Below are 72089 nucleotides of genomic sequence, written 5' to 3' on the forward strand. Positions count from 1 at the left end.
AAAAACATTCTGGGACATTTTTCTCACTAACATTTTTCTCTGGATGTTGTCTCATCTTGTGCAATATTTCCCGAGAGGGCTATACTGACACTGGGAGGTTGACACTAATATCCAGGGGTTGTGAATTGTGTGTCGTGTGGGGTGGTAGACCATGATCGAGTGATTTTGTTGAGCGATTCTACGGACTTTTGAATCTAAAATCAGTAAAACTTATCGTAATCATAAGTTAGCCTAACTTGAGTCATAAAGCACACGATCTATTTTTCGAACAACTCAGAATTGATGTAGCCAGTATCACTCACCATGCCCAAGATCTATCAGTTGTATTGGCTATTAGTTCTTCATTTACCCTTTTCCTGGCAAATACAAAAACTGGTGGAAGTTTCTCACCAGCTACTGATACACAGCACTCGACGGTGACGTTTCGAGACTTTTTTCGAACACCAACTTACTTCTGTCCTTTTATGTCTATTATTTTCCTTATCGTTTTTGGAATCGCCGATGCTGGAGTTATATCAACGTTCTAAATACGATGCTGAGGAAACTTGTGTTGTCCAGTCCTGTTTTATATAATTCAAAACATTCCTGAACTCTACCACGGTTGAATCTTCTTGCACAAGCAGCAGATACAGTTTCAGGTTTTCTTAGAGACAAAGTTGAATTACGTCTAAGGAAACCTTGCATTCATTTTGTACCCGCTGAACTTCTTGAAAAAGAATTCAGCAAGTTGTTTTCTTCAGCAGGTAACCAAGCAAGCGACTTCAATGCTGTTGGATGCACGTCATATAAAAAAGATTCGTTTTCCTGCAGATACTCCCCCAACTGCTCTTCTCGGTTTCGACTGAAAACCGTTTCTGCACTTCCTCAACCTATTTATTAAATACAAGATGACCAATGATCATTGATCTACAATATAAGATTCAAGTGAAAAGCATAATTATCATAAATAAATCTTCTATCTATCGGTACACTTATTAAATTTATTCTATTTCTTCATTGATTGAATAAATCATCAAATTTATAATCTAGATTAAGTATCAAGTCTAATAGAAGTTGGTGAATTTATTTTATTATTTTAGTTATTAAAAAATTATTGAAATGTTAAATTAATGTTTGAATAGATTTACTAACATGTTTGAAACTTGATTGAAATGATTTTTTTATCGATAAAATAATAAAATAAATTCACTAGTATATGTCAAACCTGGTACTGAATCTACATTGTCATTAAAATAATTTTTAAATGTACTGAATTATAAAATAGAATGAATACTTTTACTGATATACGAAGAACTGGTGATTCGATAATGAAAACTGTAAATAAATTTTAAAAAAATATAAACCTTTCATAGTAGCGATCTCTATATTCGAGGAAGGTTTGTACAGTTGTATGTAAGTTTAATACGACGTATCAATACGAGATATCAGTACGACGTATCAGTACGAGATATTCTAGAGGTGAGAGCATTTTATTTTTTAGATTGATTATTATTCACAACTTCATTCATTGCTTTTGCCATTACAATTAGATCTCACGTTTGTCTATCTGTTTTTCTTTAATATATACCCATCTTTTTTGTTTATAAATATAAAATATTGTATAATGATGAAAAAAATTATTGTTTTTATTCACTATTTTTTGTTTTATTATGAACAATTAATACCATTCTATCAAAATTAGATTAATTCCAATGTTTTTTATAATTAAAGTCAAGTTTAATTCACCAATCATTCACGATTAATGAAACTGATCAATAGAAACTCAGTTAATAAAAATAATATAAAGAAATAGATACCCTTGTTCTTATAGTGTTTAATGTTGTTGTTGTGGTGAATTTTATAATGATATCCACGGAGACTAGAGGTCTCTACTCTTCATAATGATCTTGTTTGTAGTTGTTTGTAGTGTATGTGTACATTTAGTTTGACAGATATATTCCTTACTGATTATTTATTTATTTATCAAGAGACTCGGTAGAGTCTCGCCTCAATTTTTAAAAAGCGAGACTCTTTACTGGGTATAAGTATTTTAAGTCAGTGGTCCATGACGTCGTCATTTTTTAATTATCAAATGTCGTTCTAATTATTTGTTAAGGTAAAGCAATACCTTTTTATATTAGACGCCCTAACCTATATTTACCGATGGAGGTCGCTTACACCCCCATCTATGGGCCCAAAAAACATTCAGGCCCATACTTCGGTTCGACCGGTAAATTGTAAAACTCAAAATCTAGAGTTCATGCATATAGCAACAATCTGATGTATAATAATTAATTATATTATTTAAACATAAAATTTCAGCCAATCAATGAAATTAGAATGTAAATGAGCTTGCAGTAGTTACATGCAAACTATTTTACTGCTTTAAATATTTTTAATTTCACATTGGAACGACAATTATGTCAATTTGTGTTAATTTGATACCTTCATGATTATTTACATTCTAATTGAAAATATCAATTTACATTTGCTACTGTCAATACATATTACTTATAAAGAGTTTACTTAATTCAATTCAACTGCAAAGTTGAGAAGTATGTTCATGCAATTTTTAACTGGAGATCGTATTTATGTTTTGGAAGTTCATCTTTAATCACATGGCCATACTCTGCATCAGGTCCTGCCCACGAAAAGCGTGTCGCATCATGCTCAGTCTTGTATTTCTGAACAGAAATTCTGTGAGCCCATCGTCTTGCTTCCATTTTAGCTATGATATCAGGTACAATTTTATTACTGTACTCAATAATTTTAGAAAGAACAGTCTGAGTATTGTATTGCACAACTGCACATAATGCTCGGAGTTTGTATGAATTGCTTTTGCTAAAACAAATTCGTTTACCACCAATAAATTTATTCAGCACAGAAAACATTCTTTCAGCAGGATTATTCGTTTGGTTTTCTAGAAGACTATCAGCATGTTTTGCTAAATAATCAAGAGCTTCAATGATGGGCTTAAGCATGTTATTATCTTGAAGTAATTTTAAATGATTGATAGTGTAAGCTTTGCAATCATCTGTTCGTGGATTGCACTCTTTATGGTCACCAAAAAAATTACTTGGTAAACTTTTGATGTCTTTTGTAAGATTAATTATTTTTTCTTCCTGAGATGAATCTTCACTGGAACGCTTGATCATAGCTTCTTCTATTAGCATTCGCATCCAATACCCAGTATTTTTGATATCATTCCGGAGTTGTCCAACAAAGCAAATAGATTTTTTAGGATGAACTCGCATCTTCATTTGAGAAATGTAATCCATTTTATAACCTAAATTTCGAAATAAATGGTTTTTGCACTCAATTTTTCTAACGGAAATAGCCCATTTTTTGTAAGGTTTAGCATTATTAATTTTTTCCATTATACTACTGTCCCCATCACAAATAAGTGTGTCATAGATTAATTTATATTTTTCAACGTTACATAGGAAACCTTGAAGGACACCCGCAGACTCCATGCCTGTTGAAGTACCATCCTAATTAGCTGCACATGGGTGAGGTCGTGAAGGTCTATTCTCTTTTTTAGCTCGATCACATACCGCGCAAACTTTATTATAAATAGCACAAAAAATAACCTTGCCTGTGCGCGCTCCAATTATAACTGCTGTTCCAGAAAGTGCATTGTAGCCTCCGCGTCGATAACTTCTTTTACACCATTGCATATCACTTATGACAGCAGGAAAACAGCTAATATTCTCCAATTCAGATTTATTGCTTTTAAAATTGATGTTTCTATTATTTTCCACTGCTGATATATCATCATCGTGAAAAAAAATCTCCTGATGTATATCAAGGTTTTCATTTTTGTTATTTTCACCTTTGTTCATGTCTGTATAAAATAAAAAAGTGATAGAACATAAATATTTTACTTGTTTTAAGCGTAATTTTTTTAGACAAAATCGCGGAAAATTTAATGTACGCAATCTAAAGAAAATTTACACGTATTTATTTTTTTTGTCACGTCTTAAAAGCATTAAAAAAAAAAATTTCTCTGGGTAAATAAATTTGCAACTTTTTTAATGATTGAAAAAAAAAAAAAAAAATACGTGTAAATTTTCTTTAGACTGCGTAGAATAATATCGTCTACGGGCCTTTTCGTGATTTGATCACCCCTTTTTTCCCCCTAGAAGCACCGCGTGCCTCAAAAAGATTACAAAAAAATTCTGGACTAATCCAGGAAAGATCCCTTTTAAATGAACATTTTAAAAAATTTGGTTCCATTTTTATAAAAAAATTATTATAACTAAATTCGACCCTTCTGATTTCAATAAAAATATTTAAAAAATTCTATCTCCCCGGGAAAGGGTTAAAAAAAATTAATTAAAAATAAAATAATTGATTCCGCGATCCCTGTTAGAATTAGATAAAAATGTTCCAAATAAAAGTTATAAAAGTTTCCAAATAAAAATAATAATAATAATAATAATAATAATAATAATAATAATAATAATAATAATAATAATAATAATAATAATAATTAATAATAATAATAATAATAATAATAATAATAATAATAATAATATAATAATAATAATAATAATAATAATAATAATAACACATAATAATAATAATAATAATAATAATAATAATAATAATAATAATAATAATAATAATAATAATAATAATAATAATAATAATAATAATAATAATAATAATAATAATAATAATAATAATAATAATAATAATAATAATAATAATAATAATAATAATAATAATAATAATAATAATAATAATAATAATAATAATAATAATAATAATAATAATAATAATAATAATAACACACACACATATATAATATACAATAATAATAATAATAATAATAATAATAATAATATAATAATAATATAATATAATAATAATAATAATAATAATATAATAAATAATAATAAATAATATAATAATAATAATAATAATAATAATGATAATAATAATAATAATAATAATAATAATAATAATAATAATAATAATAATAATAATATAATAATAATAATAATAATAATAATAATAATACATACACATAATATAATAAATAATAATAATAATAATAATAATAATAATAATAATAATATAACATAATAATAATAATAATAATAATAATAATAATAATAATATAATAATAATAATAATAATATAATAATAATAATAATAATAATAATATAATAATAATAATAATAATAATAATAATAATAATAATATAATATAATAATAATAATAATAATAATAATAATAATAATAATAATAATAATAATAATAATAATAATAATAATAATAATAATAATAATAATAATAATAATAATAATATTCTATAATCATAATTAATAATAATAATTAATAATAATAATAATAATAATAATAATAATAATAATAATAATAATAATAATAATAATAATAATAATAATAATAATAATAATAATAATAATAATAATAATAATAATAATAATAATAATAATAATAATAATAATAATAATAATAATAATAATAATAATAATAATAATAATAATAATAATAATAATAATAATAATAATAATAATAATAATAATAATAATAATAATAATAATAATAATAATAATAAGTTAGTAAATCTGTAATAAAAAATAATTATTGAATACAATAATATATTTAAAGAATAAATCAAATGAAAGAACGTCATCAACATTAACGAAAAAATTATTAATTTTCAATTTCGAGTTTACTAAAGTTACTAATAAAATCATACATAGTTGATTAGTTCTTTTGGCTTAGTATGAACACACACACCAAAGCAACACAACACAACAGTCAACTTAATAGTCTCCATTGTATTTCTTCTCCTTTTTTTATTTTATGACCCGTAGAAGAAGTGACAAACAAGACCCAGCGGACGTCAAATATCATACACTGGCCCATAGGCATGCATGTGTAAGCAGTTTGCCAAGTTTTGTATAATGATACGCACTCACATACATATGAAGAGTTGTGGCAACATCGCATGAAATATTTTTCATCTGTAACGACGATATTCTACTATGTTTGCTTTGGCAACGTCACTACAATCAACTGGTTTTCATACGTTTTCTTTTCTCAAGTTTTTCTGTGATAATTATTTTTCGGTTTTAGGAATAGAAACGAAAAATATTTTGTAAGAAACTTTTTTTTTATAGACACCTTGCCAGTCCTTTCAATTAATATATAATAATTAAAGTTTTTGAAAATGAATAATTTTGAATAATTCTTTTTTAATCTTAAAAAGATAGATCTGGGCTATTTTTTACCGGTAAAAACAATATATGTACTCCCAATAATAATAATAACAAAGTAATGTTTATTAAAATTTCAATCGATAATAATAAAATTTGTACCTTCATAATAATTATAAAAAAAACAAGTTACTTCAAAATTTTAATTTAAAATAATTTGTTATTATCATTGAGGGTACAAATTAGCGAACGTTTCGCTTTCCAAAATAAGAAAAAAATTATTTAAAAATATCGATATCTTAAATGTACGATGCAATTGTTAATAAAAATGTTTAGTCAACAATTGCATGATGTCTTCAAAAATCAATATTTTTGAATAATTTTTTTTTATTGTAAACAGTAAAAAGTGGGCTAATTTGTACCGATAAAATTAAAATCTGTACTCTCAATAATATTAACAAATTATTGTAAATTAAAATTTTACAGTAACTTGTTTTTTTAAAATTATTATGAAGGTACAAATTTTATTATTACCGGTTAAAATTTTTATAAACATTATTTTGTTATTATTATTATTATTATTAGGGGTATAACTAACAACAGCATGGTGCCTTCGGAAATTAATATTTTTACCCCGCTCCTTTCCAGAGACCCCCCTCCAGACCTTTTTTTACAGGTTCGCATAAGAAAATTCTACCTGCTACATATAGAAAATTTATGGACCTTAGAATGCTTCCAGCGCCTCTCAAATGATACTCAGATGAAAAGTAGTTGATGGTAAAATAGAAAAAAAATTTCAAGAAAATTGTTTATTTATAATTTTTTACATCAACAAATGTAATTTCTGAGACATTTAACTGATTTTTAGTCATTTGATGTAACGATGCTCAAAATTTCAAGAAAATCTAGCAATAACTAATATCGAAAAACTATGTTCGAAAAATGGCAAAATAACAATAATTTTTTTTGTTATTAACAATTTTTGAGAGTTTTAGCTGAAGTGGAATAGTATATTATGAATTCTCCTAAAATTTCATTCAAAAATATTCAATAGTTTAGGAGAAATCCATGTTTGAAAAAATCGCTTAATTCAAAGGTATTGCTTTACCTTAAGAAAAAAAAATAAAAACAGTTTCATTATGTATTTTTTCCAACAAATAATAAAAAAGATATGAAGAGTCAGTAAAAGCCAGGTATTAAATCTTACTAAAAAATAAATTTTCAAGCTGAAATATCTAATTCTTTCGGATACGTTGCGCATACCCCACGCCTATAGCTACTTCTGAATTTTTTTTTACATGCATATATGTGTGTGTATGCAGCCGCATGTATTAGTTATTTATCATTGATGGTATAGCAGAATTTGTTTCTTTTTCCTTTTGTTCAAAGCGTACATATATAGTATATATACACGTTTAAATTTTGATATTTCAGAAAATTATTATTCGATTATTATTTATTATGGTATTCACGGTCAATTTAAAGTAGATGAATTACAAATATAATTTATTATTAATTTAAACAAAATAAGTGAAATATGTTGGAGATACAAAGTCTGATGACACGTCCCTGACTAAATATATTTACAACTGCTACACTACCGGACACAAATCTTAACTTACAGGTTGACACTAAACAAACATACACAACCATACACTACACACACACTATATGCACCCCTCTATAATATACTCATTCCAGTTCCGGCCGCCGTGCACTTTACACTCTTGCCTCGCATTATATATTCTCTGACTGCTAAGTAAATAAACGTCACCAATAATATTAAATTGTACTTGTTATTATTTATGATCTACCCTCACATAACCAACAAAATAAAAACAAAACATAAATTTACAATTAATGTGACCAAAAAGCCTCAATTTTTAAATACCTGTCTATTCAACGTAAAATATCCAAGAGAATGGCAAAATTTTGAAGTATAATGTTGAATAATTTGCTGGATAAAGAAAAATTAAAAAAAAAATTAGGCGCTATTTCGATACATGGTCACTGAAATATAATAAAACTGGAAGCCGAACTCCTATGCTAAGCCAATGCACGGAGTGTCGCTAGAGATAGCAATATATTGGATGGCTTTCCCTCTCACTCACGCATGCGCACAACAACTCCTGAACAGTCAACGTACATACAAACTAGTACAGTACTATAGTAATTGCAGTTTTATTATTATTATTATTATATTTCAGTGATGGAATATGGTGAATGTTTGACAACAACCAACAACAACAATTATTAAAAATATTTTTATAAATTATATTGCTTGATAAAAAATATCACAAAGTACCAAACAAAACAAAAACTAATATTCGTGCTTTAACTTATTTTGGATCAAAAATGGTGTTTTATTGTTGCGTTAAAAATTGTAAAACTCACTGGACTCCAAATTCTAACCTCACATTTCACAGGTATTTGCCTTTGTTATTATAATAATGTTTAAATAATAGTATTGTTGATTGATAATAAATGTAAATCAATACAGTTTAGTAGTGGAATTAAATATAATTATTAAACACTTGTAATTATAATTTGAAGTTTTCCATGGTCAAATCCATCACTATTGAATGCTTGGGTTAATGTTATGCCACTTAAGAATAACAATATCAACAAAAGTTCACGCATTTGTAGTGTTCATTTTACTGAAAATGATTATGAAAATGATATAAGAATTTACAGACGTCTAAAAAAAAATGCTGTGCCACAAAATTTTTCATGTTATGAACTGTCAAACGTAAATTATTTAACTAATTATTGTTTTCGATTTTTTTATTTAAAATCAACTTCTTGATATACACCATTTATTTATAAATCTATTGACTAATTACAGGTACTATCTGATTCTTCTCATGACAATACCAGCAATGATTTAACTCAGAGCATCTTCACTAACTTGTCACCACGTTGTGAAGATTCACAACATTCTCTAACTCCTTTAACCAATAATATACTTCACGAGCATAATAACGATTTACCTTCAGCAAAAAATATACACTCACTCAACACTGATGAACAAGTACAAACATTATTATATCTATTCAATTCATAATGAGAGTAATTTTAAACCATATAAATATATTTTTATCATTTTCAGAGAACTGAGAACACAAACAACAAAATTTTGAAAGAGAAAGAAACTTCTTATCGAAGAAGAATTAAAACTCTTCAGAAAAGACTACAACGTAATCATCAAAAACTTGAAAAAATGTCTAATGTTATTAGATTGCTGAGAAGTGAAGGTAATTGTACAGAAGAATTAGAAAAAGAACTTCAAAAAAGATTTTCTAATGAAGTATTGGAGCTTTTTTTAAATTTAAAAAACAACCAAGATAAACAAAAAAAAGGCTATCGGTATACAGAAAAAATGAAAGAATTTCCTAACACGATTTATTTCTATTCACCTCAAGCTTATAAATCATTACAAAAAAAATTATGTCTTCCTGATAAAACAACATTACAAAAGTGTATAAATGCTACATCTTGTGAAGTTGGTTTTTTAAATGGAGTTTTTGATTATTTACAAGCAGAAAAGTTTCGTTCAGTATATAATTTTTCAAGTGTTGGTCTCATACTTGATTCAATGTCAATAAAAAGTAACAACCCTGTGGACCAAAAAGAAAATTGTATCAGAGGTTGTGTTGACTTTGGCAATGCCACAAACCTTTTAGATCCATCTGATAACAATTTATTTAAATCAGAAAATGCTAAAGAAATGTTAGCATTTCAAATCGTTTCATATTCTGTTAAGTTTAAAATACCAATAGCTCACTTTTTTATAAATGGTATTAACAGTAAAATTCAATCTACATTAATTAAAGAAGCAATAAAAAGACTTCACTCAGTAGGACTAATTGTACGTTCCATCACTTGTGATGGAACAACTACAAATGTTGATACCTTAGAAAAATTAGGCTGTGATTTTACATTGGTTGACAATTTAAAGCCTCTTACATATTTTAAGCATGAATTTAATGATTCTAATATTTATGTCATTTTAGACCCTTGTCATATGCTAAAACTATGTCGTAATACATTTGCTAAAAAGAATATTGTTTCTTCGGCTGGGCCAGTATCATTTCAATATATAAAAGAACTGCACGATCACCAAAACGAATTAGGTCTAAAATATGCTAATAAATTATCTTCAGTTCACGTAAACTTTGAAAATAAAAAAATGAAAGTATCACTGGCAGCTCAAACAATTAGTAGTAGTGTAGCTGATGCTATTGATTTTTTAAGAGCTTCAAATCATCCAAAATTTAAAGGAAGCCAATCAACTACTCAGTTTTTACGTATTTTTGATCAATTATTTGATATAATGAATTCAAGAAGTGCTTTTGGTACTGGTTTTAAATCACCTCTGTCATTAAAAAATCAAAGTTATTGGGAAAAAATTTTTAGGGAATCAGAAAAATATATTCGAGAGCTGAGAATTGACAATACACTTATCACAAAGACACGTAATAAAACTTTTGCACTAGGATTTATCATAGATATTCATAGCTTTAAAGGATTAGCAGTAGATTTATTAACCAACAAACCAGATTGTTTAAAGTATTTTCTCACGTACAAAGTGTCTCAAGATCATATTGAGTTGTACTTTTGTTGTATACGGTCTCGAGGAGGCTGGAACAACAATCCTAATGTTTTACAAGCATTATGGGCTATCCGGAGATTACTTTTTCGTAATTCTGTTACACCAAGTTTAGATTCAAATTGTACATCCGATTATTATGATTCTAATCCTATTTTTGAATTTCGAGCCAAAGAACATCGTGTAAATGAACGATTCATTAAGTCTGAATCAAATGAAAACAGTGAACCTGATTATAATGTTCAGCATATTTTAGACCTGATGGAAGTTTTGGATGATATTCATATGAATGAATACCATGAAAATATTATTACTTATACAGGGAGAATCATCCCAGGTAGCATGACTTTCCGTCGGTAATAGTGGTTGTTTTGTTACCTTTTTTAAACTTGGCAACACTGTTACTTTCAAAGTTACTAGATAATAATAATAATAATAATTCAATTTATGATAATAAAATTTAATTAAATACAAATCTTGCAAAATGTCCTGGAAAAATGTTCTGGTTAGGTCCCGCAAAAAGTCCCGGTGAAAATAACCCGCAAAATTTAAAGCTTTATTTAAACAATGAATTCAATATTTATTTAAACGAAAATTTTATTATTTATTTAAACAAAAATTTGAACGATAAATTCAATATTTATTTAAACGAAAATTTAAACAATAAATTCAATATTTATTTAAACAATAAATTCAATATTTATTTGAACGATAAATTCAATATTTATTTAAACGAAAATTTAAACAATAAATTCAATATTTATTTAAACAATAAATTCAATATTTATTTAAACGAAAATTTTATCATTTATTTAAACGATAAACTCAATATTTATTTCAACGAAAATTTTATCATTTATTTAAACAAAAATTTAAACGATAAATTCAATATTTATTTCAACGAAAATTTTAATATTTATTTAAACGAAAATTTAAACAATAAATTCAATATTTATTTAAACGGAAATTTTATCATTTATTTAAACAAAAATTTAAACGATAAATTCAATATTTATTTAAACGAAAATTTAAACAATAAATTCAATATTTATTTGAACAATAAATTCAATATTTATTCGAACGATAAATTCAATATTTATTTAAACGAAAATTTAAACAATAAATTCAATATTTATTTCAACGAAAATTTTAATATTTATTTAAACGAAAATTTAAACAATAAATTCAATATTTATTTAAACGAAAATTTTATCATTTATTTAAACAAAAATTTAAACGATAAATTCAATATTTATTTAAACGAAAATTTAAACAATAAATTCAATATTTATTTGAACGATAAATTCAATATTTATTTAAACGAAAATTTAAACAATAAATTCAATATTTATTTCAACGAAAATTTTAATATTTATTTAAACGAAAATTTAAACAATAAATTCAATATTTATTTCAACGAAAATTTTATTATTTATTTAAACAAAAATTTAAACGAATAAATCTTTGTATCCTCCAATTTTACCTTGACCAATGAAACATGCTCTAAGGGTTGGTAAACCAGCAACTGAATTAACCATTGAATTCGAAATTTATCAATATCCAAATGACAAACAAGACTCTAAATTTCTTCATCCAAATGTGTTTTATCCAAAAAAATGTGAAACTTTTTTAATAGTTTCGAAAAGATTCTATAAAATAAAATTAATCAATATTCGTATTTTTTTTTAATTTATTTTTTCAACTCACCATTTTAATATCTTCATAAAATAAAAATAAAACGTTCTTATTATTTCGCAAATTCCAGCCTTTTTTACATGTGGCCAATATGGTCCAAGACTAACTATTCAAAATAATATTTATACTTAGCTTTAAATTACAACAATGTAAATTTGATTTCGTAAATTTTTTTCGTCAAGTTTACGTTTCTGAATGGGCTGATAAGCATTATTTGAAAAACGCCACCACGAAATGAACTCATTACTCAGATCTTTTGGATCTCGTACGATATAATTTATCTGTTAAATTGTTAATTTTAAAGTTTGAAAATTATGCAAATATTAATAAGTGTTATATGATTTATTAATTTTTTACCTTAGCACCGGAAAATATTTTTATGTAAACTAAATGCCAAATGGGTTTTAATAATTCTTGGCCCACTTGTATTTACATGTGCATCATAATAATTTCTAATATTTTTACATTTAACAGATGAATCCAAGATGTTGGATCATTTTCATTTCGAATTGCAACTTTTGCTTCAGACCATCTGTTGTCATACAGGCCCAATCTAAAATTAATATCATTAAAATTATTATTAAATGTTATAAAAAATACAAAATTAGTTTTAATAATTTAATTACTTACTCTTGCTCAAAAACTCGTTCTTCAAGACGTATTTTTTTAGCATTTTCATAGTCTAAATTGTTTATCAATAGCCATGTCATTTCAGTTGTCACTGTTGTACCTGATCTTGGCTGTGTCATTACAAATACATTATCACTTTTTTATTTAAAATTATAAATCCAGTCTCCCTGATTTTTCCATGATTCACGCACTTAACAATAAATGCAACGTTCATTTAAATGAAAATTTGAACACTAAATTGAAAAACTCAACAAATACAAAAAAATCATATGTACCAGATGGCTCAACACTACCAATCTAAACACCATCATTTTTATCAATAATAAAATTTTGTTGTCCTTTAAATATTATTGTTTCATTGAATCTTATTCCTTCACCACCATAAAGTTCAGTCATACAAGCAGAACCATATCTTCATACTTTGACAGTATGCCATATGGATATTGTCCATCATTAACTTTAATTTCACTTAGCCATATTGTAAATTATATTTTTAATACAACCATCAAAACCAATACCTTTTGGTGATTTTTTCTATTTGTGTTGTTCAATTGAATTACTTAAAATATTGAAACCACCAATTTGTACTGGTCCATTTATACTTAAATAATAATCATTTGACAATGGAACTGGAGCAGTTTCGTAGCATAATGATTCGTCATTTTTACACATGTCAACAATTAATTCAATATTATAAAGATTCCATGTAACATCCAATCTGTGCCATTCACCATCATTTAATAAATTTTGATTATTATTTTTGATACACCATGTTCATGTTCACTGTTTGTTAATTTTTCATGTGTTATATCAAGTGGATTTTTAACTGAATGTATGTCAGTTTGTGATGGATTTTTTTGTTGTTGTTGTACACTGAATCCATCAATTTGCATCAACATTTAAGAATACTGATAGTTTTCCTATGAACAAATTTAAATTACAGTTTATTAAATTTGCAGTTTATTTATTAATTTAATTTACATGATTGTATTAAAATAATTTTTAATTTTTTACTTACTCATTAATAGTTTTTTTTTTATTAACATACTTTTTTGACGCCCAACCTAACCCCTTAATTAGAAAAAACATATTTACAATAAATATTTAAAAGAACAAAAAATTTTTATTTAACATAAATTTTTTTTTTTAATGAATTTAAAAAATAAATTTTTTATTTGTAAATTATTTATTTATTATTTTTATTATTTTTAATAATAATATTCTCAGCAAAATATTTATTTCCTTGCGTTCCCCTGCGTGTTGTTATTTTGCTTACACATACACACACACTCACAAGTTTTATGCCCATTGCCGCCATTGCCCGACAGAGAAACTAAACCAAAGTTCCGTTGCATTTTGTCGTTAGTTTACGGAGGCGCAGCAGAAAAAAAAAAAAAAAAGAAAGTGTGATTTGCCGGTGTGCATATTTTTTCTTATGTAATATAAAATTGACAAATTAATTTATTGATAATCAAAGTGAATCTTCATGAATTCAAAATAATTATAAATTTTTATTTTAATTTAAATATATCGTGTTGAATAATAATATTAGAAATTGATAATTGATATATTCACAGTGATAAGAAAATATAAAAAATCACATTCAGAAAAAGGTGAGTTATCATTCAGTGATATTGTTTAGAAAAATAATTTAACATAAAAAAATACTTGATTAATGTTTATAAAATGATGGTTAATTATTTAGGTAAAATAAAATTAAATGAAGATTTTCAATTAAATGTTGAAACATACAGCCAACAACATCTGATAAATTAAAAATTCAAAATATCATTAAAACATCGATAAATATACAAAATAATAAAAAAGTTTATTCAACAAGACATGGATCAGATAAACAAGCTGTTACAAATGATATTGATCAATGAAATGACCATATGCATCCATAACTAAGATAGCAAGTTATTGATACACCAGGTATACTTGATCATTCACTTGAAGATCGTGATGTCATTGAAATGCAAGCTGTTACAGCACTTGCACATTTACGTGCTGATGTATTATATGTTTGTGATGTATCTGAACAATGAAATAATTGAACTTGTTCTTCAATAGTACGGCCAGAATCAATTAAACCTTTATTTAATGATCAACCATTGATTGTTGTTAAAGTGATGATAAATGTAAAGCACTTGCAGTTTTAAGGGACAATGGTAAAGTACCAATTATGGAAATGAGTACAGTTAATGATATTGGTGTTATGGAAGTTAAACAAGAAGTATGTGAACGTTTATTGTCATATCGAGTTGATCAAAAAATTAAAACTAAAAAAGTTGGTGGTTTATTAAATCGTTTACATGTTGCATTACCAGCAGCATGTGTATCAGATAGTATACTTGCTGAAACTAAAACACCTGAACGTTCTAGATCAGCATCTAGACCAAGTAAAAAACGTCTTCGTTTTGGATTAGTGGGGCGTAGTTTACCACGTAGCTTATCTAGACCTCGTAATGAAATGGGCATCAAGGATATTGTAATTATAGTTTACTTAATTTATTTTTATCAATATGATTGAATCAATATTTTTATTATATCTTGCTTTTTTTTTAATTACAGATGAAGGACAAGCTTAAAAATATTGCAAAAGCTATCTCAAAGAAGGTTGGCAAGATAGGTTTTAAAAATCGTTATCACTGCCAAGAGTTTTACATCCAAGAAAGACTAGAATGTTATTGCCTCTAGGCAATAATTGTCATGTATTACATAAAACATTACGTGAAGGTCATCCATGTGTTATTATTAATTCACAAAAACACAAAAATAAACTTGAAAATATTGAAAAAATGTGGCAACATTTAAAAGAAAGATATAGAAGATTAATACATTTAATAATAACAAAGTTAATAACAAAGCTAGAATTTGATAATCGTAATCCAGGTTTACCAGGTAATCTTCAAGTAACAAATGATGAACTTAAAAGAATTGGTGAAAATGATATAAATATTTATTAAAAGTTTGATTATATGGATGATATATTAAATTTACAAAAAGCTGTATTTGGTTCATTAAATACATCAAAATCAAATTCAATGACACCATGTGGACAATTTAGATTAGCACCATTAATACCATATAATCACAACTTTATGATTATTGTGTTAGAATATTATTTAAATTACATAGTGCATTACCAGCTGATACATTAATTGGTCATCGTGATTGTTTTTTTAAACAATTTCAAGAGCTTAAAATTTTTTATACAACAATTAAACATATGCAATATTTTAAACAATTAATAACAGTACCAGGAATGCCAGAAAAACCACCAAATTTTTTAATACAATCAGAATTAAGAACATATGTTAACTGGTAATATACCAGTTGTTGTATTACCACAAAAAGAACCAATTGATGCTGATAGTACTGTTGATAGTCTTATTGATACATCAGATACAAATTCAATTGTAAGTGAACAATTTGATGGTCGTATTGATAGAGATAATATGTATCAACATGAAATTATAACCGCACAAGAAAATAAAAGACAAAGAGATGAACTTTTAATGTTAAATGAACTTGTACGAGAACATCAAAGTCTTGTTGATGTGTTGAAGCATCATATTAAACAATTTGATTCACAAATAACATTAAAAACCAAGAAATCGATAGACAAAACAATTAAATGATGGCCTAGGTCAACAAAATGCTGATTTAATATTAAAACTTCGTGATTATGAAGGTATAGATTATAATATTAATGTTTTATTAATATTAATTGATAAATTAATACAAAATTGTTCATTTTTAACAGATAAAAATCGACAAGTTGATGAAAAATTTAAAAAATTAAAAGAAGTTTATGCAAAATTACGTGAGGAACATATTACTTTAATTAGAAAGGTAGTTTTTTTTTTGTTTTGATTAATTAGACTATCATGATTATTTTTATAACTCATTTAAGAATACTTGTTCTTTATATTATTGATATTTTCTTTATGATATTTATTATTTGATTATTATTACAAATATTGATATTATTGACATTTTCTTTATTATATTTTTTGTTTGATTATTATTACAAATACTTTTTTTTGCTTTTGATAAGCATTTATACTAAGTTCTGTACCTAATAATAATTTAATATCTTGAATTACTGTATTGATACTATATATAAGCTATATAAGTTTTTGTACTAAAAATAAACCTGAAATAAATGTTGTTTTATTGAAAGTTGAATAATATTTTGATTACAGAAACACAAATGAGTAGCGAGAGAGATGAAGATCAATGGGGCAATTCATATGAATCTTCTGCATCTTGAAATTTTGTTGAAGGATTATATACTATTTTAATACTAATTATTTAACGATTAAGTCATTACGATTTTTTGATCAAAGTATTATTATTTTGAATTTTTATGACATTTATTAAAAAAACATTTTTAATTTTTTTAAAAAAAGTATTTTTTGAAATTGGAGGAATTTTTTTGTATATTTTTTTTATTCACCTATATAATGAATCATGGTAATATAATATTTTTTAATAAACTTATAATCAATTTTCTACGTTAAAATAAAATTTACAAAATGCTAAGAGTGTATTTTATGTTGATATTTTGATTGAATTAATAAAAAATAAAAAAATATATAGGTATACATATATTGTGTATAGCACATAGAAACTTGACTGTCTTGTCGTACTAGTTTTTAACTGTAGTTGACGTGACTGTACCGACAAGGACAAAAGCACATCCATTGAGTCTCTCTCTCGGCGACGCGAAGTTCGGCTTCCAGTTTTATTATATTTCAGTGTACATGGTATAATAATAATATAATAATAAAAACTGCAGCGCCTAATTTTTTAAAAAATTTTTTCTTATTCAGCAAATTATTCAACTTTATACTTCAAAATTTTGACATTCTTTTGGATATTTTACGTCTTTTGATTATTTAAGGTATGATGAATAGACAGGTATTTAAAAATTGAGGCTTTTTGGCGACATTAATTGTAAATTCATGTTTTGTTTTTATTATAAACATTGTTACGTTTGAAATTTAAAAGAAAAATTGGCCCACGTTTTTCAGGGGTGTCCGTTTTAGTCTTTTTTTTATTCCTGCGCCTTATGAGATTCAATATTCTCATCTTCTCACAGGGCCCAATTGTAAATATAAACCAACCAATCCCGGCAAGGTTTTAATTAATGACGTTTTATTATCATACTTTACGATATTTTTTTCTACGTTTTAGGTCCCTAATTTTTTTATCCGACAATGTGTAGGGTCAGGAACCGAATTAAATTTTTTTTTATTTGTGGGCCCCAGTTAGATTACATATTCTCATTTTCTTGCAAGGCCCAAAAGTTATTTGTCATCGATCATCGATTGTATATGTTTCTTCTTTTACAAATATCGTTTGACAACAGAAAATAAACAACATGAAACGGCATAAAAATCAACAAAAATAATTCAAATTTTAAAGAAATAGAAAAAAAAAAAAAAACATGAAAACCTACGGAATTCTAAGGGTGTGACGCGCACTTGATTGTTTATATATATATTTTTTTTTGCTATCTTGTAAGATATTCTATTCTTGTTTTGTAGCGAGATAGAATATTTGATGTCTCCCACCACACTGGCATGTCATGTGACATAGTCAGTGAGGTGTTAGCTATGTGTCTATGTGTGGGTACGAGAATCCTCACTCCGTCTTGTTGATTGAGACTCTGCTCTCTTCGCTTCTAGTCCGGCCACCAAGCCAAACGGTGCGTCGGAACTATACTTATAAATTTGTATTGGTGATGTGGCTATGCCACCTCACAACCAGTAACCTATATATTGTGTCTTGTTAAATTATTATATTAAATAGTCTCATTATTAAATAAATTGTTTCATCATTATTAATATTTAAATATAAATTTCGTGTCTATCTTTTAAATTATTGTTTGAATTTAAATTAAATTATAAAATAAATAAAGTGAGGAATCTACACCACACAATTGGCTCCCAACTAGCGGCACAAACCACGCGGTGAAAAAAAGAGTAATAATTTATATAAATTAATAACTATAAAGTTTAGTTGTGACCAAATTTGATAATTGGCTCCCAACTAGCGGCACAAACCACGCGGTAAAAAAAAGAGTAATAATTTATATAAATTAATAACTATAAATTTTAGTTGTGACCAAATCTCATAATTGGTTTCCAACTAACAGCTCAAACCACGAGGTGAGAAAAAGAAAAAAAAAAGAAAGATAAATATTTGATACAAGAAAGAAATTGATAAAATTGTGAAAATTCAGTCGTGAGTACATATAGTTGGCTCAAAATTATAATCTCAATCACGAGTGTGAGAAGAGAAGTATTGATGTGCAAAGTGATAAAAAGCATAAAATACATTACATTAAATTAAAAATAAAAATTGTTGAGAAAAATTTTGCATATAAATTGGAGAAAAATCAACAAATCTTGTGAATAAATAATAATAATAATAATTTGTATGTACGTGGCAACGAAGTGTTGAACACGCCATATTTGTGAAAATTTCATCAGAAAGATAATAATAATAATAAAATTTGGATACACGTGGCAACCAAGCGTTGGGCACGCCTGATTTCATCAGAAAATAATAATAATAAATGTACTGTATGATAAAATAATACATGAAAATTAAACAAAATATTTTCATTCAAATAATATATGATTTTAAATAATTGATAATATAATAATTGAAATATTGAAATAATTGTTCGCGTAAAATATAAAAAATAACATAAAATGGAAAAATTAATATCATTGGTAGTGAACATGTGGCCAACATGGAAGCCAATGATAATTGGAAAGGCTGATGTTCAAAGTCTATATACAATATTTAAAAAAATTGAGGTCATTGAAGAATTAATTGAGATAATGGATAGAACAATAAATATTGAAAGATTCAATGAAACAATAGTTGAATTTATAAAACAAGTAAAATGTGTCACAGTTTCTATAAATGGACTGGAATTAATTCACAAAATATGTTCAGAGATCATGTTGTGGTTGCATGGAGCACATGTTGATATATCAAAATTCATGCGATGCAACATGAATCGAGAGGTATATGATGAAGAATATCACCGGACAAATAGTGGTATAGAACTTAAAAAATTAGTTGATAATATTATACAAGAAGTAGAGAAAGAAGTAAAAGAAAAAATTATGAATAAAATAAATGATCAGCAGGGGGGTGACTCTTCAAAAAATGCTGATCATGGTGATAAAATCAGTGGTGATCAACAAAATCAAGCAATGGTTGTTGATAATCAAGATAAGAATAAATTCAATGTTGTGATGAATAACCACAACAATCAAAATGATAAAATAATTTGTAATCAACAAAATAAATTGAATTTTGTTGATAACATATGTGAAAATAAAAGTGTTGATAATGTATGTAAAAATAAAGATAAAATCATCGTCATGCATGAAAATCACAACAGTCATGGTGAAATAATAATTTGTGATCAACAAAATCCAGCACAGATTGTTGATAGTAAAAATAAATTAATAAATGTTGTGAATAATAATCACAATGAATACACTGAAAAAACAAATAATTACCATGGAAATGAATTAAATATTGTGCATGAAAATCACAACAATTGTGTTGATAAAATAAATAATTGTCACCAAGTAATTTGTGATAATAATATGTGTAAAAATAATATTAATAATAATAATTTAAATGACAGTGAAAAGAAAATTCATTTCAAGGTCATGAATAATAATATTGAAAAAATAAATACTTGTCAACAATACAAAATAGATTGTGCAAAAAATAAACATAAAAATAAAATAAAATCAAAATTGGTAAATACCAAAATGATAAATGATGATAAAATTAAATGCAAAATAAAATTAAGTTGTTTGCATTTAATAAATGATAATGAGAGGCACTTCAATAAATCCAAGCATGATGTTGATTGTAAATTTGGAGGCAGGAAAAAATATTATGGTCAATGGGACATGTGTGATATATATGTCTTGGATTGTCAATTAAGTAATGGAGATGGGAAATCAAGTTGACTATTGTCATTTGCCTCGTGCCAAGGACCAGGTGACATGATAACCACTGTACTTGTATGTGAACTTCAATGGCGCATTCAATATATGCCATGTGAGGACCAAATTATATTACGGTGGATGCTACCTCTGAAATATGCTGGAAATATTCAATGAGTGGCGCAAATTCATCGAAATTTTATAAAAATTATAAATATATATTATATCCTTTTTATAAATAACTTAATTAATAATTTATATATTAGTTTTAAATTTTAAATATTCGAGGTCAAATTTTAAACAAGATAATTTTAATTTTAAAAAAAAATGACTGATATAAATTTTTAAATTTTAATTTTACTTATTATTATGTTGAATATTTTCAAGGTCAATTTTTAATTTTAAAAGAAAGATAATTTAATTTTATTTAATGATCATTGAGAAATCCTAATTTTGTAATTATTAATATTGTTTGTTATTATGTTAAATATTTTGTGTGTATTTGTAATTTCGTATGTATTTGTAAGTTTTGTTTTGGAGTCATCAAATATTGAGTAATTATATTATGTCTATTTTTTTTAAATGTATGACAAAAAATAAACATAATAGGGGGGTACTGTAGCGAGATAGAATATTTGATGTCTCCCACCACACTGGCATGTCATGTGACATAGTCAGTGAGGTGTTAGCTATGTGTCTATGTGTGGGTACGTACGGAAGCCCGGTCATGCCATTATAAAATATTATACATGGTGCAGGAAGCGGGGTAAGGGGCAGTAACTTTAAGGCAGGTTTACAAAAAAGCATCTTTAATATTTTCATGTAAACACAAAATATAACCTGATGTTATTGTTTATATGTAATAAATGTCACCTGTACATTTCTAACATTATTTTTTAAAATAGACAAAATTAATTGATTGAATAGATAAAAATGAATAAACTAAAATCTAGAGGTCACAGGATCTTTAATATCAACAAAATTAAGTAAGATATACAATATAAAATAATATAGGTACTCAATGTTTTTATTATAAATAAATAATGACTTGCTGATATTTTATTTACTTATTTTATGTTTTTTTTTTCTCTTCAGAACAATCACGATAAAACCTTAGATATTTTTGCTAATTGATTATTATAAAAGAAGAAAATTGGTAATATATTATTTCTAGTTGAACAAATGGTAATTGAATAATTTTTTTACATTCATAAAAAAACCCTATTATTTATGAAAACAATTTTTGTTTATTTTATTACAGTGTATGTTGTGGAGTTGGTATTTGGCTGATGATACATAGTTTGATATTATTGGAGAAGTTAATTTAGTCGTTGCAACAAATCATTTTAAAATTTCAGCATTTACAGTTGTTACTTTGTTGATAAGTTCATGGATAATAACTGGTCTCATAATATAGAGGTCATAAAAATTAAGTAAGCAATATAAAAATAATATTCAAGTGTTTATCATAAATAAATAATAACTTGCTGGTATTTTATTTAATTGTTTTCATGTTGTTTTCTTTCTCTTCAGAACAATCACGATGAAATCTTAGTTATTTTTGCTGATTAATTATTAAAAGAAGAAACTGGTAGTACATTCTTTCTAGTTGAAATAATGGTAATTAAATAATCTTTTCAGATTAATAGAAATAACCCCATAATTCATCAAACCAATTTTTGTTTATTTTATTTTACAGTGTATGTTATGGAGTTGATACTTGGCTGACAATACACAATTTTGTAATATTGGAGCAGTTATTTTAGTCGTTGCAACAAATCATTTTAAAATTGCAGCATTTACAGTTGTTATATTTGATTGATAAGTTCATGGATTATTTTTTCAATAACTGGTTACATTGCACGAATAAACAATCACATACCAAGTTCAGATGATCCTCTTGCATTATTTGACAAAATTATGACAAGACTTGGACCGTATTTTATTGGAATGTCTGTTGGTTATTTTCTATTTAAAACTAATAGTAAAGTTATAATGTCATAGGTAATGAATAAAATTTATTAATGAATATATAATTCTTGATAATTATATTTTTTTTTCTGTAAATTTTATAAGCTACAGTTTTTATTGGTTGGTTATTGAGCTTATTATATATGGTCTTTATGAAGCTGAACTTTCACCAATTACTGCTGCATCATTGAGTTATGGGCACTTGAACTTGCTTAGATTGGAGGTATAAATTTTTTAAAATATAAAAAAAACAACATTTAATATGATTATTATTGTTTGAATTAACAGGATGGCTCAATAACATTTTGCCAGCTCCAATTCTATATCCATTTAGCAGAGTAACATACTGTGCTTATCTTGTACATCCACTTATTCATCCAAATTTAATTCGCATTCAATGTCTTTCAATTTTAACTGACTGTCAATGGTAACTGGAATTTTTGAATGTGTTGTTGACATCTTCTTAGAGCTTTTGAATGATAAAATCTAATAAAAAAAATAATACATTTAAATTTCATTTATATTTAACAATTGAATATTGTCAATATAATGTTGTATAACAATATTGACAACAAAATTAAGTATTGGCAATATAAAATGATATTCAATGCTTATTCAATAATATTCAATGCCGAAATTTGTATTGGACAGTGTGTTCTTGACGTTGAGAAATTGTTTATTATAAAGAGGTAATTGATTGAAAATATATATTTGTATTTTTTTCATTTTACGAGATCACTGGGCGCGCTTCGCGCGCCTGTTTTTCTTATAAACATGAGAAGATAGTTTTTTAAAAAATATTATCACAATCATACTTTCTCTTGATGTCATTATTCATTGAGCTATTTTGTAAAAATAGTAAATCACATTTATGTTTCAATTATTTTCATTGTTATTTAGTAATAATTTAAAAAAAATAAACAACACTCTGTTCACACAAATAAAAGACAATTTTTAAAAAAGATAGAGTTTAAACAAATTCGTACAGCCACTGTTGAAGCAAAACTCATTTCTTTATGACATTTTTGTGGATGTTTAGTTCGAATATTTTCTATTTTACTATTCAGTTTTTCATGGTTGAGTATTTTTGATAACTTAATCATTCAGTTACAAAAAGAGCAAACTATAATTATGTTTTCTTATGTCTTTTAAAAAACCCTTCTCATAATTTACCCATAATACTTTATTCATCAAGGTCTCGATCACTTTATTTTCGATTCTTTTATTTCTGTGATGCAACTCCCAATTAATTAATTAAACATTCACTTCAAAATTACTCATGTTCATAATAAAATATTTCTAAATAGAATTTTCCCGAAATCATGATTCCTATATTCAAAAAACACCTCATGAAAAAAACTACAGGAAAAAAAAAATGCAAATTTTATAAATTAATATGGTTAAGCTTGTGTTTTATTTTTTTAAATTGTAAATTTCATATTAAAAAAATATAAAAACACGTCTCCGTTTTTTCATTTTATTAATAAATAATTTTCACTTGATTTTGTCCTTAGATTCTTCTTTTCCTCCGTAAAATATTAATTATACAATTTTTTTATGATAAATTTTACTTTTCATTTTTGTCCGTGCAGTACTTCTATCCTAAAAAATTTTAAAATCAATTTTGACTCTTTTTTATATTTGCTATAACTTGTACACGAAATACGACGTTTCCTGCTTTAAGTCATGTACATAAAACATATATTTCTGAATAGAATTTTTGTGAAACTATGAATCTGAGACTTCAAACTCACCCTCAATAAAAATATCCGAACAATTTCATGAAATGATTATAACTCTTTATTATATGCAATTTTATATTTACCACGACTTGTAGATAAAATAAATTCAAAAAGTGGCTAATATTTCGTTTTTCTTGAGCCATTTGTCAAATCATAAACTAAAGATCTGAAAAATCATGCGCCTATTTTAAAATCTTCTTTTTCAATTATTTTTCATTAATGTTGATTATTAATTTTCAAAAAAATTTCGACATTATATTTTCACGAATAACATATAATTTATAAAACAATGAAATTTCCGGCAACCTTTGTCGAAAAGAAATCCATTTTTTTGTAACATTTTTGTGCTTACTTCAAACATTTTCCATTTTACTATTCCGTTTTCAGGGGTATGTATATTTTTGATTAATTAATCATTCATTCACACAGAGTGAATTATTATGTTCTTCAATATTTAAGAAAAAAAAATTCTTCTTTATAAATATGATCCCGAGTGGAAATCTGGTCAGGCTAGCCTGATTTGACTTCAAGTCTTGATTGAGACTTGATCAATGTTCCCTTAACACACGCCTGATCGAAATTTGATCAATATTTGATCAAGATGCTTGATTAAGGATAACTCGATCAAGATTGGATCAAGGAACCCTTAACTCATCCTTATTAAGGCCAGCCTGATCAAAAATTGATCAAGGAAACCTCAACTTATCCTTAATAAGGGCAGCCTGATCAAGAATTGATCGAGACAACCTTAACTTATCCTTAATAAGGCCAGCCTGATCAAGAATTGATGAAGAAAACCTTAACTTCTCTTTATTAAGGCCAGCCTGATCAAAGAACTTCTTCAAAAAAATTCCCTAGCTTAGATACATGAAAATCTTGTGAGACTAATAAATATTTTCCAATGAAATTTTAGTGAGATCATGACTAATATCAAGACAACACCAACATATTATTACCTTTAAAGTTTCGAATCCTCATTTTATTTGTTTCAATTTCTTTTCATTACATAATTCACCACAACTTCTAAACAAAGTGTGACATTACTCATTTTCAAGAATTATTTATAAGATGTGAAAGAAGAAATTATAAAAATAAACACCTATGCCATTATTCATATCAACATGACCAGTTTCTCCAATAAATTATAACAGTCATATATTTATCAATAGTTATACTGAAATAATCAGTTTTTTTACTCAAAGAGACATGTGTATATGTATATATATATATTCTACTTTTTTGTCAAAATAGAATGATTACATTTTCAATTGTCAATAAAATTGTGAATAAAATGATTCCCTTTTTTTTTTTTTTTTTTTGTTTCTAAATAGAATGTATGTGGATATTATATAGATACATACTTTTATTTTCTTGTACATAAGCCTATTAATTTTTCCATCATCATATTAATAAAGTTATATATAAATCAGTTCATTTATTATCAATAAAAACAGTTATTATAATTTAAAGACTATTTTTTGTTCAAGCGATCTGTCAAATCTTGATTTGAAAATATATAAACAAATAAATTTATTGATTACCTTAACGACGGGAAAAAAAAAAAAATGTGAGTGACTGAGAAAGAAAATTTGTTTATTTATTTCATTAACAACCGACAAAGACAGAATGACAAATGACATGAGAATGACAAAGAAAACCAAATAACCAATCAAATCTTAGGAAGATCGATGACAACTGTCCTTTTTATATAAGGATTCGTATTGTTTTTAATTTCATTCATGGTACAGTTGCAGTGTCGGGATAATAGTAACTTGTCATCTAATAATTGTGATGGAATTAAAGTTGTTTGGATGATGATGATGATAAAGCTTGTGGATCTTGGACCTTCCAAAAAGACAGATCAACAAACTTGGGGTAACAAAAAAAAAATAAAATAATAAAATTAAAATAAACGTTATTTATTTGGTTTTTTTTTTTTTTGTAGAAGATGATTTTGGAGCATTCATTTTTGATAACAGCTTGATTTACAAAATTATTTATGAACTCGAAGCATGGAAAGAACGTCACCCAGAAATTTTTTATATTAAAGTAAGAATATTAATAGGTTTTATTTATTGATAATTATTTATTGTTTATTTTTTCTAGTTGAAAAAAAAAAGAAATACATTTGAATAGACTTAGTAAAGAATACAAAGCAATAATAAAAATATCAAAATGCTCAAAAATAATCATGACATTGAATACGAATTGAAGCAAGTAAAAATGAATTAAAACCAAAAAAATCATTTAGAAAAAATATTACAAATTTTTACAGAAAAAATATTAACAAAATTAAATTCTTTTCATTACGAGAATTAAATTTTTTTATTTACAAAATTATATTAGTAATTTTATGACTGTTGGTATGGAAAATATCTTTAAAAATTAACTCATCTTCAAGAAAAAAAAAAAAAAAAACAAAAAGCGATCGAGAATCGACGCTAGTTTTTTTTTTTTTCAAGCATCATAAAGCATTATTTTATAAAGCATCAACCTCACCATTGTTAGTCTTAAAACTTAATTGTCAATTAAAAAATATAATTATATTGATTCAATCATATTTATTCAAAATGGTAAGATATTTCTTTTGGCTTTCATTGATATGCTATTTGCATTATTTAATTTTGTGTAATTACTCATACAATTTGTCTTATTAATTTTTTTATTTTTCTAGAATAAAATCGATTTTGTTTATTATGAAATAAAAAAATGTTTATACTCTGGAAAAATTGGAATTAGTTATCGTTCAAAAAGTGATGTTCTTGAGGATTTGATCAACAAACATGTAATTGTTGAGCCTATTTTTTATGAGGCATTTAATCCATGCCAATGGGACAATCCTGTGAGACAGGTATGGATTAATGGTAAAAAATTGATGGAGATTGATGTCCAAGAAGATGGAAAAAAAATATATAAATTTACAAGTGATAAATTGTTAAAACCTCATACTATATTGGTTGGACCTGATGTTCTGAATGGTGCATATGACAACAGGCTTGGTGTTGGTGCTATTACCTTGTGCACTGCTGCATGTCAACCAACATTTTCATGGTACAAAGGCTCTGAATTAATTTCTAAAGGATCTGGTTTCCAATGGTTAAATGTACCAGATTTGAGTGATGATTATCATTGTACATTTGAATGTTCTCAAACACCTGTTATGGTAAAAATAGATGGTACATTTTTAACCATCTCTGAAAATTAATAATGATGTGATTGTATTTATCATTATTTATTAAGCACTTTCATTTGATAATGCAAAAAATAAAATAAAAATTTAAAATTTAAAAATAAAAATTAATGTCGTTTAGAATATTGTGTCTTTTGTTTTATTTCTCCCCCTGTTCCTAGTTGTCATTTATTTCTTTTTCACTAGAATTGATTGTTAACAATTGAAATTAATAATCCTGATTTTGAGTAAGTGAGTTGATCATATAAAAATATTTATAATTAATTCATGATGTCTCAGTCTAGAGAACAATTAATTGAATCATACTTTAATCAAAGTTATACTTATTTGGAAATTTGTAAAATCTTGTCAACAAGCCATAACATTAAAATTAGTGAAAGACATTTAAGAAGAATTTTAAATAAATTAGGATTTAAACGAAAAGGATATAAAGAAGATAATTTAGAAATTATTTGTGCAGTTATTTGTGATGAATTAAAAGCAAGTGGATCATGTTTAGGGTACAAAAGTTTATGGAAAAAATTACGTGAAGAGTATGGGTTAAGTGTTAAACGACAAACGGTATTCCAAGCTTTACAAATAGCTGATCCAGAAGGTGTAGCTCGTAGATCTATCAGAAGATTACGAAGAAGAAAATACACTTCTCCTGGACCTAATTTCACTTGGCACATTGATGGCTACGATAAACTCAAACCATTTGGATTTTCTATTCATGGTTGCATTGATGGGTATTCAAGAAAAATATTATGGCTCAAATTGGCATCAACTAATAAGGATCCAAAGGTCGTAGCTCACTACTACTTAGAAGCACTTGCTAAATTTAAATTTTTACCAACTCGTATCAGGTCTGATCATGGTACTGAAAATTGTTTAATTGAGACTCTTCAATCTGCCTTAAGGTATCATCATGATGATTCACATGCTGGTGTAAAAAGTTTCATCAAAGGTAAAAGCACATCCAACCAAAGAATTGAATCATACTGGTCTTTATTACGTCGTCAGGGGATTGATCATTGGATCCGATATTTTAAAGATTTACGAGAACTTGGTGTTTATGATGATTCTGATCCCATTCAGACTGAGTGCCTTCGATATTCTTTTGGTGAACTGATCCAACAAGACCTAGATATGATCAGAAGAGGGTGGAACCGCCATACAATTCGTCAGCAAAAAAAAAAATGAAGACCTACCTTGTGGAAAGCCAAATAATATGTTTTATTGTGCAGCAAGAAATTATAAAAAAGACCTAGATGAAGATGCATATAAACTTTGTTGCACCGATGAGTATGCCTCAGTCCCAACATTAGTCAGTCCAATGATGCATGAGATTGCTTCTATATTGGGGCTCAACAATATTGAAAAAAACTGTGGAAATGCACTATCAATATATTTAAAAATAGTAGGAAGATTAAATAAATAATTATAAATACATTTATTTTTATTTTTATCATTCTTTGAACAATCTTTTATTTTATTCATAGTGTTATTTATTGTCACCACAAAAATGTTTGAATTTTATTAAATAGAAGAAATTTGCAATATTCTGTTAGTTTTAATTTAGCCAATGATTCTGGTGTTGATACACGAATACCATTATCTTTATCAACAACTTTATCTGTTCCTGGTACTTTAAATAGTACTAAATCAGATAAATCACCACGTTGTTCAGTTTGTTTAGCAAGTGTATGTGATCTAAGTGCATATTCATCTTCAGACGATCAGATGAGTGTCCCATTATTTCACCAGATGAAAATTTAGCAACAGCAGGTAACTTTAATTGAAAAAGAATCATATTAATATAGAAAATTAATGAAAATATAAATATATAATTACATCAGGAATGAAATGTCCAGGTCTAATTGTTGGAAGTATTGACAATGTTTGTCCAAATGATTTCGCTTTTGATGCTTTAAGCATTGTACTACGCATTTGACGACTATGTCTTATTGGAATGTCAATCATAAATTCAACTTCACCAGCAACAACAACATCAAATGCACCACTTGCTATGATACCTATACCAGTTGTTAATGCAACATTACTACTTATACAAGCCATTGTTACAGTATGAGCTGATGTACGATCACTATAACCAGCAGTAAGTGCAGCTTTACGTCCAATATTTGATGTTTTAACTTCTTGCATTACAGTACCATACACAACATAATCAATCATTTCTTTTGGAATATTTGTTTTTCTCTGAAGATGTCTGTTGAAATATAATATTAATTATTTTCTTTTTACTTTTGCTATTATTTTTTTATTTTTTTAATACTTACAATAATGTGTGTGTTGCTAGATCATGTGCCATCAATTAATTGTAATCAGTACCAGACAATAAAAATAGTGTTCTAACTGCATCAACAAAAACAATTTTTTTTCCTCCTTGATTATCATTTTTTGTTGCATATTGTTTACTTCCAACCAGTGTTGATCCTAAGAAACCTTTAGTTCAAAAAATATTAGCATTATGATTTTATTTATATATTCATTTGATTAATCATTATTGGGATCAAATTGTCATTTAGATATTTGAGTTAAATAAGCAAATGTTAATATATATTTTTTTTTCTATTTTAATTTATCCAAGGAGATTTTTAAATCGAACTTTGTACCTTACAACCAGCTGAACTTGTACGTCCCAATGATGTTAAATTATATTTTTTATTTTCAATCAACAATAAATATTAACCTGGTTGTTTGTTTTGTTAATTCATGTAAATACGTACCTTGACGAGATATTCCTGGAGTCAATTTCAATGCATTTTTTGCAATAAATATCGACATCTTGGATGCTGAAACAAACTTGAAATTGTTGAAAATTGCTTGATATTATCACACACAAGTCACACAACAAGAAACTTAATTTTTTTATTTTTTATTAAAAATAATTATAAATACATTTATTTTTATTTTTATCATTCTTTAAACAATCTTTTATTTTATTCATAGTGTTATTTATTGTCACCAAACAAATGTTTGAATTTTATTAAATAAAAGAATAATAATAATAGAATCTTATTTAATCAATGGACTAAATAATTATTTTATATTTTAATTCTTTTTGTTTGTTATGCATAAGTGGGCACACTTGATTTGATTTACTTTAATTTAAAGCTTTTAACAAAAAATAAAAATAAAAAAATGTCAACTGTTTTTTAATTTGATTATTATTTATTTATAAAAAATAATAATAATGCAAGCTTATTCAATTAATAAACTAATTAACCAATTTATATTTTAGTGTAGTTTATAAACTTGTTGACGTGCATAAGCTGTTTTATAATTTGATAGTGTTTATTTATACTGAGATTTACTCAATTTGGAATATTCATGAAGCAATCCAGATAAAGACCTTTCTTTTGGTTTTTTTGAAAAACAAGTCAAGAGTTGTGATTTTATTTTAACAGGAACTTTGACAACATCTGGTATTTTTTTCCTTTCAATTACATTAATTAATTGTTCTGTTTCTTCATCAATCTCCCACACTAATGCTTCATTATATAATTCAACAATAGTACATGCTGTTGCCCAAACATCACTGAATGTTGATGATTCAATTTTCTCTTCAGTTAAAAGTTCTGGAGATATATACAATGAAGTACCTTTTGCAATTACTCCAACAGTTGTCATTAATGAATTTTGTTGAAATTTACTAACACCCATATCACACAATTTAACTCGACAATCTATGGTACACATAATATTCTCTGGATTGATGTCACGATGAATAACTGGATTTTATTTATTATGCAAGTATGTTACTGCTTGAACCAATTGATGTCCAATTAAATTTTTTTTTGGTTCTGTAAGATCATATTTTTTTTTTATTTCATCTTCAAATATTATGTCACCTAAATTGTGTCCAGAAACATACTCCATAACAATATGGTACACTTTTGGCTCTTGACAGGCACCAATTGCAAGAACCACATTTGGATGCCTCAAAGACCCCAAAACCTTTAACTCACGATTTATCAAACGTATTTGATTGTTCGTGTATTTTAATCGACGTTGTGCAACTGTTTTAATAGCAACAGGTGTTCCAAGATATTCACCCATGCTGACTTTTCCTTGTGTTCCTTCACCAAGTGAAGATAAAAATGTCAATTCATTTTTTTCAATACGTTCTAAAAATGTATTATCAGTATGTGTGTTATTTCATTTAGCTGTTCAACTTGTTTACGAGCCTCATCATGATCATGAGTATCATTTGATTTTTCTGGATCAATATTATGAACATCTGGTGCATCCATAATTATCCACATATGTTTTTTGATTCCATATGAATCAGTATAATATTTTTCTTGAACTTCAATTGGTGTTTTATTACATGTATGCTCGATTGAATAAATATCAGTCTCCGTGAGTTTAGATTTTAATGAATATCATGGCAAATGAGGTCCAGAAGCAATTGGAATGCCATTACAATACCATTTATATTGTGGATTGCAAGTTGTGGTACAGGCAGTAATTATACCAAAACCAAATGTATCTTCATACTTGCCAAATAATTCTTCACATTTATGAAGTACTGAGTGAGGTACAGGTAGTTCTTTTAAACAAGGAAATGAATAAACATTTTGTCCTAGATCATCTTGATATATATGCAAGAGCTTTTCATTATTTCTTGATATTGATGCCAAAAATACCCCATGCTCAAGTGGATAAAAATTTGAGTAATCAATTGGTGGATAGATGTGATGTTCTTTCTGTTCCCAAATATCTTTTTTTCTTAGAGTAGTAATTGATTCTTTATGAGAATAATCTGATATTGATATTTCATAATATTCAATAAATATTTCGAATAAATTTTCGACATCGTAATCATCATCATCATTATTATTATTATTATTATTATTATCATCATCTTGCTGTGAATTAGTTGGCTCAATTGAAACAATATCACTTGATAACATGCATTTTTTATTTTCTTGGTGATTCTCGTCAAAATTAATATCAGAAACATCTGAATATTGACAATCATCTATTGATGAAAATTTACGTTTTTTAATTAAGTCCGAATGTTCCTCAGTAACTGGAGTTGATGTTTTGTTAAATGAACTATCTTGTGACAATGCTAATGCAAGTTTTGCTTCATGTGATTCAGGATGTACTGGTTGGCATACATATAGGTACAATTTTAATGGCACTCCTCCACTTTTATTATTTTCAATAAATTTCCATAAATCAATTTTGTTTCCACCATCATCCAAAAAATTATCAAATGGTTCTCCAGAAAATAAACCCAATTTTATTGTTGAGCCTTCAAGATACACGCTCGATAATTTTTCTTTAGCTAGAAATTGACTTTTAGAAAGTTCTATTATTTCAGCAACAGTGTATTCTTTCGTGTTACATAATGTTAAATCCTGAAGGCCACCTCCTTGTCCTTTTTTAAGTTGTGCATAATTCATTGATTGAGATGATCTATATTTAAATCCAACAGTTACTTTTTTTTCTTTTATTTTATTAGCTGTTAATGATTTTTTTACTGTTGATTGAATATTTAAAGATTTTTCTGATATTCTTGAAGTAGCTTTACTTGAATGATTTTTTTTCATTTCATTTACGAGATGAGCCAATCGATCAGATGCTGCACTTGGTTGATTAGTCTTTTCACTTTTTACCACTTGAAATTTTTTTATATTATCAGGCAAAAGATAGTGCAAAAGATCTGTACTGATATCAACGACACATACAACATCATTATCATCATATGTCAAGGCTGTTACATGTGGTGAAATTCTATTTATCATCTACAAAGCTATACGTCCCTTGTCATTAGTATTCATTGCCATTGGTCTCGAATCATCTTCAAATGTTATGAAAACCTTGAACAAAAAATATAAAATTGATAAATATAAAAGCTTGAATAATAAATATAAATTAACATGACTCCCACTCAGTGACTGTAGATATCACATCTTTGCTAGATTAAATCACAATAAAAAAACTAAAAAATTTCTTGGAATAAAAAAAAAAAAATTTACCTGACGTTTTTTTGAATTGTTTTGACAATAATTGTTTGTATTCTGAAAAAAAAAATATAACTTTAGAAAGGTTGAAGGATTAAATATTGAGAGTCTAAATTATAAAATAATCCATTTGTTAAAAGAAAATAAAAATAAAAAAAAAAAGATTATGTACAGCTGACAGATAAAATATTTTACCATTTTAGATATTTCAGTTAATTCAATAAATATATATTAATATAAAATCAATTACTTTATTGTAATTGTCATTGTTAAGTTAATGAAAAAATGCTTGAAAAAAACAAAAAAATATCTGGGGGGACTTTGTGTTGATTGTCTTTTTTTTTTTATTTCCCTGAGGGTAATTTGATGTCAAAAGATATTTTTCATACCGACATGATGAAATAGCTTATTAAATTGTTAATATAATTTTGTTAATAAAATTAATAAAAATATCTTAATAAAATATTTTCTTACATTTCTTAATTTCCAAACTTCAATACTATGAGTATCGGAGCCAGGTACAATTTTATCTTCTCTTGTAAATACAATTAAAGTAACAACTCTGTAATGAAAAAAAAACAAAAATAAATAAACGATACGTATTTATTTGAATTATATAATAAATAATAAAGTTATTATTTACTCTGTATGTCCTTGAAAAACAGATAAAGAATGTAATGTATCTAATAATTCTTTTGGTTCCTTCCACTCTTCACTTAATCTATTCAAATATCTTTTTTCTTTTTTTTTCAACTAGAAAAAAATTCAATAAACAATAAATAATTATTCATAAATAAAATCTATAAATATTCTTACCTCAATATAAAAAATTTCTTGGTGACGTTCTTTCCATGCTTCCAGTTCATCAATAATTTTGTAAGTCAACCTGTCATCAAGAATTGATGCTCTAAAATTATCTTCTACAAAAAAAAAAAACCAAATAAATACTGTTTATTGTAATTATTTGATTATTTTATTTCTTTTGTTACCCCAAGTTTGTAGATCTGTCTTTTTGTAAGGTCCAAGATCAACAAGCTTCATCGTCATCCAAACACCTCCAATTACATCACAACTATTACATGACAAATTACTATCATCCTGACACTGCAACTGTACCATGAATGCAATTAAAAACAATACGAATAAAATAAAAAAAAAATACAAATATATATTTTCAATAAATTACCTCTTTATAATAAAACAATATCTCAACATCAAGAACACCCATACAAATTTTATCAGATGACAATACAAAATATAATTTACATTCAATGTCTTTCAATTTCAACTGACTGTCAATGGTAACTGGAATTTTTGAATGTGTTGTTGACATCTTTTCAGCTTTTGAATGATAAAATTTAATAAAACAAATAATACATTTAAATTTCATTTATATTTAATAATTAAACATTGTCAATTAAAAAAATTATCCAGACTATTCTGTCTGACTGATAATCCTGATTTTGATTTGAGACTATTTATGGTATTTTTAAACAATAACAATGATAAATATCTGGATTTGAACTACTTTTTTTACTACACTGGTGTACCAGGCTACATAATTATGTGAGCTTAATGTTATAAATTATTGAACAATTTATAAATTATATTAGATATTATTATTTACCAATTTCTTCTTTTAATAATCAATCAGCAAAAATATCCAAGGTTTCATCGTGATTGTTCTGGAGAAGAAAAAAAAACAGTAAATAAAATATCAGCAAGTCATTATTTATTTATGATAAACATTGAATAATGAATATTATTTTATATTGCCCTACATAATTCTGTTGACCACTAGATTTTTGTTTATTTATTTTAATTAATTTAATAAATAAATTTTATCTATATTTTATTAAAAAATAACAAGAATATGAGGTTAGTTGTACTGACATATAAACAATAACATCAGGTTATATTTTGTGTTTACATGAAAATATTTAAGATGCTTTTTTGTAAACCTGCCTTAAAGTTACTGCCCCTGACCCCGCTTCCTGCACCATGTATAATATTTTATAATGGCCGGACCGGGCTTCCGTAGGTACGAGAATCCTCACTCTGTCTTGTTGCTTGAGACTCTGCTCTCTTCGCTTCTAGTCCGGCCACCAAGCCAAACGGTGCGTCGGAACTATACTTATAAATTTGTATTGGTGATGTGGCTATGCCACCTCACAACCAGTAACCTATATATTGTGTCTTGTTAAATTATTATATTAAATAGTCTCATTATTAAATAAATTGTTTCATCATTATTAATATTTAAATATAAATTTCGTGTCTATCTTTTAAATTATTGTTTGAATTTAAATTAAATTATCAAATAAATAAAGTGAGGAATCCACACCACACAGTTTTTCAATTAGTTTGACTTTTCTTATTGTTTGTGTGATTTTATTTTTACTATGCACGTTCTTCATTTTATTTTATTTTTTTTTACCTAGGCTGAACGCCATAAAGGCTCAGCCGCAGTATTGAAATCATCAACAGAAAAAAAAAGAAAGAATATAACTCAAAAAATAATTGTTCGAGAAAATTCGTTGAAGGCTTAAAATAATGCTCCGAGATCATTATTTTCCCGGGATTTTTTTTCTTGTTCAGGAAACTTAGAAAAACAAACAATGCGTCTTCTGAGTACCATTTATTTTCCTTTCAAGAATTTAATTTTCTATTTAATTTTACAGAAATAATTTCCAAGAAGGAAAATTTTTTTTTCAATTCAATGTTGAAAAATTTTAAGAATTTGCTGTTCAGGACATTGAAAAATTTTTGTCCGCACCCGATAGTGAATACCTAACGATGAAAGTAAGTTCACCAATGAAAAAATAATAGATTTCCCACTCTACATGCAGGATTATAGCATCAATTAATTTTTGGAAATAGAAATATGATAAACAACGATTACACATAAATTTTTTACCATTATATGCTGAAACTTGTGCACTAATTAACCTGGATAAATGTTTAATGCGTGCGAAGTAATGGTTTTTGTATAATCTCCGAAAGCGAACCTCTTATCCCGCATGGAAAAATATATATCCGCTGAATATATTCAAAAATATATAAAAATTATAACCGATTATATAAAAGTTATAGTTATTTGGCCTAAAATTATATCTGTCATCTATATTCATATGATATATTTTCAAGATATATCTTATAATATATTTTTGAAATATCTTTATTGTGGTTCGACGCCATGCGATGCGCATCGTCTCTCGTACTTATTTCATCAAATTTCCAATTTTTGATCTTAAAAGTCAATTTAATTGCTTATTTATATACTGTTAGTACGTATCCACCAGCTAAATATAATACTGTATAATATAAAGTGTTATTTTTATTAATTAATAGTTTTTTATATATCAAATGATGAGTTGGTTGGTAACATAACCTCTCAGGCGCCATTGACTCAACGATAATTTCATATACAATTTTATTAATACAATAATTGTTGTATATTATTTGAAATATAAAGTGATTAACAACTTGATTAATAAGACACATGAACATTATAAAGTGATAGTGTAATTAATAAACTGCAAAAGCATTAGAGACATAATATCCAAGAATAAGCGTGGTTTCTGTGTTAATTTAATTTGGTGGAATATCATGTTTAATTAATGTGCGCTAATATAAAATAATTGTTTAATTATTAAACATTTTGTTGCTTCATAATTGTGGTGTATATCATATTAGTGTATGTCAGTTATATATTTATTGCTGCATTGCATCGACATCATCTTTTTGACCTGGTGATTTGGGCGCGGTCGTCTGAACATTCGGCCTTATCTGCAATACATTGCAGTTAGTTCGTAATCTCACCACCACCAGCACTTTGTTATTCTGCACTACATTACCTACCAAGGTTCTAAATTTTTACACCAGACGTCTCTACTCGTTGATGTCAATCAGCTGTACAGCTGTATTATTATATATACATAATGTCAATAGTGAGATTTCCAACAAGACGTAGCATATCTCTGGACCTCAATGAGGATGTATTTAATTTTAATAACTTCACGTTAATCAACCCGCAACAATCAAGCTCCAATAGTACTATGTCACAATCATCTGGCTCAACTATATCTGTGGCTGATAGACGTCCTCTTGGTCGTCCACGTAAAAACACAACATCTACTTCAACTACTGGTACACAAATGGCTAATGATATTACACTTGATCAGATCAAGAGTCTCCTCGATCAACAAACTGTATCAATTGATTCATCAATTGATTCTAAACTAAATAATATTATTGATACATTTAAATTGTTTACGGTTACTGTAAATAAAAAAATTTGCAACAATTGATGCTGAATTATGTCAGGTCAACAACAACATACAAACACTAAATACAACAATTGGCAACAACACAACACAAATCAAAATAAATACATCAACTATTGCTGATAATAAAACGAGTATCACTCAAATGAGTGATGATATAAATAATAGCAAATTAATACTGGAACGTATGCCAAATGTCATTGTTTTTGGCATACCTGAAGATCCTGATAATAACTTAAATATTACTCAACGTGTTGTGAATGATCGTGGTAAGGTAGGTCAACTAATAAAATTTGTTTTTGATTCTCAACCAAATGTTGGAACTGTCAAAGTGACCTCGTCACGTATTCACCGTTATACAATGGCACTATAGCAAAGCCCAGAATGACTAAGGTGAAATTTAATAGTTTTTTTTACAAAGATATATTTGTGCAGAGGTTTATGGAATTGAAGAAATTAAAATCACTGACAGGTTGGATGGCCCTTGTGGTTATCTCTCAGGACTTTACGACTGCACAACTGGCTCAAAGACGTCAGCTGACATCAAAGTTGGCACAAGATGGATTTATAAATCCGAAGATCAGATTCATCAATGGTGTCTTCAGGGTTGTGAACAACACTCACCCAACAACGTGATATCATCAATTATTGAATTATTATTATTATTGCTATTATTGTTATATCATTATTTCAATCAAAATACAAGTATGTATAAACTCTGTTGAACGAATTTTATTATTTTTTGTTATGTAACTAATATATTGCTAATCGTTGTTACAAGCTAAGTACAAGCTTCTCTGGCTATATCATACTGATTTAAAATGATGTCAATTATCTTATTGCAACGTAATGGCAAAGGGTTATTTGTTGTATTATTTAATTATCATATCATTTTGCATCAGATTATAATTTTATAGGGTTAAATTGTTTTTCTATTTTCTCTTTTTCTTGAGTTCTACGTTCTCCTCATTTGCCTTACTGTCAGTATAAATCAAATAATAAATTAATGTTAAAATTAGTATAATAGTAAGTGCAAACATTTCTATTAACAATTCCATGGTGCCTCGAAAAATCAATATTTTTAAATAATTCATTTTATATTTTAAAAAGCAGAACGTAATCTAACTTGTACCGATAAGAGCGGAATTAGTACCTCAATAATTAAAGCAGAAGATATTCAATTGTCAATTAACATTTTGGAGTAAGTAATTTTTTTTTGGTTGTTATTTTTGAGGTACAAATTCCGGGTTTGGTGGTACATATTAGTACAAATTATTCTGCGTCTGTAGCAATTTTTTTTCCCCCTGAATGATCTAGAAAAAAAATCAGTTTTTAACCATTTCAACACCCTTTAATTTTGAGGTACAAATGAAAACAGTTGCGGTAAAAAATAGTACAAATTAAGACGCTTCTAATGAGTATTCTGGATAATTTTTTTAGGGCTTATGCAGGCCAGGTTCACGCACCTGAATTGTACGAATATAATTCTTTATATTCTCTCTCACGAATTTTTATAAATTATTATTAGTTAAACAAAATGAGTGAAATAAAAACAAAACATAAATTTATAATTGATGTCACTGAAAGCTTCAATTTTAGATGAGCTGTTTATTTTTTTATCATAACTTTAATAATCAAAAGAAGTGAAATATAAAAAAAAATGGCAAAATTATAAAGTATAAAGTTGAATAATTTGTTGGATAAAAAAAAAAAATTAGGCGCTTTTTATTATAATATTATCAACATGTATCGTAAGCGTTATCGTGAAAAAGCGCCTAAATTTTTTTTTTTTTTTTTATCCAGCAAATTAGTCAACTTTATACTTCATAATTTTGCCATTTTTTTTTATATTTCACTTCTTTTGATTATTAAAGTTATGATAAAAAGATAAACAGCTCATCTAAAATTGAGGCTTTCAGTGACATCAATTGTAAATTTATGTTTTGTTTTTATCTTATTATCCCGAGATGAAAAATTTGTGTTGGAACTACGTATTTTTTGCGGCTTCCATTTGGGGGCAGCGTTGCCAACCATACCATAATTATGGTATGTTTACCATATTTTGATCTTCCATACCATATACCATAACGACATTACCATATACCATAATTTAGTTGTAATGCTGATAGTGAGAGAACTTTCAGTAAAATTAACTTGGCTAAAACAAAAATAAGAAATAAATTAGCTGTACCAACAATGCGTGGAATATTATTAGCTAGTCAACATGTTATTTCCAATTGAAATTGCATTAAATTTAAGCCATCCAAAGAAATGCTTTCACGTATGACTACAAGTACTTTATATTATAAACCAAATGTTAAAGAAAAAGAAAATTATATTAATGATGATGATGATGAGTTATCGGGAGTTTCGTTTGATACAAACTAAATATTTTAATTAAAAAAAAAATTAAACAATATATATTGGGTGCATTCCTTTAATAAAAAATTTTTTTTCGTTTTGCAATTTCGCCCTGTAATACCGACTAAAAACTAGAAACAGAAAAAACGACAAAAGTGATAAATTTCTCTATGCAATATTCCAGCCTTTACAGTTTACGATAATGTGTGGTATGAGCTATGTGACAATAACAAACAATCACAACAAGTCAATTTTCTATTTATTTCAGTTTGATATAAACATTGAACAGTTATCCATCTAATAATTGGAAGCCAAAAAAAATAATGTCATGCGCCAGTACTGTTACTACACGAAACAGCTTTTTCCTATAAAATTTTGGCCGGTATTACAGGGCGAAATTGCAAAACGAAAAAAAATTTTTTATTAAAGGAATGCACCCATTGTTTTTTAATTAAAAATATATTTTACATTAAAGAGTACTAAAATTTATATGATAAAAATTAAAAAAAATTGATATGAAAAATGTCATTATTAATAAATAATTATATTAATAAAAATAAGTAAATATGAATAAATAAATAAATAATAAAAAAAAAAAATTAATTGCATGGTTTCATTTAATTTATTTCAATAAAAAATTTAAAATTTCCTTTTTTACCATAATGGTATCCATTTTACCATATTTTCCCCTCCTTCATACCATATTGCTGTTTTTAGAGTTGGCAACGCTGTTTGGGGGTGGCATTGTTTACTGAGAGAGCGGTAAGGACGGTCATACGTTTTTAACAGCAGCTATATCGTGTCTACTTTGAGGCTATCTCGGAAGCTCCCAAATACGTATACGAAAATATTCGATATACAGTATATTATATATATAAAAAGTACAGTATATTATATTCAGACTCTATACTCTCATGAGAGCACGTTTATACCGGAAAATTTTATAAAAAAAAATTATTATAAATAATTAAAATAATTATATCACATAATCAAAATTTTTCCTTTATTTATAATAATTATACATAAAATAAAGAAATTTGATGAAAAAATTGTTTCACATATCTAATAATATTGACTGCCCGATTAGAGATGATGATATTATATTATTATCATTGCCATTTTGATTATCTGGGCAATTCTGTAATCTGCGTGAATTTTCCTTATCAGACTTTTGCTGGTTCTACGGAAACAGAAGCATCTTGACTGTGATCGTCAGAAGAAAACTGTGTTGTTGAAAAGGATGATTTAGCCATGATTCCAGATGGAGCATGATAATCGGTTGATGTTATTTGTCAAGACAATGTTGGAATAGATACACTCTGGTTGTAATTATTAGAAATCATTTGATTTGCTTGATAATCAGTACTCAAAAATTGAGGATCCAATAATGTCATTGGTTGCCTGATGCTGAAGGAGGCATTAAAATGATCATTTGAGGATTGTTGAAATAATATTGATTTTGTTTCAGTAGAAGTTTCAGATGGATTAGCAACATGATGACTAGTTGATGTTATTTGCGGTGACAGTGTTGGATTAGGCACAATTTGATTATGATGACTTAAAAGATTTTGACTTGTTTGACAGTCAAAATTTTTGATTGAGTAAGATTATGAGTACCAGTTGATGTTGTTTAAGTCAAATCTGATTGTGGATCCAGTCGACCAATACCACATTCATTTTTTATAATAGTATCATTTGATGTTTGTTGAGATGGTACTGACGATGATTCCATTTGACAATTATTTTTTGTTTTTGATATTTTAACTGGGGAATTGCTTATTTGGTTTACTGGTTTCTGAAGAGACTTTTTTTTTTTAACATCTGTGTTGCATTCCACTTGATATTTCATTTTTCTTTTTATGCATAAATTACTTATTAATTTATTATATGTCATTTTTCTTTTGTTTTTACCAGACTCTGCAGGATTTTTTTTCACCGTACTATTCAACACGGCGTACTCTGTAACACATGAAAAATTGTACAATAGTAAACACACCATTGAAATTGATTTTTTTAATATATTTATATGAAAAAAAATTTTCCGTCTACTGCCATTTTTACAGTTGTAGGAATGCCACTTGAATTCTTGCCACCACAAGCAGAATATATTCCCAGTTTTTCTTCTTTTAATAAAACTATCAGAAGTTTCCTTATCATTGTATTTCTATTGTGACACCATTCTTTTTTTATTACCTCTAAAGTTGACGACTTTATCCAGAATTCTCGATGATCAACGAGTTTCACTTTACCTTCACCTCCAACTTGTTATTCTGCAAATGTTTTATCACCTTCAGTACTTAGATTATTTTTTTTCTTTTTTAATGTTGGTGACAGCATTACTTTCATAATTGAAACTACTGTCTCCATGGCATTGACAATTTTTGAAGTGACTGTCAAGTAAAAAAAACATATTATAACAAAAAGTTGATTTAAGGTGTTACCCGCGCATATCTAGAGACCTCTTGCGGATGGCATTTAGAAACATAATATTTCTATGAGTGCGAACGAGATAAAAAAAAAAGGAGAAAATCTTGTTTCTCACTTCCACTTAAGTATTCAGACAAAGACAAAAATTTATTTTTATTTATTGTAAAATAAAAAGGTCTTAAGGCCCTATTAATTATTATATCAAAAGTTTCCTTATTGTTTCCTCTATCTATACTTAGTTTTTGATAAAGCTAGCCGTATTTTTCATAAAATGGCTAACCAGGTTTCTAAAAACTCAACCGGACTCTCCATAAGAACCTATGTATAACCTCCAAAAAAGTAGCCTACTTTATTAATTAATTACTAAGTAATTAGCTACAAGAAAATTATCAAAAAATTTGAGCGTGTGTATTACTATTTCATTAAGCTACTCAAAAAATTTCAAGACTCTATCCGTATTTTTGATTTGTGCTGGATATCCCTTAAAGAAAAAACACAAAGATTGGTTGAATGACAAAGAACAATGATGAACCTCATTTTGATGTATTCCTATTCCTGGTATGATGTTCGATTCATTAATTTTGTTGATGAACGTGTTATGACTGAAGAGTTAACGATATTTTGAGTTTCTAAATGTACTTTTTATCATAAATATTTACGTATTATTATTTTATGAAATTTACTTGCTTGTTATTATTATTAAAAAATGACTAAATAATTATTGTAATTTGATGATTTCTCTGAATTTTATTGCAGAAACTACGAAAGATTTTAGAGTCTAATAATCTTGGAAAAACAATTTTAGAAGATTATGAAAAAAACAAATTCTTTTTGACAATGAAAGCTCGTCGTGATTTAATAAAAGTAATTGTAAATGATTTATTGCAATTGAAAAAAAGGAACTCAATCACACTTGACAAAAAACATTAAAATACAGTAAGCGACAGCGATAATTGAAGTTTTTCCAAATATAAAAGACGAAAATACACCTCTTGGTTATGTAAGCTTGTATATACTGTAACCGATTTTCTGACCTGCGCGGCGAGAACTATCGGCCAAGGTTAACAACGAGGATTTCTCACTATCCTCTTCAAAATCACCGGGGGGAGCCATGTTGGTTATCTCGGAAGCCAACAACCGTGGGAGTCACGAGAACTAATTCGGGAGCCTAACTCAGTCTTAGAAATGGTAGAGGGGCGCGGTCCACTTGATTGGATTATGAAATACGTAACCAAACCTGAGGGAACTATCGTGAACCAAGCACAGTGTGTTACATACGCCCATATTACATTGCGACTATACTATAGTAAAATACCTACGTCACAAGTATCGTAAGTGTGGGAGCAAAAAGTCGACATGTGAGATATGTATTCTGTATAGGGAACCATACAGCGATCCATCCGTGACCAGGTCTTACACATACGTTGCCATTGCAATAATAATATATCTCAATATTATTATTATTGTTATTATTTACAGCGATCCATTCGTGAACTCACACATACACATTTATGTGCGATGAATATAATAATAATTATTATTATAATAAGAGAACCATATAACGTGATCATTAGTATTAGTCCGTCATTGGAAATTCAAGCAGAGTTTCACCAGGACTTAACGTCTGATACCTAGAGAACCTTTACGAGAGATCCAAACGATGTCGAGAGAACCAGTAGTGAACCAAGAGAGCCAGTCAAGAGAAGGTAGTTATCAGTTCGAGAGCCAGACAAGTTGTGTCGTCTCACGACGACGTTGAGTGCTTAGCTGTTGTGAGCTCTCACCCCAATCGGTAGCACTCTCCTACCTATCGCCCCCGGACATGCGCAGCACGCTTTCCCAGCCCGCAGTTCAATAGGTTTATGATCGGGTTTCGTACGCAGCCTTCGGTGAGTTTATCTCTTCGATGGAGGAGTAGGGCATTCGCCACGATAAGGTTTGGTATATCAAGACATCTTATAAACATCAAACAGGCGCCCCATTGATGTCATGTATAATAGTCTTGACCGTACACAGAGCCTTGCACAGATGATCCTTTATCTATTAATAACCAACTCCTATTGGTTATTAATACGCAAACGTTAACAAATAAATAATCCATATCTATTCTGATGATTATTTATTTCGAGAACTCACGAAATAATAAATTTCGTTACAATACAAAGTTACCATGCAATTATTATACATGTACTTATGATTATTTTTATTATTATTTAGGAATGTTTCTTTAACCCTGCTGATGGCAAAGGGTACACATTATCCAATGCAACAAGTCAATAAACAAACTGAAAAGCCATATAAGAAAAAAAAAAACCATCTGAATCATTTGAACCACCAGCAACCGTTGTGCCTGAACGTTTTGATGAGACTGATTTAATCAAAGATGCTATTAATTTTATGAAATATGCAACACCTGAACGAAAAACTGAAATAATTAAAAAAGCCAAAGAAACATTCAAGTATCGACGATTCATGTATCCGACTACTACACTTTTTGAGCATTTTACCAGATTTTTAGGTGTGCCAGAATTGATAAATATAATAATTATTGATATTTCATTTATAAAATTTCAGCCGTTATTTCCACTATCTAATCTAAACATTTTTTGTGAATTATATCCAAAGTTTGCAAATGGTACTTTGAATGTATATCGTGCTGAAAAAATTGATGCCGCTTGTCTAGGTATAGTTTATTTATTATTGATCCTTTTTTTTCAACCACAAACAGATATTAATTGATTTATAGATATTGATTGTTTATAAAATGTTTATTTTTTTATTCATCCAGCTGTATTCATTTATTTTTATTTATATATGTCTTAAACCCATGACATTTTTTATATTTTACGGAGGCTAGGAGTCGAAAGGCTCAGCCGCAGTATTGGATTTATCCCCCAAAAAAAAAAAAACGTTTATAACTTTTAAACTAATTGTCGTAAAGACTTCGGATTTGGCTTAAAAGACGCGGATTTGGAAATTCTATCGCCCCTAAAAAAAAAAACATTATCTATTGGGCCATTTTTTTTTGTGTTTTTTTTTTTTTTTTTTTTCACGAAAGAAACTATTCGTACGGGAAAAATTTATTTGAAAAAGTTATAGAATTTTGAAAAACGATTATTTTAAGTCTAATATGGAACCTCTGCGACTACTCCATTTTGAGTTATAGCTTGTACCGTTTTCATTTTTTAGGCAAGCAATAACTCGTGATGAAATGGTGTTAGAGACTTCATATTAGGCTTAAAACATGCGTACTCAAAAAATCTATCACCTCTCCGAGAAAATCTTGATCTATGAATCACATTTTTTACAAAAAATTTTAAAAAATCGATTTTTTTTTTTTTTAATTTAGTTTTTTTTTTAAAAAAAAGAAAGTGACTGAACATATAATGCTCTTTCTCGTGAGGGGCGATGGAGTTTCAGAAGACGCGTTGTTTGAGCCTAATACGAAGTTTCTACTACAATTTTATCAAAAGTTATTGCTTTCCTAGTTTTCGAGTAATTTCTGAAAAACGCTTTTTTCAAAAAAAATTATAGTTTTTATAAAATTGTAAAAAATAGAATTTTCGAAATATTTTCGTAATTTTTTTTTCAAAAATAGAAAAAAATTGACCATTGGAATCAGGATAAACTTCTCGAGGGGCGATAGAGTTTTGAAAACCACGCTTTTCGAGCCTAATTTGAAGTCATTCCGTTGATTCTAACAAAAGTTATAGATTGCCGTTGAGCTATAATTTGAGCGAAAAAAAAAAAAAAAAAAATGATTTTGAGAAAATTAAAAAAAAATGTACTATTATTGTATTGTTACTTTCAAAAATCATTTAACAGATAAAATTTAACACGGCCCTAGCCGGAGTATCGAAAATTTTTGATTTTCAACGGTAACGCGGGCCACACGCTTCAACAAACTTTACCAGATCTTTTTTTAAAAATATTTTCACAGACTGGGATCGTGTCACTAACTCATTCATTTCTATTACACAGTTATGGCTACGATCAGCACGTGGTAAAAAAAGGAAGTCGAGAGAAAGGACAGGATTCCATACACAAATATATTACTTTTAAACAGGTGAGTTGATTAATGCTTACTAGTGTAACTGAATCTTCAATATTTACTATCATTATTCTGTTTAGACTGGCACTCCTATATACAAATCAAGATGAAGCTGGTGGTCAACCAAAATTGATTGCTGTTAGCCCAAATGAATTAGCGATCAGCTAATACTTTTTATCAATTGATGGACATTGTATAATGCTGCCAACAACGGACATTGTTAAAGCAACTGAATATGTTTTAAAAGCACAACATTATTCTCTTAAAATTCAAAGTAAAACGACTAATATTGTTTCAGAAACTTATATCAAAGTAAGTGCATATACAAAAAATTGTAACGAGTCAGATAAGGAATAATTATTATTCTAAATATCATTTTGCAAATACGATTTTTTTTTTATTTTTTCTATTTTTACTGATTATCAATATCAATATTACTATTTTTTTTAATCGAGTTGAAATTTTAATATAAACTAGTAGGCCGGACCCGGCGTTGCCGGGGTAATGCTTATGTCAATATGTTTTATTCTTTTTAGTGTTCCGTAGGACACTTATGTTTGCGCTTTTCTGTGACGTTTTGTTATTTCGAGATTGGCCAAAAGCAATGGTCATATTTATTTCCAATTTTGGGGCCTTATTAAATTTAATATGCCCATTTTTGCACATGGCTCAATTCCAAATATTGACCGATCGATTCCGGCAATGTTTTAATCGACGACGCTTCATCTGTAGACTCTACGATATTTTTTTCGAATTTTTCAATCGTTTATTTTTTTTTTATTCAACGATATGTAATGTCACAAATTGTTTTTTTACAATATTTTTTGAACCGCTGAACCAAATTAGTCAATGTTAAAACAAATTTAGGTTTTTTTTTTTCCAAAAACGGACATGATGATTTTTTTTACTTTTTGGGCCTTATTATATTTAATATGCCCATTTTTGGACATTGCCCAATTCCAATTATTTACCGATCAATTCCGGCGATGTTTTAATCGACGACCCTTCATCTGTAGACTCTATGATATTTTTTTCAAATTTTTCGATCGTTTATTTTTTTTTTTATTCAACGATATGTAGTGTCACAAACTGTTTTTTTACAATATTTTTTGAACCGCTGAACTGAATTAGTCGATGTTAAATCAAATTTAGGTTTTTTTTTTTTCCAAAAACGGACATGATATTTTTTTTTACTTTTTGGGCCTCATTATATTTAATATGCCCATTTTTGGACATGGCCCAATTCCAAATATTGACCGATCAATTCCGGCAATGTTTTAATCGAGGACGCTTCATCTGTAGAATCCACGATATTTTTTTCAAATTTTTCGGTCGTTTAATTTTTTTTTTATTCAACGATATTTAGTGTCACAAACTTTTTTTTTTTATAATATTTTCGTAAACAGCAAGAAAAAAAATAAAAAATCCTACGGAACACTTAGGGTGCACCTTGGGGAACTTGACTATCTTTTTTTTTTTTATTATCGTTATTTTTCTTCTTAGCAACAGAAACACAAATAATTAAACGAAAAAAACATTTCATACGTATACATGTATAAAGTATACAAATTTATATACAAAAATATATAATATACATATAGAATACATACAAATATTATATTGTATAATAAAATATATACAGGTAAGTTTCAAATATTAATACCGTTGGGGCTGGTTACGGTTATGGTTAGTAATATATTAATCCCATATCGATTAGGCTATTGAAAATAAAAAAGTCAAAAATTCCTAGACAAATACAATTGGACAGTTTTTTCGAATTTTTAATGTATTTTTACCACTGAGTATAATATAAAAATATATTTGAAGACTCCTTATCACTTGGTGGATCCACCAGGTTTCAGGTGGTTTTTCAAATTTTTCTTCTTTATTTCGATTTGAAAAATAAACACGTTGACCATTTTCGAGATGAACGTGTAAATGTTGAATATTTGGATATCGATCATGTATTTTGAAACCTAGTATCAGCCAAACTGCCTCATTGCTACTTATATATCTTTCTGATCGATATTCGTTAATTTCATTATTATTTTTATTTTCTATTGAATAAATAGCTTGATCACTCCCTCTGTGTATATAATGTAAATGAGTCGTATTTAACGTGCTACACTTCTTCTTCATGAAGAAGTTTTTAACACGGTGTGCCTCACGTCTTGCTTTCTGTATTTCCAACCGTCAACTCCTTACAACTCATTTTGCGACAGTCATGGATGTCGACTTTCGTAATGCGTTCAAACTGTACCCGATTTCTATTATAGCCCAGGGAAACCATGAAAAACCTGGGCAGTACAGCCGGCTTGCGCCTACCATTCGATACATGGCGTCGGTGGTCGGGTTCGAACCCGTGACCTCCCTGTCACAAAGCTCGAACCTTAACCGCAGTGCCATATCGTTGGCTACCTTTGTGTATATATTTTGATATATACTTTATCGCAACTACTGAACTACATGACTATAATTGAAAGCTTTAATTTCGAATTTTTTTTTCATTTTTAGAATGTCTTCGTTGTGTACGTTCACTTTTCTGTTTATGAATTGTATCTAACGTTAACGTTTGTACATCTTCTCGTGGTTCATCATCATCTTCTTGAATTTAATCATGTGGATCTTTGAATCTTTTTAATCTTTTTCCTAATAATGTTTTTCTTCCAATATTTTGTTTTCTTTTCGGCATATTAATCACTTATTTGTAAAATGACATGTCAGTTATAAGAGATAATTTTATGCAAATCAAATGATTGTCTTTTTTTTTGAAACATACAGCTTACTTCAAATAAGAATAAAATTATTAAATCAATAAAAATTTTCTAAAAAAAATATTTTCCAATAGATGTAATTATTCTAATATCCAATTCACCTTTTTTTGAACTTGGAACATCAGGGAATATTTTTAAGTTTTTATTATCATAGATTCTGAACATCAAGGAAAAATCATTTATTATGTTCATATTTCCAAATAAACCTAAATGTACGTAACTCGAAATAGAGTTGTAACCCTCACATTATAAAAATAACGATTGTCATCGGTAATTATAAGAGAGATCATATTTTCCGAAAAACCAAAGTAATCAGGTTTTTTTAAACAACCTTAGTACATCAGGAAATATTTTCAATTTTTTATTATCGTAAATTCTGAACATCAACGAAAAAAGATTTATTATGTTCATATTGCCAAATAGACCTAAATGTACGTTATTCACAAAATAGTTGGAATTGTTCTCATTATAAAAATAACGTTTGTCATCGGTAATTATAAGAGAGTCAAAATATGACAATTCGATAACCTCAAATGAAATCTCAAAAATTGCGTAAAATCTGAACGTCAAGAAAAAAACATTTATTATGTTCATATTTCTAAATAGACCTAAATGTATATAACCCGAAAAATAGTTGTAACTGTCTCATTATAAAAATATCGATTGTCATCGGTAATTATAAGAAAGAAAAAATATGCCAACTTAATAACCTCCATTAAAATGTTGGAATTTTTCAAAATTTTTTGTAAATCGAAAAATATTCTATTCATCTTATCAACAGCGATCATATTTTCCAGTAAACCAAAGTATTCAGCTTTTTTTTAACACTCTTAGTACATCAGGAAATATTTTCAATTTTTTATTATCGTAAATTCTGAACATCAACAAAAAAAAATTTATTATGTTCATATTTCCAAATAGACCTGAATGTAAGTTACTCGAAAAAAAGTTAAAACTTTCTTCTTGACTGAAAAATAAAATTGTCATCGGTAATTATAAGAGAGGGCAAATATGTTGCTAACGTTAATTTATGTTCGGGTGTTCCATTATAATTTGTTTTGAATAAATTTTAATTTCAACGTTCAATTGTTTTTTGTTTTTTTTTTCTCTTTGAATTTTTTTTGTTTTTTTTTTTAATGTCGTTGATTTTCGTTGCCAAGGAAAGTTTATAAATTAAGAAAGATTAGGATACATAATTGACGTTTTATACACATCATGAATCGCCAAATTTTCAAAGTTTTTTTTTTATAATATTTTTATTATTGTTTTTAACATTTATTAATAATTTCTTTCCTTTAAATTAGACATGTTGCGATACGACTTTCAATAATAGATATATTTTATTTAAATTCGATCAAAACTTGAATCTACTCATTTTGAAAAAAATTCATTATGTTCATATTTCCAAATAGACCTGAATGTAAGTAATTCGAAATATACTTTCAGCTTTCAATTGTTTTTTTTTATAATGTTGTTGATTTTATGTTGCCAAGCAAGATTTGTGATTCAAGAAAGTTAAGATACATAATTGGTATACACAATTGAAAATAAATAAATAAATAAAATAAATATATGATAAATTATTCTCAAAGAATTTATAGTTTAATTTTATCCTTGGATATTTCCGGATTTCTCATGATTTCTCCGGATTTTCTACGCAATTGAGACTTCCGAAGATATTATTCCGGAGTTTTTTCGGGTTTTCTCCGGATTTTTTCAGAAAAAATTTCTTTTTTATTTTTCGTATGTAAACTCTTATTTCAACTTTTTCTTATTAATTTTTTCATTTTTTTGTGTTTGTTTTTTTAAGTCAAAATTCCGGAAAGAATCCGGAGATATTATAGAAATAGTCTGGAGATTACTCCGTAAATATCTCCGGAAGTCTCAATTACGTAGAAAATCCAGAGAAATCCGGATTGAGTCCGGAGAAATCCGGAGTAAGTCCGGAAAAATCCAGAAAAATCCGGAGAGATTATTTCTACCAGGGTACGTAATGATTTTCTTTGATTCATATGTGAAAAAGGGAAATTAATTATGTCATTATCCGAACATGTAATTGTATGTTCTTTCTGTCAATCTATGATCCCTAATATTGACAATAAACAACTTAAATAAGATTTTGAATTTACAAATAGATCATTCGAATAATTGTAATTCAGGACCTTTTTTCACTCATTCTGCATATCACGGCATTATTAAATCTTTTGATTATATTTGCCAAACTTGTCTTACATCTCTATCAATTATCGATGCATAATAAATAAAACTTTATACTGGTTGATTCATTACACAATCAATTTAATTTAAGTATTAATTATACGTCCGATCTGATAAAAAAAAACCCCAGGAGTTAATTCTACATCCTGGTGAACCGAAAACGAACATTATAAAATAATGCAATATTTCTAATTTTAATTCTTGATAAAATATACTGTTTAATCGAAAAAAAACCCAGGAGATGATGAAAGAATCAAATCTCTACATCCTGGTGAACCGAAAACCAACATTATAAAATAATACAATATTATTCTAAATTGAGTTCTCGATAAAATATACTGTTTAATCAAAAAAACCCAGGAGATGATGAAAAAATTCAATTTCCACATCCTGGGAAACCGGAAGCCAGCAATACAAACGAATGTAATATTTTTAATATCCCCTTTTTTGGAAAAATATAATTTTTAGTTAAAATAATATTAACATAATAAGAAAAATCTCGAAGAAAAATAGAAAAATCATTTTGACCTCCTGGTGATCGTAAAAAGTAACCTGGGTGATATTTTCGTTGACTTAAACCCTCCTGAGCTCAAACTGAAAATCTAAGTTAAATTTCATGTAAATCGGACCGATAGTTTGCGTAAAACTGCGTTTCCAAGGATCCGGCCATGTCTTTTTATTATATAGATTAATATTAAGCAAAATAATAACCAACGATATGGCACTGCGGTAACGGTTCGGGCTTTGAGACAGGAGGTCTCGAGTTCGATCCCGACCACCGACGCCATGTATCGAGTGATAGGCGCAAGCCGGCTGTACTGCCCAGGTTTTTCATGGTTTCCCTGGGCTATAATAGGAATCGGGTACAGTTTGAACGCATTACAAAGTCGACATCCATGTCTGTCGCAAAAATGAGTTGTAGGAATTGACGGTTGGAAAATGTTTAAAGAAGGAGAGGCACCGTGCAAGAAACTTCCTAATAAGAAGTATAGCACGTTAAACAATTCATTTTTTATTAAGCAAAATAATATTTTAAAAAATTCAAAGGTTGGTGCATATACGAAAAATACTAGCAAGTTAGTTCTTGTTTTTTTAAATATAATTTTTTATCTGGTTTTTTTTTCATATCATAGAAACAAGACTGATGTCTTGAATTTTTATTAACAGATATACATATATTATATATTAAAACAATTAATCTTTATTCAATTTTGATATGAATAGATAATCAGAATAGATTTATACTAATACTGTTATCATGATATATTATTTCGAGGGTTTTAATAAGCAAGAAAATGACTTTTTCATGCTATATATGTAATTTCCAAACATCCATAATTAATGTTATGTTTCAACATTCACGTAAACAACATATGTTAATTGAATGCCTAAAGCTTCTCCTACGTTGTTGTCTAGGATGTCCTGCCAGTTTTAGAACTTACAATGGTCTTCGGAAGCATTTAAGAACTTGTAATAATATTATAAGAAAACAATCAACAGAATGTAACGATGTATATGAATCTGAAAATATATCAAACAATTTTCATATTATTGTTGATGAACCAATTGAAGGTCTTGATGAAGATGAGATAAATAATGAAGGGCTAATAACGAGAGAAAATATATCAATCTATGTCATGACCCTTTACTCATTAGGATTATCTGATACAGTAATAGATAAAATTGTGGCAACTACGTGTGAGATTGGTGAACTAGTTTTAGATAATTTAGTATGTAATTCAACTCTTGAACATCGACAAAATATTTAAGATCAATTTAAATACCCTTTTCGTAAAATACTGAATAAATACGGTCGTGAAAAAATTTTTCAACAATCTAAAATAGTAGAGCCAGTACGTAAAGCACATGGAACTCGGACAGACAAAAAATTTGATAGTCAAACAGGGTCTTACCAACAAAATATTGTTACAAGTACTTTTACTTATCTACCATTACTAGACACTTTATCATTTCTATTAAATGAAAAGAACTATTATAATCTTTTTAATTTAGAAGAATCAAAAAATGATGTTTATTTAAACTTCAGAGATGGTGGTGTCTTTAAAAATAGTGTTTTTATTCAACAAAATTAAAATGCTGTACAAATACAATTATATTATGATGAGTTTAAGGTATGTAATCCATCAGGAAGTAAAACTGGAATCCATAAAATAGGAGCATTTTATTTTTGTATTAACAATCTACGTGCATATTTAAATTCAAATTCAAATAATATTCATTTATTAGCTTTATGTTATAATCTTGACGTTAAACAGCATGGCATATATCCAACATTAAAAGTAATAGTAGAAGATAAAAAAATTTTAGAAAACACTGGCGTTTTTATCAAAACATTAAATTATTATTCAAAAGGTACACTTGTGTCTTTGACATTTGATAACTTAGCTGGAGCTGTATTATTTGGCATGAATGAATCATTCAATTCAATTAACTACTGTAGAATTTGTACTAGTGCTGAAGCTAAAGAAGCTTCAACCGAAAATCAGTCTTTATTGAGAACGGAAAGTTTTTCTGTTCTAGTTAATCAACATAAATATGTAAAAACAAAATTAAATACTTTAAATTTTCAAGGGGTAAAGAAATATTTTATTCCTTGTGATAATCCAACAGTTGATTACATGATTTTCTTGAGGCAATTTGTCAAAGATCTGCCAAATTATTTTTTTTATTTTTTACTAGCAATGATATTGTATAAACCAAAATCAAAAGCCTTTACGTCATTATTTAATTTTTCCAACTAGACCCAAAGCAACGTCTTGTCGTTGTTGTTGATTAATTAATGGAGCAACTTCTTGACGATGTTGTTGAACTGGTATATAATAATTTTGTTAAAAAATAAAAACCAAATACATTTTGGTAAGTAGTAGTAAGGAGTATGTATGTTATAAATAAATTAACAATTTTCATTAATTTTGCAGCAATATTTGCCATAATTAATTGATATAGATATGAAAATATTGCTGAAAAAATAATTTAGATTACGACTTAATTTATTTGGTTATCAACGTTTGCCATAATGAATGAGTTGAATAGCTATTGGCAAATGTTGCTGGAGAAAGAATGTAACCAAAAAAATTAATTTATAATCTAGATTAATTCCACAGCAATATATTATATATCAAATTCAAATTATTGTGTCAAATAATTAAGGCAAATGTTGCTAAGGAAAGAATGTGATCGAAAAAATATTGCTCAGAACTTGACTCAGACTACGAATTTATTTATTTGATCACATTCTTTCCTTAGCAACATTTGCCATAACTAATAATTAAAAATCTATTCGCAAATGTTGCTAAGAAAAGGATGTGATCAAATAAATAAATTCGTAGTCTGAGTAAAGTTCTGAGCAATATTTTTTCGAACACATTGTTTCCTTAGCAACATTAATTCCTCAGCCATTTGGCACAATAATTTTCTATTCAATATAGAAAATATTGCTGAAAATCAATCTGGACCGAGAATTAATTTATTTGGCTACCTTCTTTCTTTAGCAACATTTGCTTTTTAATTGAATAATTATGGAAAATGTTGGTAAAGAAAGAATGTGACTAAATAAATTAATCCATAGTCTAAACAAATTTCTCAGCAATATTCTCTATATTAAATTAAAATTATTGTGTCAAATAGCTAAGGAATTGATCTAAACTAATAATCAATTTATTGGGTATTCTTTTTTTTTCTACTATATAGTATTCTACTATATACTCAAAAAAAAGACTAAATTAGAAATTGGGAGATATTCATCAATAGTCATGTCTCCTAAACTGAAATTCCACCACTTTTGTTCGAAGTTTCGAAAAAAATCATGGGGGTGTATTTGAGGGTGGGAAATCGATTGGTAGTAGGGAAAAATCGCGGGAAAATTTTTTTTGGGGGGGGGGGGGAATAAGAAGGGTTAGTTTTTTGAATACTGTACAGGCTATGGGTCAGAGGGGAAAATAGTTCAAGTAAAAAATGTAGGGAATTAAATAATCTAAATTTTAAGTGTCTATAGTTTTTCGCGTAGATTGAAGGGTTAAAGGGGGCATCGCGGTTGAAATATTTTAAAAATCGTGAAAATCAAACCAAGGGGGATCTTGAATGAGGGTCGCCGTCTCTGCTTTGTTCGATGCTTCGTAGCTTGAGTTCCGGGAATTTGAGCCAATAATGATAACTAAAATAAATTAAAATGATATTATTATTATTATTATTATTATTATTATTATTATTATTATTATTATTATTATTATTATTATTATTATTATTATTATTATTATTATTATTATTATTATTATTATTATTATTATTATTATTATTATTATTATTATTATTATTATTATTATTATTATTATTATTATTATTATTATTATTATTATTATTATTATTATTATTATTATTATTATTATATATATATATATATATATATATATATATATTATTATTATTATTATTATTATTATTATTATTATTATTATTATTATTATTATTATTATTATTATTATTATTATTATTATTATTATTATTATTATTATTATTATTATTATTATTATTATTATTATTATTATTATTATTATTATTATTATTATTATTATTATTATTATTACTTATTATTACTTATTATTACTTATTATTACTTATTATTACTTATTACTTATTACTTATTACTTATGGAACTGAAACCACTATAACTATCTCGACATTGATAACTTTTTTGATGGTCCTGGTATTCTTGATAATAATTTTGTTGTGAAAAGCTATTTGACCATTCGTTCGTGATGTTCAATGATAAATTATCAGATAAACCTGGTGAACACTGAGTTGAGTTGATCGAAGGTGAATCGATACAAGGTACAACAGATGAAGTTAATGGTTCTAAAGTGGACACAGAAAGTAGACTCGTTGAAGCTGCTGGTTGAGAATTTTCACCAATTGAATCTACTGACGTTGTTGATATTGGAATTGGTGAGGGTTGTATGCTCAACAAAAGAGTGTCTGAATCTATGGTAGAAAATTTTTTACTGCGTCTATAACACAGTTGATTCACTACTTTATTAAAATCATCAGCTGACGCCCTTTTTTTTTCTCTTGATTGTCTTACACTCTTATTGACTTTCTTCTTCACGGGTGTCTATATCTCCTTCCTTGTTGTGTGATTTTTTTTTATTGCTGTTTTTCAGGCAGTAGGCTACAAAATATTAAATAATTTACTACAATGGTTATTTTGCTTTTTTTTTATGAATTGAATTTTATTCTAATTGAATACTTATTATTATAAAATTATTCCTACCTCGTACTGCAGCTCGAATTTCTATTGGAATACCTTTTGTCTTTCTTGAACCACAAGCAGTATACTCTCCCAAGTTTTCTTCTCCTATCAAGTGAATTTAAAGTGTTCTTATCATCTTATTTCGGTTTTGGCACCAATCTGTTTTTATTACAGATAATATATCTGCATGAATCCAGCAATCTATACCCTCAATGAGTTGAATCTAAAAAGTTGTAAAGTTTTCTGTTAATCTACAATTTACAACATTATATCAATGAAATTTACCTTTCCAGCACCTCTTTTTTTCCAATGAGATAGTCCAGTGCTACTTCCAGTATTAACTTCGGTACTGAGATGTTTTTTATCCTGAATTAAATTTGATGCCAACAACATTTTTATCTTTGCTAGCTCTATCTCTATTTTATCAACTGCATCTGGAAAACGTATTAATAAAAATAAATAACATTGATTAAATAAATTTGATTATAAAATTTAATCATAACTGGTACCTTCAACAGTTGAAAGAACATCGATTGAGTCAACTTCTTGCATGGTACTACTTGAAGGTGGTTCAATGTCTTTGTTATTGTGATGATTCGTCACTGGAATGATATCTGGTATATCTTTTTCTCCATTCGACTCGTCGTTTGCTCCAGGTATACATATCACTGGATCCATTTGTTCAGATGATTCGTCAACACGTTGAAGACAACTTGGTTGTTCAGTTGAACAAGCCTAGATTTGATCATTATATTCAGTGACTGATCTTTCACGATCCTTTTTTGAAGCTTGCTTCACGTTTTTCATATCACCAGCATTGACATTATTTCTCAATCTACCAATTTTTGATTGGCTAGATGATCTATCAAGTATCATGTTCCCATCAGCGTCAAGTCAATTCTTATCAATTGTGTCTACTTTGCAAAGCAGATTATGCTTTGTACCTATTCAACAAATACAATAAAAGCGTTAACGTTAAAACTAGTTGATAATTAATTGAATACTTACTACTTGTCTGGAGAATTATCCCATCAACACTTTTGTGTTTTATTTTTATTGACACTTTAGACTTGGCCACGAATTCTTTTGATTTTGTTTCCTCATCAACAGGTCAGGCCCATTGTATTTGTCCTCTTGGTACAACAAATGGTTTTTTCACTTCTTTTTCACAATAAATCAACCCATAAGCTAGATTCATTTTGGAATTTTCTTTTGAGGAAAAAAAAAAAAAATCTACTTGTTGAAGGCTTTCAAAGGTTATGTTTGAAATATCACAAGGCCCACGTTTAAAAGCAAATATAATAAATTTTAAAGTAGGTGAATACAATTTATTGTAATCAAAATTCAAAATATTATTGACACACTGATATTTTATATTTTTTAATATTGATTTTTGATTCTTTTCTTTAAATTATTAACATAACTTTACAACTAGCTGTCAGTACCCACAGGCTAGTCAGTACTCAGTGTAGTTGAGTAAGGTTAGTTTTTTTAAACTACATAGTATTTTCTAATACAAAAAACAAGTTGTAGTTTTATTAATCAAACTAATAATTAATTATGAGTGGAAACATGAATAAAAAAAAAAGACCTATTGAATATAAAGAATATCAATGGACACGTCAATTTGAACTTAAAAAAAAAATATATGCAGCAAGAGATAATCAAAATCAACTTTATAAAAGGTAATTATATTAATACATGTGTGATGTTTACTTGTTTATCAAAGCAATAACTTTTAATAATTTTCGTAAAAAATTTAACTATTTATTCATTTTTAATGTGTTTAGAATTACCATCTCAGCAACAAATGAAGATCCTGGTCATTCAGAAAATCACACACAAGAGCAAAGACAAACACATATTCACCAACTTCATGATGGTCTAAACCATCAAGTAAATAATGATGCCCCAGGTATGTTATTTAATTACTCCATTTATAACTATAAAAATGAATTAAATATTTATATTTATATATACATATATATATACATGTCATTAATATTCAATAACATTAATGGTGTTGTGGGCAATCAATAGCTTTCCACTGGGAAGATCCAGTGTTCAATCCCTGGTAGAATTTTTTTTTTTTTTCTTTCTCGATTGACATTAAATTTTATAACTTTTAATTAATTTTGTCATTCAATTTTTACAGATGATCGTGATCAACTATTTGATAATAGTGAATCTGAAAACGAAGCTGATTTTAATAATGATTACGATACGTACATAACGAATCAAAGTAGCTAAAATAGTATTTTCTTCTTATTGTAAATAATTTTTATCATGATTATTTGTTCATCATCTTTATTTCTTTTAACAGTTGAAAATGATGATGATTTTATTGTTTCTGATGATGATGGTGATGATAATCAACCACGTCAAGAAGATCCAGATGACAATCATGATGGTGACAACGTTAATGATGTTCCAGAGGACGAAGAACTTTATCATGGTTTAAGAATCACAGTAGGAGAAAGTTTTGACATTTTTTTTTACGTCATAATTTGAGTGGCCCGCGTTTCGTTTTAGCTAGAAGCTCAGTCTCCATCCATAACCAATATCTATTCCATATTGATATAATTAAAACACCAGCAAGGCGTTTTATTGTTTCGCAGATGCTCGTTGCACGTGTGCTTTGCCAATAAAAAGCACAAGCTATTTTATCGAGTCTTCGAGCCTTAACACTTTATGCCGCAGTAATTATGATCAGCTGAAAATGATTTATGAAATATATAAGATGGATCCATTTATAAAAAATACAGTGAGCCAGGTAAACCACTATCTAATCCAGACAACATTTCTTTTACTTGGAATTCTGATGGTATTTCTATTTTTTAATCTTCTAATTATCAAATTTGGCCATTTATGCTGAGTATAAACGAGCTACCATTCAATCAACGAATGAAAAGAGAAAATTTGTTGGTTGGTGGATTATGGCTTGGCCCAGGAAAACCACTTCCTTCTTTGTTTTTGCATCATATATCACTAGAATTAAATGTCATAAAACGAGGAATAGACCTCGTTGTTCCTTGGATGGATGAGCTATTGCACGTTCAGGGTCATGTTATATGTGGTACTTGCGACTTACCAGCAAAAGCCATATTTTTAAACATGCAACAATATAATGGGGAAAATGGTTGCCAAAAATGTGAAATAACAATTGAAAGACAAGACAATATTCCAATTTATAATTATCAAGAATCATTAACTCTACGTTCTCAAGAAATGACAGATCGATATGTAGAACAAGGCCAGACATTACGTCGGTCACGAGCAAGACGAGGACAGGCCTTACAACCACATGAACTTCATGTGAAAGTTGTTAAAAGGCCAAGTCCAATATCATTATTCCAGCGTCAATATATCAGGACAACAGCAATTGACGTAATGCATTGTGTATATCTAGGCGTTGTGAAATTATTAATAAAGCTGTGGTTTTCTTCAAAATACAGTCGAGAAAAGTAGTCTTTTTCCAGGCATCTACCTATAATAGACAGAATGATACGTGAACTGACACCTCCTGCTTTTATCACACGTCTACCTCGAACTATCTTTGAACATATTAAATTTTGGAAAGCACTTGAATTTAAAAGTTGGTTTTTCTATTACTCCTTGCCAGTATTGCAAAGAATAATGACAGCTGAAAATGAAGGGCTTGAATATTTTGTTCATTACAGACTTTTAGTTAACGGAATATCTTTACTAAGCAAATCAAGTACTTCTGAAGAAATGATTAATTTATCTGAACAAATGTTAAATGATTTTGTCAATTAATTTTCTCATTTATATGATAAAAAATTTATGACAGCAAATTTGCATTTGTTATTACATTTACCATCAAACACAAGAGATTTTGGACCAACATTTGTGACTTCATGTTTTACTTTTGAAAATATGAATGGTGAATTAACTTATTTGGTTACAGGCACGAGGTTTTCTGGTTTATAAATATCAACTGGTTTATCTTTTTACATGGCTCTACCCCGTCTGATTAATAGTGTTAATGATGAAAGTATAATTTTAAATTTTTGTAGACGTCTGACGTCTGTCAAAAAGAAATACAAAGGGCATCGTCCGAGTCAGAGTTTATATGCAATTGGTGCTGTATCAAAAAATCGAGAGATCCCTGAGAACGTCAGAAATTTATTAAATATGTCAGACATAAGAGGAACAAATATAAAATTATTTTTTAGACTGATGAAAGCGACAATTTTATATAGGTCCACAATGTATTCTCGACAAACTCAAACCAATTGTAATTACGTAAAATACATGTTAAACAATCAAATAGCTTTTGGCAATGTTTATTGTTTCGTTCAGGTCTCGAATTGCTTATGCACATCTTTTTGTGACGATCTATGTCGAGCCCAGTACTACGCAATTATCAAAAAATGCGATACTTTTCCAAAATTCGATGTACAAAATGGTCTTAATTCTAGAATTTTCGAATGTACACAAACTGATGATACTATTGTCTTAAAAATAAGAAATCTCATATGCGTTTGTTTTTTTATAAAAATTGCACAAGATAATGTTCCATACATTGTTGAACCAATTAATTTGATGGAAATTAAATAAAACGTATTTGTCATTGAAATAAAAATTATTTCTTCTACACTCTTAAATAGTTTTCGTATTCAAAATTATTTAATTTTATTCACTTCCATTTTTTTATGTATTGTTAGAAAATCATTCATCATAAATTATTAGCAATTCTTAATTAATATTTAAATATTTATCGAAAATTAAAATTTATATACGGCCACAAATTTTCTAAGTACAGTAAAAAAAAAACTTAGAAAATTTTTAGTAGATAAGTTATTTTTTTTCTAAGTATATAGTGAGGTAAAATAACTTAGAATAAAAAAAAATATCGATACGACTGAAATTTTCTAAGAAAAAAAAAAAAAACGTTTACTACCGCCTCTCACTCGCTGAAACACCATTTGACTTCATTAGACGTCAATGACTACCAATGACGACAAATGAGTATTCTCAATCTCCGCCGTCCTTCATTTCGGCAATTGAAAAATCGTTTACTACCGCCTCTCACTCGCTGAGACACCATTTGACTTCATTAGACGTCAATGACGACCAATGACGACAAATGAGTCATCAAATCAAATTCGAATAAAAAAAAATATCGATACGACTGAAATTTTCTAAGTTATTTTACCTCACTATATACTTAGAATAAAAAAAGATATCGATACGACTGAAAAAAAACTTAGAAAATTTTTAGTAGATAAGTTATTTTTTTTCTAAGTCCCTTAAATTGTATATGTAACAATAATAATAGGGAGACTCATGAAGCCTTAAAGATACTACGGGAGTCCTAAAAAAAAATTGGGAGTCGCGAAGCGTCGCCGAGAGCTCCGAAAACATTTCCGTATATATCGTATAAAATATATTTTTGTGCAAAGAGTCTCGTGAAGTCGCTAAAGAACGTAAGAGAACGCCAAGGAACTTACAAGAGTTTCACAGAGTCTTATGAGAGTCACAACTATTCCATCTCGGGATTATTCGAATAGATTTTTCTATTTTTAATAAAATTTTATATATATATTCATCTACAATTGCAAAAAGAATATAACGTGGAATTTTCCATTCTGATATAACTCTAACATCTGATATAACTTTATTATATACCAGTTTATTCTGATCGTTATTTTTTGTTTCTTTTGGGGTCCCTCCCAGAAGTGTTCTGAGACCTATTTGGATTGTTTGTTCTCTTAAATTTCTTTCGTCGGATGGATTTTTTATTCACCAGCTGATGTTTGCCTTGATGATGTTGATGTTTTTGTTGATAAACAGATTAATTTTATTTTCGATTTTAATGTTGATGCTGATAATGATAGGAGTGATAATCGTGAACGTACTGCGGTTAGTTATTGATGTTATTTTCTGGCATTTTTAGCATCTTGAACCGTAAGTGCTGTTGCTGATGGTGCGTGTGGTTGTGGTGGTAGTTGTAAAGTAGCCAGCAAATTTAAATTTACCAGGTCAATGTTATCAACAATTGCTCCAGGTCTATTGCACCAGTCTGCATTTTTTCCGAGCCAGCCAACAGATTTATCATTAGAAATTATTCAAAATGTAATTATTGTTACTATTATTTATTTATCATGATTGTTTTTCATTGTTTATCATTATACCTAAGTTGACTTGATTGTGTTGGTTGACTGATGGTTTGTGACAACTTTTTTCTTTCTTCTTCGACGCTCTGCTCAACAGCAATATCAGCATCACCATCACTATCAGGTTGATCTCTGTCATTTCCATTAACTTTGGTAGAGACTGTTTTAACAGTACTTCCTGTGTTTTTTTTACAGTACAATGTATTCTTTTCAGACTCGTTATCAGTACTTCATTAAGACAATTGTTGTGATAATGTTACAATATCATCGTCGTTATCTTTATTCATATTATTATTATCAAATCACTACTTAATAATTTTCGTGTCACTGCTGTAAAAGTCAAACAAGTCGACCATTTTTCGATTAAGATTTAGAATTGAAGAAGCAGCTGCTGCTACTGTTGCTGCTGAAGTTTTTGTTGTGTTGGTTTTGTCGTTGTTGTTGGTGTCAAATAATCTGTAATCGATTAATTTTTTCCAATCGGCTTTGATTTTTTTCCGATTGATAACTTTTTATTTGCTGTGAATAATAATGATAGTGATGCCAATTATGCTGGACGTCGCTGTGATGGTTGTAGCTCTTTTAAAGTTCGTCTTGGTAGAGATTAAGGTGCTGATGGTAATCGTTGAAGAACAGCAGTAGAGAAACGACCATAACGTCTAGCTTTTACACTGCAAGTACTGCTACTACTTCGAGCTTTCTCGAATATTCATCAATATATGTCAATTACTGGTTTAATTAAAAAGTCATAATGTTTATAAAAAAGAAAATTCAACATTGGCTCTTATGAAAATATGAAAAAATGTCTCTCCAAGACAGAAGTTATTGCAAAATAAAGTATAGACCGTAATTATTTGGCAGTCAGTTTTTTTGGCAGTCAGCTTGGAGTTTATATTAGAAAAAGAAAACTATGAAGAAAAAAAAGATGAAGAACTCCCCACCACTCTGTTATTTTTGTACCCCTCCGTAATCCCCATACCGCTCAGCCCCCGCATTGCTCTACAATTTAATTGAATTTTCAATAATTTTTTTAACCCTTTTAATGAATTTTTTTTTGCTTAAGATTTTATTCTTATATTTAAAATACATTGAAAAAAAATACCCTAACTCAACGATCAGTTTTAACGTCTCTTATAATTCGTGTTTTTTTCAATTTTCAAAAATTAATATCTTAGCCGGATGACAATTAATTTGCTTGAGAGTATAAAATTAACCTAATATAATAAGATTGAAAGTATTTAAACAAAAAATTATGTAATTATGAGTTGTCTGAATTATCGTTTTTTACCTGACTCACCTGTGAACGGAAGACAAAAAAACTGCTTGAGAGTAGGTGCAACGTGTTCTGGGTCTAAAGGACTACCATTTAACAGGTATTTGTCCGATGCGGTTCTGTCTATTTTTGTTGCCATCAGCCTACGGACTGTAATATAATTTTTTTTTTCTGTACGTTTTCAATCCGGAAAATATAAAAACTACTTTATCAGTTTATAATCAAGACATAATCACAATAAAAATATGAAATTCAGCCGATTTTTATATACATGATTACATATATGTATATTGTATATATGGCGTTCTTAGATCAGATGATTTTTATTTGATCAGGACAAGGTAAAGATACCTGAATACGGATAACCTTCCGATTTCTTAATCCGATCCGGATCAGGGTTCAGGTTATCCTGTCCTAAGTGGAGACGCATATTTTTCGCTCTGAACATCACTGATAATTTGCTATATGGAATTTTCGTTTTATCAGGCTGTACAAAAAAAAATGGGTAAATATTTTTTAACTTAGTTTCACATGACATTAAATAACGAAACCAAATTTTAATAATATGTAAGTACTACTCTACCATGCCATTTTCATCAGTCGTTATTTCTTGTGTTGTGGGCTGTTTTTCGCCATTGTCACGGTTCTTTGACGTAATGCCAGTACATACAACTTTATTAATTATGTCAACCGAAGATCAAACATTCGATTCCCGTCGATTCTTGAATTCCCCAGCTATTTTTTTAAGTTTTTTAATAGTTTTCTTTAATTTTGTTATTTCACCGAATTATCAGTTGCATTCTCTACTTCGTATTTCAAGGACGCAATGCGAGCACCTTTTTCTAAATAATGTACACATATCTGGACTCTGAAATACTCTGCAATAACTTTGAGCACTTGATCGTTTCCATACTCGCCGTTCTTCTCAATTAGAGTAATCAATGTTGCATTCTGAATACATATATTTTTACAAAAAATACCTCGTGACAGTCTCAATAGTTGTGCATCAGTTTCACATAATTGCAAGACAATTACAGCGTGATAAATACAGTTACCATCACCAGGTACTTGTATCACTTCAAACGTTTCGTGGTCACATTTACCTACAGTAAAAAGTGAGAAAGATTCAAATAGACCACTTTTTTTAGTATCACCAAGTTTTGAAATTGAATAATTATCATTTTCTCCAAATTTTTCATCGAGAATATCAAATTAGTTGTAATACTCAGACGATTCACCTCACCAGGTTCTACAATTTGTTTTTTCATTATTTATCACTTTTGCATTTGGACTGCATCGCTAACTAATTATAGTATTATATTTATCTTGGCCCTTTGGCACAGCAATTGTGATTCCAGCATTTTCCTTTGTATTGTATTGCTCACTTATTATAGTAATAAATTTATCTTGGCTCTTTGGTACAGTAAACCATTTTACAAAATTGACTGTTTGTCCAACTTTTCAATTGCGCAATTGAAAAGTTAGAAAAACAGTCAATTTTGTCAAATAGTTTTCGTGCTTCTGGTTTTACCAATTTTCGGCTGATGCAATTATAAAGGATATAATGAATTATTTAAAACAAAAAAGAATGATGAAGTTCATACTGATTAACATTTTCAGATTGTGATTAATTATTTAAAGATTATGAAGAGTTACATGCAACCAGATATTTTAAGATTCTTCAAGAATTTTCCTGATGATATCGATTGAGTAGAACCAAAAGAGTATAAAGGACTTTTACAATTATTGAAGAGAAGCAAAAAACAACTGTAACAACTTAAGTGAACAAGTACAACCAAGTGGTGAAATAAATATAGAACATATTGAGGCGTTAAAAAATTCTATTTGATTGATTGTTTATAAACTGATTTTTTTTTTCAATTTTTCATAATTACCTAATTGTATTTCTATTATTTTTATTTGATTTTAGGTTGAGGCTACTGATCACGATTTAGATACAAATTTTATTGGAAATAATAGTCAAAATCCATTGAGTAATTTTAATATTTATGATGTAGCTGATGATGGTAGAATACTATCAATTACTGGTGATCTAGATACAACATCGAGTCTTATTTGACTAACAAATATGGCTGACGAAATTAAACAAGAAGCTGAAGATGTTGGTGTTGTTGTGATAGAAAACTATGATAAACTGGACAATGAAATTGTTAGACAAGAAGCTGGAAATGTTGTTGTCAAACAAAATTTATTATGTACGGATAGTATTCATGTTGTTAGTATTGATAGTTCACTTGTGAAGATATGTTAACTTCCCAACGTACCATCACCTTTTTAAAGTGCTTTGATCCGGCCTTCTGAGTCAAAATCAAAGAACGAAAAACGTACTACAAAAGTAAAATTACTTTCAGTACAAACTTTTTGTCAACGGCATGAATATCAGATTAATGAGATTCTTAATAAACATCACCAACAACAAAAGAAATTTGAGAGACAAGAACAAAGTGTCAAAAACGAGAGTATAAAAAAAAATAGCTGACACACAAAAAATTAAGCGTGTTGGTAGAAAAATTGGAAGAGAAAAAGAAACGAGAGATAAAGCATTGAAAAAGGCTGAAAAATGGAATAAGACAAACCAAGGAAAAGTTATTGAATAGAAATCATCATTTATAGCTAAAATATAAATAAAAAATATTTCACTTTTATATTGTTAATTTGTGTCTTACATTAATATTATTTTCAGGGCTACAGGTTAAAATTGCTAAAAAGCAATATAGCGCAAAATTACGAATAATATTACAAGTATTTTATAAGGAATTGTTATTATGGTTATAATGATTATGAAAATAACTTATAACAAGAAATACCAATCAATTTGACAATCAACTATGTCTCTTCCCTACATATTTTAACACAATCTAGTACAAAACTGGGCGAAATAGTATTGAAATCCATTGTTCTACTATATAGCAATGTTTTACGACATCATATTTTCTAGAGGAGGTTGAGTTGATGACACACAAAAACCAGATGTGGTATAGAATGGCGATACATTACCTGATTTGTTGGATAGTATTCTCATCCTGACATCAGATAAGACGTCAGGACCGTCCACAGCACCAGGTAATAATCGAATGAAAAATATAATTACAGGTGTATCACGATGTATAGAGGTGTTGGTCATATCAACAAGCTGGATCATGGTGTCATCATCACATTCTCTATCAAAGACTAGAGGCCTGTGTTCTATATAATAAATATTCTATAAATTTACGCCGGACTTCATTCATTAATTGTAGTTGTTTTTTTGTTCTCGACGTATATACTACAAGGCAGAAATCAAGTTTAGATTTTACAGAAGAATTATACAATACCTTGATAGTAGTTGGGAAGAGATTCTATTTAATTACCGCGATCAGTCAGCCATTACTACGACTTACCGACGTTAAATTATTTTAGTGCTAGCGTTGTCTAGGTTTCGACTAGCATAGTCACCACCATGTTACATTAGGCCCAAGCTGCCCGAATGGCCCCAACTTCTCACTCTCTTCTCTCACTGACGCCCAAGGCAACTAGACCTACCTTCTAATAAACAAAATAGACCTAGCTACTATTTTATTTTACTACGTGACTTTAATAGTAAAATCTTGCATCTAAGTTAAAATCATTTAATCTTCAAGTAAACTGATAAAATATTAATTTTATTTATTTAATAATAACTTTAACATTATGATTTGAGTAATTGTTTTTGCTTACATTCGCAATGAGTAATTTATCTGTTCAGTCACTTCATTTCTTTTTAAAAAAAACTGAATAAAAAAAAAAAAAATCGATTTTTTTTTATTTTTCATGATTTTTTCAGTAAGGCGATATATTTTTCGAATACGCATGTTTCAATTTTACTTTTTTTTTCTCACTGTGTATCGAAAAATTTCATGAAAAACAAATGTTCATGAAAATAGAAAAACAAAATAAAAATATGAATAATCACGAATGTATACTAATAGCATTTTTATATCCAACGGAACTTCGTTCCGGCGAGATCTTATCTCACTGCATAGTAAGAGTTTAAGGAGTTGTAGGACAACTAGCCATTCATCGAATATGCTATATCCATGTATAATCATACATCCACCTCGGAGCATATAGCATGGAAGGAGTTAAGAATGTCAGACAAATTAGAAATATGTTTCATTCGAAAGAATTTGAGTCAAAATAAGTATCCAATTCAGATTTATTATAAAGAGACATTCCTCGAAAGTTTAAAGAATATGCATTGTCAACTATTAAGGATGATCCATTATTCAGAACACTTAGTCTAAGTTCGAATCTCAATGCTGACTGCTTCAATCATACATACAGACCGTACAGAGGAACAAAAGCATTTATCAAGATAATGGTATTGGCCGGAGTGGCTCAATTATTTGATCTACTTGGTTAGATTGCTATAGTCATCACAAGGGGCAAATTACTCCAACAAGGTCTGTGGAAAAATAAACTTAAGTGGGATGCACTACTACCTGAGTAATGAGTAAGCCAATGGATAAAGTTCAACAACCAACTAACACACCTCATATCAATATCCATCCTCAGATGGTTAAACCTTGAGGCAACTACGTCAATAATACAAATACATAGATTTGAAGATGGATCAGATTCAGCAATTGGTGCAGTGGTTCATTTGGTCATTGATTATCTTGGTGTTGCCAATAATATAATTACTGCTTAGTCAAAATTGCACCAATATGGTCCCAATTGAGTGGTTTTAATCAAATAAAAGTATCAACACTAAAGTTAGAACTCTCAGCGGCTGTATTATTGGTGCATTAATCAAGTAGGGACAACTGAGTCTTGGATAGAAGTCACCTGAGCTACACTTGTGAACTGACTTATTCATCACGTATAATTGGATGCATAATGATGCAAATGGCTGGAAGATATTGTTCCAAAATAGGGTTGTACTCATATAGATTACAATTTCTTAAGCAACTTGTCATTATCAAATGGAGAGGCAATATCGACGTCGAGTACGTTAATTAAAACTTAGTCCATTCTCGGACAATGATGGATTATTGCGAGTTAGAGGTAGATTGTACAACTTATCACTGCAACCTGGAGCTATGAATCCAATAATTATATCGAAACAATTCAAGCTTACTAAGCTGATATTGGATAAGTGTCGCATAAACACATTTCATGGAAGAGATCGGACAATGCTAATTACATGGAGACCCAAATATTGGATAATAGGAGGGCGTGTGCGATATGACTTACAGCCTTTCATATGATGAATTATATGATACACAAAAGAAATTCAACGAGTATGCTTAAGCTTTAGATTTAATTGAAAAAAAAAATTATATCAAATAAATGACAAATTGAGGAATTAAGAAGTGACGATGATCCCAAAAAATATTCGATATAAATTCAAGTACAAGGTTAGTTTTGAATCTTATTTATTGATTATTTTCTCTAAAATCATTTTAAAAATTTATTCATTTGTCTTTTTTTTTTTCTTTTTTTTTTTTTTTTTGTATGCAATGTAACGAATGATCTAACGATAATGATGATATGATGATAAAGAAATGCTGATGATAATTGACTCATCTACAATTCTACAGATGTTGACGTCTATTCAGTTAATCTATTTTTTTTTATTAACAAACACATGTTCTTGGAGTTTTTTCATTATCATATGAATTGATGTAGTTGGGCTAATGAGAGCTGTAATAGATTGATTGTTGGATATTATTGATCCTGACAGATGACTATGGGTCGTTCCTTGACAATTTTGTGTGACTTGCGTATGATAACTACCTTGCTCTTGCTCGAATATTATTGATTCGCTGCAGCGATCTTTCTGGATGGATATTGGTCCCAATATAAGCCAACCGAACACTGATAGTTGTGCAACTAGTTCAGTGTCACTGCGTTTGATAATGTTAGGCTTAATTATGGAACCATAATAATCTGCTCCGATTATTATATCGATATTTTGTGATTTTAAGAACTGTGGATCTGCTAACTTTAGTTTGTTGATATAAGGCCATTCTCGGAGGTCGGCTCTGATATCAACTGCTGGTATAAGTGTAGTGATCTTTGTTAATATGTGTGTTTCAACTGTAACTGCGATTGTTGCACAATTGTTTTATTTTATATTATTTTCAGAGGATAGGTTGAGGGATAGTTAAGGCGTCTCGTAGACTTTAATAATTACACTTTGAAACTTGAATAATATTGTTGTTATTTATTTTATGTCATTGTTTCTTAAAACTATCTGTACACTTAATTAACCTTTATTGATAATAACCATTACACTAAAATTTGGTGCACTACAATATCTAGTTGTGTCAATTATATTAATTGACGTCAACCGTAGACAAGTTTGATATATCGTAATTTAAATGCTTGATAACAATTAAACTAATGAATGTTCTTTGATTTTATCGCTCTTTTGGTATATAAAGTGTTCTGAATATTACTTTTACTAACTATGTGTTCAAGATTTAACTAAATATTAATAAACTAAATGTGCTCAAGAATTCTAATAATCAGACATGTGCACAGACTAAGCGTGCTATGTGAACTGTGTCATTTTTACAATCTTTTGTGTCGCATGTGTGTTTTCATGTATGTGTGTGTGGTTGCTATACAACATGCGATGGTTGCTATCCGCTTTGTCCGAAGTGCTCTGGTTTTTCCCGCTTATAAATCCTAAACAGCGATTCTTCTGTATTTACTCCCGATTATGAGATAAATTTTGCCTCTAGTTTTAGAAGCGTTTCTTCCTCCAATACCATAAATTTCTATTGATGATCTCGTACGTGATAATTGAAGATGTCAAACAAGTGAATCTGTAACGAATGACAGTTCTGATCCAGTGTCAATTAATAGTCTGACTGGTTATCGTTGAGTTTCAGTAGATACAATAGCCATGGCAGTTGCTAAAAATACTGACTGACCTAGACTATGTAAACACTGTCTCGTTTTGTTTGACTGGCTGTTATCTTTTGTGTGTGACTGGCTAGGATCTTTTGTGTGTAACTCGCTTGAAACTTTTGTGTGTGACTGGCTTGAAAATTCTGTGTGTGACTGTTTGACAATTGTACCATCTCCTCATTATGTTTCAGACGTAGAAGAAGATGGTTTTTGATCATTTGATCGTGTATCTTTACGTTGGTCTGTTGAACTGGCGATTGGTTGTCTCTGAAAGAAAATATTCATATCACCACCGTGTAACATTTTGTGGTGATAGTGTTTACAATGATTGACACCGCAACGTTTTTTACTGCGACAATTTTTTGAGCTGTGTCTTGAGAGGCAATAAATACAAAGTGCCTTGTCACGAACT

General features: G+C 28.0%; 1 protein-coding gene, 1 long non-coding RNA gene and 2 pseudogenes across 2 annotated transcripts; 1 reads left to right on the forward strand and 3 right to left on the reverse strand.

Annotated features, from left to right (window-relative positions):
• Positions 1-12256: 12256 nt before the first annotated feature.
• On the reverse strand, positions 12257-14206 carry LOC122854946. Its single transcript, XR_006374014.1, has 5 exons — positions 14123-14206; positions 13105-14024; positions 12832-13027; positions 12487-12755; positions 12257-12428 (listed from the first exon to the last, which is right to left on the reverse strand). It is a non-coding gene; the product is annotated as an uncharacterized LOC122854946 (long non-coding RNA).
• A 1582-nt stretch (positions 14207-15788) lies between these two features.
• LOC122853805 lies at positions 15789-17383 on the forward strand (annotated as a pseudogene).
• An 11924-nt stretch (positions 17384-29307) lies between these two features.
• On the reverse strand, positions 29308-30791 carry LOC122853806 (annotated as a pseudogene).
• Positions 30792-31301: 510 nt separating this feature from the next.
• On the reverse strand, positions 31302-32260 carry LOC122853807 (probable serine/threonine-protein kinase DDB_G0281745). The gene is made up of 3 exons (XM_044154228.1): positions 32191-32260; positions 31859-32086; positions 31302-31738 (listed from the first exon to the last, which is right to left on the reverse strand). The coding sequence occupies exons 1-3, from the start codon at positions 32258-32260 to the stop codon at positions 31302-31304; spliced, it is 735 nt and encodes a 244-aa protein (XP_044010163.1).
• Between the last annotated feature and the right edge of the window lie 39829 nt (positions 32261-72089).

This window comes from Aphidius gifuensis, linkage group LG4 (assembly GCF_014905175.1).
Source record: "Aphidius gifuensis isolate YNYX2018 linkage group LG4, ASM1490517v1, whole genome shotgun sequence".
Taxonomy (NCBI): domain Eukaryota; kingdom Metazoa; phylum Arthropoda; class Insecta; order Hymenoptera; family Braconidae; genus Aphidius; species Aphidius gifuensis.

What these genes read in the sequence shown, in the direction of transcription:
- LOC122853807 (XM_044154228.1), bottom strand. Translation starts at nt 32,260, where the DNA reads ATGGATGCACCAGATGTTCATAATATTGATCCAGAAAAATCAAATGAT. An exon ending in TCATGATCATGATGAGGCTC is followed by an intron (nt 32,087 to 32,190) that starts GTAAACAAGTTG and finishes CACTTGGTGAAG; the next exon opens with GAACACAAGGAAAAGTCAGC. An exon ending in TGTTTCTGGACACAATTTAG is followed by an intron (nt 31,739 to 31,858) that starts GTGACATAATAT and finishes AATAAAATCCAG; the next exon opens with TTATTCATCGTGACATCAAT.